At 33.3% G+C, this 72,089-nt stretch overlaps 1 protein-coding gene across 1 annotated transcript; it reads left to right on the top strand.

Moving 5' to 3' along the window:
- The first annotated feature begins 12,574 nt into the window (after positions 1-12,574).
- LOC110657450 (uncharacterized) lies at positions 12,575-44,901 on the top strand. Its single transcript, XM_021814654.2, has 27 exons — positions 12,575-12,773; positions 12,871-13,167; positions 13,426-13,485; positions 13,582-13,674; positions 15,078-15,306; positions 15,921-16,027; positions 17,401-17,463; positions 18,766-18,866; positions 21,817-21,911; positions 22,045-22,065; positions 25,633-25,728; positions 25,819-25,939; positions 28,402-28,581; positions 28,787-28,977; positions 30,401-30,672; positions 31,881-31,982; positions 32,235-32,411; positions 32,550-32,738; positions 34,241-34,482; positions 34,564-34,710; positions 40,457-40,673; positions 41,468-41,596; positions 41,741-41,884; positions 44,013-44,072; positions 44,160-44,339; positions 44,543-44,602; positions 44,708-44,901. The coding sequence occupies exons 1-27, from the start codon at positions 12,768-12,770 to the stop codon at positions 44,780-44,782; spliced, it is 3,654 nt and encodes a 1,217-aa protein (XP_021670346.2). The 5' UTR covers positions 12,575-12,767; the 3' UTR covers positions 44,783-44,901.
- The last annotated feature ends 27,188 nt before the right edge of the window (positions 44,902-72,089 follow it).

The following is a 72,089-nucleotide window of genomic DNA, read 5'->3' as shown; positions in this document are numbered from 1 at the left end:
GGGGCGATCTCAAAAGATCGGATTACATCATTTGAGCGATCTCTCAAAATCAGCACTACATTCTACCTAGCTTAAAGACTACTCCTAATGCTAGCCTATGTCAAAGCCTAGTCTTGTGACTGAATCAAAAGATGTGTTTGATCAGAAAGCCAGCCACAAATATTGGATAGATGTGCAGCTCAAATAGGGTGACTATGACTGTCATGATATTAAGTGGAGTCATCGCCGATGTCATCGACCAGAATCGAGCTGCAGTCGGGACGCTCGATATGGTTGAAAGCCAAATGAACTTCAAGAGGCAATTGCCGACATCAAGATTGAAATTAGCCGTCCTATTATCCAAGATCGGTCTACCAATTGTATCGATAGACCGATTCGAGATCAGCACGGCCGTCACTTTCGATCTTGATCGGTAAATTAGTCCGGTTCCCTCACTGTCATTAGATGACGTTCTCATAGCTCTTCGATCGCCTGGGTCATAAATTTCAGGCGAGGGGCGAAGGAAACGATCGAAAAAAGATCAAAATGGCCATCATAATTAGAATTTTCACCGGAAAAGCTAGAATTAGGGAAGTGGTGCATTGAAAATAGACTGAAAAAGGAAAGCTGAAGTGTGAAGGTGATTTCCTACTACTGCATTATTGCTTTGACCAATGCAAGTTAGATAGAGAGGAAGGATCAGGAATGAGAGAGATTGGGAAATGTGAGGGGACTTGATGCAAGAGATAGAGATCGAAAAAGGGGATAGTTATGATGGGAAGATCGGAAGAAATGGGAGGTGACCTATAGAAATAGGAGAACGTAGAGGGGTTAAATAACTTCCAATTAACACTCTTCATCGTCAGATCTGAGTTAGTTAAAGCATTTGCAGGCATGATTAGATCCTCATCGCACATCTCATCTGTAAGGATGCCCACCTAACCGCCAGATGCCAAAACAGTTAAAGTAGCCCCGTACATCCCGATATCTACCGTCAATTATAATTGTAAGGATGGATTTGGAGCCCTCGGATCAAAAGCAGACGACAAATTCAGCACTTTTTATTCCGCGCTTTTTATTCCCAACCTTTGGATCCATTTTGTAAGGTAAGACCCTAGACCATTGGATTAAGAAGAGAAATGACGGATATTCTGAACGGAATCTCGACCCTCCATTCTGATTCTCTTTAATTCTCAGACATCAGATTATGTTCTTTTGAATTCGAGCCATCCGACTCCCCCTGGTGAGATCCTGACCCTTCATTTTGGGCGCCCGTTCCCTATAAATATTTGCATGCAATCCTGTAGAAGGGACGAAAAAAAAAAGGTGGTGGTGATTATCGTGGAAAGACTCTAAAATTTAATTAAGTCTTGCCATTTTGAGCTCTCGAAGTATTGAGAAACTTTGGAAACCAGTTTTCTGAAGTATCCCACTAAAAGGAGCTCTAAATTTTGAGATTTTCATTTTCAGTGCCTGTGCACTATCTTCTGAAACCATCTTTACACTGCTTCATTTCCACCACCCTAGTATCTGCGCATTGGTTTCCCAAACTCAACTTCATCCCTACCTGTTCTCATTGTTTGGCGTAAGTTCAAGTTCTTTGGTCATCAGCTTTCACCTCTGCAAGATTTGTGGGTACTAAAGTCAGCTCATCTGCCTCTCCAACTTTTCACAGGTAAGCGTCTAAACTGTTATTTTGTCGAAAATCCTTGTTTTGTTTTCTCTAGCTTTCTTTTAAGATTTCTTTTATATCCAGTTGCACCAAATCTCAAAATAGATTATCTAATCTCGAAGTTATTTCCTATGTCTTCTTTTTCTATTCATTCGTAAACTCTATTTATCATCTCTTAGTCTTCATTCCTTTCAAGAATAGATGTTCGAGTCATCAGCGACTCATAAATACTATAGAAGAAATATATAGGCAGAAGTTCTTTAATATGAGAGTTGTTGGTCTGAATAAATGAAAAATGATAAAGGAAGACAGGTGTAGCAAGAGTCGAATAGGTGGGAAACCAGAATAGGTCAAATAAACAAATTATGAGATCAGGTCACAGAATGAGCTCAGGCGATAATACAACAAATCTAGAATTAAAATAAGCTTGGATCCCGAGTGAGCAACTAAAAAGAGACAGGATCAAAGAGTTTGGATAAAGCGATCACACAAAAGATTGGCAATGAGTTTGGTCTTTCGTCCTCCATCTAATTATAAGGTCCCGCAGGCTAGGAAAAGCTTTACACGGGTTTTCTGTGTCTTCGGTACTCTATTCCCATGAAAGGGGTCCAGAAGGACCCTTTACCTGAATTCTTAGTTTCAAAGTTCCTACAAACGCCATTCTAATAAACACATTAAGAGTTTGGGCGAGAGTTCTTACCCGAACTCAATCTAATTTTTAATGTGACACATTAAAAGTTCAGGAGAGAGTTCTTACCCGAACTCAATCTAATTTTTAACGCAATACATTAAGAGATCGGGAGAGAGTTCTTACCCGAGCTCAGCTTAATTTTTACACGCAATATATTAAAGAGATCGGAGGAGAGTTCTTATCCAAAATCTCCCATTTGAATTTTAAACAGAATACATTAAGAGATCGGGGGAGAGGTCTTACCTGAGCTCAGCTTAATTTTTAAATGCAATATATTAAAGAGATCGAAGGATAGTTCTTATCCGAAATCTCCCATTTAAATTTTAAACAAAATACACTAAGAGATCGGGGGAGAGTTCTTATCCGAATTCTCGGCCAAAAATCTTAATAAAATATGTGGAGATCGGAGGAGAGTTCTTTTTCGAAATCTTCTGCTTAAATTTTAAATAGAATATACTAAGAGATCGAGGGAGAGTTCTTACCCGAATTCTCAGCCAAAAATCTTAATAAAATATGTGGAGATCAGAGGAGAGTTCTTATCTAAAATCTCTCACTTAAATTTTTAATAGAATACATTAAGAGATTGGGAGAGAGTTTTTACCCGAATTCTCTTAACTTAAATCCAAATTAAAATATCAAAACTTCAATATGCTAATTAACCCCCAATAAAAAACTATTACATTACACTTAATCATTGAAGGGTCATCTCATGTACTCGTGTTCTTGGGCAATCCTAAATAGTGAGATATCAAATATTCTTTTTATCCGCACAAAGGATTAACATCATCATTCCAACCCCCTAATTATCAGTTATAATTTAATATGAGTATAACATTAAATTTGCTTACCCTCATTGAGGGAGAAGGTGGGGTGCCTAACACCTTCCCCACCCGTATGCAGACCCCAAACCTAGAATCTCTGTTTTCAAAGTGGTTTTTAATTTATTCTTAAATAGTTTCTTTAATTTCCCTCAAAATTAAAGTGGCGACTCCTCACTTTTCCCACTTCAGTGAGAATTCGTCCGGCGATCGCAAAAACCCTTGCGACAAACATAGAGAGAGTAAGAAATATAAAAAGGGGAGAAAACCTTAGATATTTCTAGAACCCATTCCCTCTACACTTTAGAACCTTCCTATTCTCCCTTTCCTTCTCCTTCTTCTCCTTCTTTCACATTCTATCTCTCTCCCTCTCTAAACCCTTGTAAGTGAGAGAAACCTAAACACACCCTAGTTCGAAGAATGCTAGAGGGAGAACCATAAAAGAGAAATCATACTAAAGGAGACAGAACACAGAACCAAAAAATCCTATGGGAGCATGAATAGGTAAGTAACCTTATATTTATACCCTTTCAATTTGAGGATTAGAGTAATAACATGATTATGTAGGATTGTTCTAAGATAGTATTTGACATTAGGGTTTAGATGGGTTAATTATATTGGAAGAGAATAAAATGACTAATTAATAGAAAATGAATAGTATTAATGAAGAAGCTTACATAAATGAAGAAATGATGATAATGACCTTGAGAATGGGTAATGAGATGGTTGAATGGGTAAAATAGAAGAATAAATCTAAAATGGGTTTTCTGAAAAATGCAGGTTTGATAGCTAAAATATTAAGTTCTGGTAGTCGAACTACATAAACATTAGGTACCCACGCATTCAACTTTGGGAGTCGAAGTTTTCCATAATCGACTGCTGAAGGTTTTCTATTTCCCAAATAAATAGTATAATTCAATTCTAATTAAACAATTAACTAAATACACTTGTATACTTCCTTCTTATAGATTTAAGGATAGAGTTACAAGGACTAAAACTAAAAGGAAAGACCCCTACTTAGAAGTAAGTGTCAAGCAAAAGGACTATTGTCCATATGAGTAGAATTTATGAAAATGCTTTCCTAAATGTAGTTTTACTTTACATGTGCATCCACGCATTATTTAACTATTTTAATTAGATATAATGCATATAGGAATGCATGAGTATTTATGTTTATATATCTAATTCACGAAGATATTGCATATTATAATTATGCTATATATAGTGGCTATTGATGATCTAATGGTTCCCAATGGGAAAGATAAAGAAAAGTAAAGGAAATAGTATGCATGCATTATGAGCTTACACATGAAAGAAAGGAAAGGGATGTTTAGGTAAGGCAATTCTTTGTCTTTGGCATCCAAGGCAACTAGGTCAGGCAATTATGTTTCTCTAGCTGCATTATTTGAAATGATATATTAAGAAAAAGTTTTGAGGATCTCCTATAATGGCTTGAGTATATTGGACATATGAAATGATATGAAAGTAAAGACATCAAGAAACCTTTGGTGATATAGCTGCCTTATTATGACTTGTTTATGCTATGGAACCTTTCATATGAATGATGCATTCATATGCTTGAATTGTATTTAGTAATATGTTTTCCTTCCCCATGTAATTATCTACTCATTGGATTTATATACTCACTTCCCTTCTTCTGTCTATCCCTTTGGGGACATGAGAAAGGGCAGCAGTCATTAAATTTAGCATACTTAATCTCCAAGGTTTAATGTAGTCAAGTTTATGCATTTTGTAGAGCTATTTTGAGACATATATAATTTTGGATATTTTGGCACTGTGCTAGCCACTGTATTTTTGTAATAAGATTATATTAAAGAAATTCATAATTTTATGAGAAAATATATAGTTTCAAAGTAGCCAATGAAGGCATAAAATAATAGAAAGACCCATTTGCATAGATTCTAGCTTTAAAGGAAAGAATGTAAATTACTGTGACAATAAGCTTTGCCCAAGCCATATGAAATGAGCTCTATGGAACGATAGTGAAATTTGTTAGTAAATTGGGGAAAAAGATAAATGAAATGATATTATAAAGGGTCTCACCTAAATATTTATAAAGATATATTATAAAAGAGTTAATGGAAATGTAAATGTCAAGCTTACTATGGGTTCTAGTGACCTTATGCCTCTTAGTGCTCTAGTGCTAATAACGAATCAGATTTGGGTCGTTATACATGCGACACCCTCACCTTAGGTAGTTCCGTACATTCTACTGTTTCGGTGACTAATGTCTGTTCGGACAGCTAGAAGTCTGGAACCATACTAAAAACATAGAAAGAAGTCATAAATTAAAATAATAAAGAACAAATGAGGTTAGAGGAAAATAAGAGAAATGGAGTGCAAATTAGTTAAATGAGCTTAAGTCTCGATGATGGGTGACCCACCCGGGAAGCGATTGTGAGTTTAGTTTAGTTGCTACTCCAAATTCATGTAGAACTCTATAGAATCCTTAATTGAGGAATTATTGGGAATAACTAAATCAAAGAAATGAAAAGGGAATAAGTACAAATAAGTGAATCAAAACCTAACGACTCATCGGGTATTACTGAAAAAGATAGACTATAACCCATGAGGGACATTTTAGTCAGTTCACTTCAAGAGTTGATTTTTGACCTAAATGTCAATTAAAATGAGTGAGATTAAAACATTGGAATGGAATTAAATTAAAGGTGTTGTATAGGAAAATTTAAATGGGACATGGATGGAATTAATAAAATTATAATAATAATAATAATTATAATTATAATTTAAATATTTAATTTGGGGATATTTATAAATAAGACAAAAGCAATTAAAAATGAAACAAAAATTTCATCTTCTCCTTCTTCATTTTACCATCCTCCCTCTCTCTCTTCCTCCTCCATTGTTGTTCAACCAAGCTTTTAAACCCTCCATTTCTTCCATAATTCCCATACCAAATTGGTAGAAAACCTTGAATTTGATCTTGATTGGAAGAAAAAGAGTCAAGTAATCTTGAAAAAATTGGAAAATAGAAATTTTCCATTTAAGGTAAGTGGCTATATCCAAACTTAAATTGCTTTATATTCCTTGAATTTAAGTTAAAAAGTGTAGAAATTACAAAGAAAATTGAAGAAATCTTACATGAATATTGAGAGGGAATTTTAGCTAGGTTTAGGGAGGTTAGGGTTTTGATGGTTTGATTTAATTAAAAATGATTTCTAGTGTTGCATGAAGATGTAGACATGAATTTTGTGTTTGAATTTGCTTGGAATTGGAAGATTAGTAATTAGGGTTTTGAAAAATGAGGGTTTTTGTGGTATGAAGCTCAATTATTATTCATAAAGTCATATTATGGTCCTTTGATGTGCATTGAATGAGAAATGATATTGGTTTGGTGAAGGAATTAATGAAAGTGCAATTGAACCTTAGCTTGAGTCCAGTGTGTTTAGATGCTCATAAGTTGAGCTACATAGCTCCAATTGGTGTGAAACCAATGGGAGATGAAACCTAAAACAAAATGCTAAAACTTTCATATTGAACACTTACCTAGAAAATGACCATAGGAGACCTCAATTAGGGCTTGAATCCGGATTGGTAAATCTAGACTGGAAAAATTGACTAAATGAACAATATACACTTGATTAGGCATAACTCACTCTAGGAAACTCTAAATTGGGCAGTTCTTGAACCTATGTAATCTTGAGACATAGGAGAATAATTTATATGAGGACTATGAAGTCAAATTATGACCATAACTTACCTAAATTGTTTGAATAAAGTGAGTCTAGAAATCTGCCTTGATTCTGGACTGAACCTGGAAAGACTAAGTAATTGGCCATCCGACCAGTTTTAGTAAAATGACTATAACTCAAGCTATACAATAGCAAATTTTAGTAATTCCAAAGCCAAAATACTCATAAGGCATAGAACTATAAATTTCATATTTTGACCTAGACCCAGTTATTAGGGCAAAGTAAGGGAAATGTTAGAGTAAATTAGGAATTCAAAATCTGGACATCTTGCATTTCAACCATTTTGCCCTTTGACCTCCAGGTAGTAATCAGGGCATAACTTTCTCTAAAAAACTCTAATTTAAGTGATTCAACATGATTTGGAAACTTAAGACAAAGGCCTAAAACTTTGTTTTAGAAACCTAGTTCAAATTCTGAGCATAAGGTGCTCGGATATTGAATGCAAAATTAGGTAAAAATCTGGAAAACTAGAAAAGTGCAGAGTTAAGTAACCAAGAACAGTACCTAGTGTTTTAGCCATAACTAGAGATCCAGAACTTTAAATTTAGTGATTCAAAAAGAAAATTAAAGCTAAAATATAGGGGAACAACTTTCATGAGAGTACCTTATCAAATTATGACTGGAACTAGGTTGAATTTGGATTTTAAAGTCAGGTTCCAAATCTGTCCTGAACTCAGAAATTATTAAATTACATAGTTAACTTAGGAATTTATTTAATTAGCTATTGGTAAAGGTTAGAATGAGTATTAAGACTTTAAATTGTGTAATTTCAGTGGATAAAGAGACTTCTAAGGAAGGGAAGAGCTAAGACAAGAAGAGGGGATTGAAAAAAGGTTTGTGCACAACTTGCTTTCATCTTTGTTTTAAAAAAATTTGTAAATGATGTGAATGAATTTTTACAAGCCAATTATGATTTTCTCTCGCATTTATGAATTGATTATACTATCTTGAGCAATTTTGAATCTTGAAATGAATTTATATTTGTGGAAAGACGAATGTTGGCTATTTGATTTCATTGTAGTAAGGGGGTGAGCCAGTTTGAATGCATTTTAGAAGTGTTTTGAGAACTTGATGTGTTGCCAACCCTATATAGGAATTTGTGATGAATGAAATGTGACTATTTGATTTTGCAAATGTGATCATTTGAATGAAAACCCTTTGAAATTTGTTTTGAAACCACAGTTGACATGACAGTCCCTAACGGTATTCCCCATTTGTAATGGCTAATTGGGATATGATACGTGATTATGTGACTTTCCTCTCTGGCTTGCCAGTTGAGGTTGAGATTGGATAAATACTCATATTGCTAGCTAGCCTTTGTCTCCCATTAGTCATGGCTATTGGGGTGAGATTACTTTGTCATGGTGTACAACACGGCATTGATTGGAAATTTTATGTCATGGTCTAAACTATGTGAATGCTGGCAACACTTGTGAATTGTGAATGCTTTAATAAAATGTGATTGAAAATAAACGATTTGGTATTGATTGAAAAATATTGTAATGATTTTCATGGTTTATGAAAAATTTAAATCTTGCAAATACCTCATTGTCAGTTGATAAGTATTTTGTATTGTGTTTTAAAATTCATAGTTGTGTACCATTGAGTATCATTACTCAGCGATAGCTGTTTTATGCTGTCGCAGGTGAAGGGAAAGATAAAGCGGTAGAGTGAGCTTCCTTGAAACTGTGTTTCAAAGTCGGGTTGGATTGTTTTTGGGTATATCTTGGGTATACTCTTGTAAATTTCTTTTTGATATAAATTAGAACTATATGTATATAAAAGACAATTGAGCAGTTGTATAAAAAGGATTGTAATAATATTTTTGTAACTTTGAAAATTGCACATTGTAATTAAATATTTTTTCTGATTTATAAATGATGAGTGAATGTTTCTTTTGTATTATAAATGAGATCTTTTATTTTCTTAATGTTGAATGAATAAAAGAAATCTCTTGAGTATTGTTTGATTTGAATTTATGCATATTATAAATTGTCAAAGGTTGATTTTTAATAGGTTTAAAATTTTGGTTTTGTGAATTTTTAGCCGTTACTATGCTGTTTTTCCAAAAAATAAAATGAAATAAAATTCCTTGATTTATAAAACACTTAATTTATTTCTTAATGATTTTCTTGACTTTTCAGCAATCATTTAACAAAAAATAAATAAATAAATAAATTTAATTCGCTTAAAATCCCTTGTAGTATATTTAGTGGATTAAGTAGGCGGAGTTCGGTAATTCGTTAGGTATACTTCGGGATTATATCATATCTTACAGAGGGGTAAGGTGTGACAATACAAACCCTCAAATATTTATTAATTGAAAAAAAAATAAACATTTGGCCACACACATGCAGCTCGCAAAAGATTTCTTTTTATTTTTTTATTTTTCCTTAACATATAACTTTTCCTATCAAAAATTTCATATTACAAATGCTAAGGTTTGGTCCTAATTTATAGGAAAATAAATGGCTGTTTAAAAACAAAATTAACTGACTCATCCAGCTAATAATTTGCTAGCTTATTAACATAGTTAGGAAACATTTGTTGGACTTCTTAAGGGGAAAGTAAAGTGGTGGGACCAACCTTTTTAACTAAAGATAAACTTAACTAGGCACATGCATACCATACTCTAACCATGTATTGGTTTTGTCAAATTGCTTTCGGACTAAAGTGAAAAACTTGTTTCCAACATATTGTTTTAATCTCCAATTCTTGAATACCTAAGTCGGCATAATCAAGTCTAGTATGGTCCTTGTAATTCTTACGATAATCAAGCACATCATTTTTTTTCTCCATTGCCACAAGCACATCATGTTCACAATGGGTCATCTTCATATGTTTCCTCTCCATCTTTGCTTATTTCTTGTTAGCCTGACACAATAACTAATCATCACATTACACTTGATCTTACTAATATGAGTATGGCTTCAGAATGTAAGGGTAGAGATCAACTTCACATTGGTAATGGTGATGGATTGTATATATCCCACATTGGCGCTACTTCAATTCCTTTAGCAAATGGTAACTTGAATTTATCTAATGTTTTGCATGTCCCTAACATTGTTAAGAATTTGCTTGCTATTCGTCAATTTTCCACTAACAATAATTATTTCTTTAAATTTTGGCCTAACCATTTTGTGATTAAGGATCAATCAACGGGTCAACCTCTTCTTGGTGGAACCAATGAGAAAGGCATTTATGATTTTCGTCTTTAACCTTTCAAGCAAATGCTTGATAGTCATTATTCTTCTTATTCGTATTGGGACGTTCGCCTTGGTCATCCTCATTCCAAGCTTGTCAATAAAGTAGTTTAACAATTTTCTCTACCAGTTGATTCTAGCAAATCTAAATTACCTTTTTCATCATATAATTTAGGCAAATTAGCTCATTCATCCCTTTCCTCTATTGAGAATAAGAGTGAAGGTCCCTTTGATATTGTTCACTCTAATGTCTAGGGTCCCAAATTAGCTTGTTTATCCCTTGCCTCTATTCAGAATAAGAGTCAAGGTCCCTTTGATATTGTTCACTCTAATGTCTGGGGGCTTACTCCTATGCTCTCTAGTCTAAGCCATTGGTATTTTGTTAATTACTTCAGTCATCATACTTGGATTGATTTAGTAAGAATAAAAGTGATGTGTTTTTCGGTGTTTTAAAATTTTAAAGCATTTAGACATCATCAATTTAGTTTACATATTAAGTCTTTTCATTTTGATTGGGGTGGAGAATATCAAAAGTTAAGTAAACATTTCTTTATGCCAATGGTGAAAATTTGTGTCTTCTACATAGCAACTTATCTTCCTCACATTTCTTGCATTTTACTACCAATTGTTTAAAATCTTGTGATATTGGTGTAGGAATTTCAGCCAAACTTGGGTCAATAATGTAGGAAATTTTCAATGCAATAAGTAGGAATATCTTATCCTTCCAACGAACAAAGTTTATCCCATCAAAGTGATACAATTTCACGAACTCTTGATTTATCACAGATATTGCCTTGGACACCATTGCATTGAATAATTAATACCTTAAAATTATTATAATAGTAGTTAGAATCCTTGGCTTTTGAGGTGTGAAAATCACTATCTTTAATGTATTAATTGCCTTTATTATATTGTTGTAGAGTTTAGGCAATATACCTAAAAAATACAAGAAAGGCTATAGCCTATAACTAGCAATAGTTATAGACTAACTAGAAGAATTTTTATATGAACTAAAAATGCGAGATTTTAGAGTAGAAAGAAGTTAATGCCTTATTTGAATAATTTCTCATATTTATATAGAGTTAAAATCAATTATGAGAAGTTTAAAATGACACCAATTCGTAGGGAATTAGAATCAATTATGAGAAGTTTAAAATGACACAAATTCATAGGGAAATGTCTCTTTATACCCAAAGACATGACTTTTTATTCAAGAGTCATGTTTTTCTGGGTTCAGAACATACCATAATTGGGGTGTGATTTACTGTCTCGGACCATATCCAAGGTGTAATCTTTTCTAGACACAAAAAACCCTTTGAATTATTCACCACAACTAGGGTGTAATACCAAGCCACATGCCACAGCTAGGCCATGGTTTTCTTTATGAGTATGAGCCATCCTTTTTTCATTCATCATATCTTGTTCATGATTTCTCTGTCTCTTCTACAACCCGAGTGTGATCTCTTCGAGAAGGTTTGTTATTCTCACAAACTTTAATTATTTTTAATTACTCTTTTAATCTTTTTTTTCTTCCAAACTAAATTACAGGCTATTATAATACAAACTAATCCATGCAAATTTAGATCATGCTTGCTCATTCCCTCCTAAATAAAGTTTTCAGTAAAACAATTGCAAATGAATAACAAGATCCTATTTCCACCAGCAAACTCTTTTCATGATCATCTTTCTTTTTTCATTCCTTTCATACTCCATTTTATTAATTTGATTCAACAACCTCACAATCATTGAATTAGCTTGTCTTGGAAAAAAGGATCAAGCCATTCAAAAAAATGGTAATAATTTCTTCTCTGCAAAACAATAACAATGTAGAATCTCCTTTCAAGGTGAAAATTTGTCGATGAATTTGTCAATTTCCCTTTTTAATCACATTGGTATAAAGAAATACCATTTAGGGAGACCAGTTAAAACTATACATTTTTAGCTATTTGGAGTTTTTTTTGTTACTTTTTTATCTTAACTAGCTGAAAATCAAGTGGTTCTTCACCTTCATTTGCCAATATCGATTGCTTCATCTTTATTAGTGGAGATTAACTACTTCTTTACTTTCACCGTCTATCACCAATTATTTTGCTTCCTCACTTAAGTACTTTAAGAATGAAGAAGGATTAGTCAAGACAAAAAAAGTATTTCTTCACTTTATTTCGATGAACTAATAAAAAGGAATAAAAAATTAATGTAAAGGAAAACAAAGCTTGGTGAATAAAGATAATTTTTATTGACGTGGATGTAAAAAGATGATGATTTTATTGTAATAACGAGTTTATATTACGTTAGCTTGTAACTCGTAAATTGATTATAAGAAGTGAAGGAGATTTTTTTTTTTGCATATTATTTCAGGCATATGTAATTCACACGAAGTTAAAACTCATTAGCTTTTAAAATTACTTTTTAATTGGTTTTTAAAAAATATATTTTTAAAAACCAATTTCAATTGGCTTTTTTAGTGTCCTTAGCACAGTATCAAATGGAGCATGCTGTGGGCTAAGATGGAATTTTTAACTTTCACTGATAAACTTCGCCAGCGTTATTTGCGAGGGTAAAACTTATATCCCCATTGGAATCTCAAGCTGGGGGTCGAGACCCAGATCTTTATATCAGAAAAATTTTCCATTTTTCAGCACTTAACCAAACCTTGCAAATCAACGGACAATGGCGGTAATTGATCGTCTCTTTCTCTTCGCCGGAAAATTTCTCAACATTTTCCCGGGAAAGTAACTCTTTAATCTCCTTTGTGTTTATTTTCTTCTCTTAGGATTCGTCGGGGACCACGTTGATGGATCTGATAACGGCGGACCCCGCGGCGTCGACCTCAGGATCGACGACGCTGCCTCCATCTTCGGTATCTGCATCTGCGACGTCGGCTTCGCAGCAGCCGTCGGGATCAGTAACGACAACATCGTCATCTTCATCGTCAGGGAAGACGATATTAGGAGAGAAGAAGTCAAAGAGAGCAACGCTTATGCAGATCCAAAGCGACACCATTTCTGCTGCTAAAGCTGCCTTGCATCCTATGAAAACTAATATCATGCCTCAGAAACAAAAGAAAAAGGTGCTTAACCCTGTGACAATCTAACAACAACACTTTCTATTTCTTCAATTGTAATTTCTCTTTCCATGTATATGTGCATTTTTGTGTGTGTGAAATTGAAATGATTATTGCATTCTTCTATGCGATTATTTATTTGGATAATAGTAAAATGCCACTGATTTCTATGATTTAGTATATTGTTGCAATTTTGCTTTTTCGTGAAAATTTTTTGTTGATCCATATTGGCTTGGCTCAACTCAATTGAGTTCATCTTTGCAGCCAGTTTCTTATTCACAACTTGCAAGGAGTATCCATGAACTAGCTGCCACATCTGATCAGGTGCATGTTAGCTGCTTTCTACTTTCTGTCTTCACATTTATTTGATGGATATGCTTCCGAATGTTTCTTATCTATTGTTGTTTGATTTGTTAATAGAAAAGTTCTCAAAAGCAATTAGTGCATCACGTATTTCCCAAACTTGCTGTCTACAACTCAGTTGACCCTTCGTTGGCACCATCTCTTCTCATGGTAGGTTCTACTTTTGTTTGTCCTCTGACAATTTCTTAATCATTCTGCTACGTTACTACGTTTCTAGTAGGTTCTTGATGCAATATTGGATTTAAGTGCATGTGTTTGGTTGATCTGAATTGTAGAGAAGGTAGGGCTTTTTGTGAGCTATCCTTAGCAGAAAGAATGGTTAGGGATCAAATTAAAATGACAAAAAGAAAATAGTTGGGCTGTTTGTGGTGTAATTTTGGTATTGTGAACAGTATCAACAGTAAGCTGAGAGAATACAGAGTTCTTTGAGATAATTTGATAGGGAAGTTAAGGTTTTAAGAGAAGGTTTATAGGGTTTGATTGGAGGAGTGTCAAAAACGTATTATATCAAAAACTACTTCCAAACTTTAAGAGGGATATGAGGTTGTAAGCCTCATGCCATAATATCATAGGCTTCATGCTCAACATTTTTTAGGTGTCACACTTAAGGTTTATTTCATGATATAATTCAATGAAGCAAATTTGGTGGAAGGAAAGTTCTCTGTATTGACTGAGTTTATGGACTCGAGATATCTCTAAACCCTTTAGGAATTGGATGTCTAAATTTAGACGCCGTCCTCTAGTGATATGGGCCGTCTATTGAAAAATTGATAGTATTAATGTTGTACTTGTCCATTGATGACTAAATTATGGCACCAACAAAAACAAGATTTAAAGTAAAAAACTAAAGATATGAAACCTAACTCATTCCACCAAAGTTCAGAATGCCTAAAATGCCATGAAGACAAGTAAATTAAGCTCTAACCATTCTAATGCATGGAGACATACATGGCTTGGAAACACTTAATCTACACTATAACCTTAAAGTCTATTATTCTTTGATCCTAACTTTTCTCCCTTTTGGCATTGAGGTTCAAGGCTAAAAAAGTGCTTTTAAAAAAAAAAAAATTAGATTTTGCTAAAAAAAGTGGTTTGAAGAAAGTTATTTTGTTATTTTAGAGTTTTTATGACTAAAATATTCCAAATTTAATTTTGAATCAAATTTTTTAATACTCTCTAACTGATATGTTTGAGAATGTATTTTTCTCAACATTAGCTTCAAAAGTAATGTCAAACAGTAATCTATAGTTTCATAAATTCTTCTATATACTTAATATTTGTGCGTTCTTCTTCTTCTTCTTCTTCTTCTTCTTCTTCTTCTTCTTTTTTCCTTGACTTTGATGCTGTGAATCTATGGTATTAGCTTTTAGTTTAACATTAAATTAATATCTGTGTTTGAAGCATTTTTTTAACTCTTGATTGTGCTATACTTTATGCTCTAGTTATTTGTGGAAGAATTTCATTCGATATTGATGTTTGAAGCACTTTTGAAGAAATATTTATGGCAGATTGAAACAATGCTTGTTAATATATGTTCCTCTTTAATTTTACAGTTGAATCAACAGTGTGAAGATAGGACTATCCTACGCTATGTCTACTATTATCTGGCTAGAATTTTATCTGATACTGGTGCTCAAGGTCTAAGTTCAGGTGGTGGCATCCCAACTCCTAATTGGGATGCTTTGGCTGATATTGATGCTGTTGGAGGCGTGACCAGAGCTGATGTTGTGCCAAGAATAGTAGAACAACTTTCAGCAGAAGCTTCAAATGCTGATATTGAATGTAAGGGTTTAGTCTTTTCTTTTGATATTGACTGCTTCTATGCAATATGTGGTATTATGTCTTTTGATATAAATACAAGGGAAATAATTTAGATTATGTTTGTAGTGGTGTTATTTTGGTACTACAGTGCCAACACAATTACTTGAGAAATGGTTCTTGTTTTGGATGTTGAGTGGTATTGTGATTAAATGCAATTACATTTTGTTTACTTGCAAATCTCATTGTTGTAAAAATTGTGTTTTTCTCTTACTGTAGTTGAAGCTTGAAAGGGTTCATTCTTTTCAAAAATTCCTGAAATCATAAGTGTGATTTGTAATCAAATGGTATGTTTTGGATTTATTATTGCAGTAATATGCCATTTTCATGTGATGAACAATAAGAAATAGATTAAAACGCACGATGTAAACAAGACTTCTTTAAGGTTTCTGGATTTGATGCTTTTTTTTTTGTTTGGTTTTCTAAGAGGAAACGTTCTTATGAGAAACAAGGATTGTGTTGCCAATATAAACTGTTCTTGCAAATTACCTGTTTGGGCTTCTAAGAATGGGAAGACTCTTTTTTTGGATCTTATATTGGGGTTAACTTTTGACATATATCTATTTTGTATCTTGAAGTTCATGCTCGGAGATTGCAAGCTTTGAAGGCACTTACTTACGCTTCTGCAAGTAACACTAATATTTTAACCCGATTGTATGAGATTGTATTTGGCATTCTTGATAAGGTTTGTCCTTCATTATCTTCCCTTGACATTTAATTTCAGAATGCTGTATTGACTTGTTTTTACTTACTAGAAGCTAATGTTTAAATCCCGCATGGAAGATTACTGTTTTTTTTTTTTCCCTGTATAGTTAAATAGAGTAAGGCAAGCTTAAGTTGCTTTTGGCATTGGTGGTGTAAAAGTTATTAGTTTTAATTTGAGGAACTGCCCTGATAGTGGTTGCCATAAGATGTTTTGAGGGAACAAACTGCTTGTTTATTTGTTTTGCTTTCCTTATTTGTATGTAAAAAGTTCTTTTGTGGAACTTCTAATGGTTACAAACAAGATAAAAATAATGAACTCGATTTTTTGGCTTTAGGAGATTTAAAAGTGCTACTAATTTTAGAATTCTAATATGAGTAATGAATCTCTTACAATTGACTTAAAAAATTGTCTATGATAAACTGCAACAGTATTGGCTATCCTTTTCTTTAAATTAACGTAAAACAAACCTTTGGCTGGAAGGCAGGGGTAACTGCTTGGTTGGTTCAATTTAATAGTCAAAAAAATTTTAGAACTAAAATAACTGAATTGCACTGAATTATTATAAAAATCGAGTTTATTGAAGTGGAATAGTAACAACAATGCCAAACAAACTCTTAATATCTAGCAAGCCTAAATTATTACATGATTACTTAATATAGCCATGTTTCTAGGTCTATAATTTGGGAATTTTCCCATACTAAAACCTTGTGTTGGCAGGCAACATTGTGCTTTTGGGTTTGTAAGTTCCTTCAAATCCTTATCTGAGCTCTTCTTTAAGAGGATAAGGAGACCTTGTGAAAAGTTCCTCAAAGAGAGTTTTGTGTCATTCATAAAGAGATTGCATCACTTTCCTGCGGTTAATTCCTTGGCATTTTTCAAGGATCAGAACCTTTGGTTTTAGATGGGCATCCATGTTAATGTCTAAATTCATAAACTGGCCTCATCTGCACTCGCTATAAAATTGAATTTTGGTCTCAATGAGTTGAAGACATTGTGAATATATGAAATTTGTCGGGTGAGGTTGAGAAAGCTAGTTCTTTTAGTTCCTCACTCGAACTCTGTGATAAGAGTGCATCACAAATATCTGTTTTTCCTATGACAGCATGACGCATTGCAAATTCCATTTTGAAGCATGATTACAGCCTGATTATTTCTTCTGTCTCATGATTGATTGTAGTTTATTATAGTTTTCTTATTCATGATGGATGGTTGGTTTATGTTTAAAATTCCTAAATTGTAACTTTGTGCTATTTTTTCCTTGTGAGGAAGTGCTTTAAAATTTATATATATATATATATATATATATATATATATATATATATATATATATATATATATTTTTTTTTTTTCAGGTTGCTGATGCGCCTCAAAAGCGAAAGAAAGGCGTGTTTGGGACTAAGGGTGGTGATAAGGAGGTAAAATATAAGCATACAATTATGATAGTCTATAAACTTCTTAATTTGCTATCATGCTGTTGCTTTGCATATCTTATAGTTAGTAGTAACTCTTAAGAAAATGGGCCGAGTCTAACTCATCCTCAAAAGTTAGGTAAGGGGAGAGAAGTGTCCAAGGCTTTATAAGGGGCATATTATCCTATAACAAACAAATGTGGGATACTAACACACCCCTTATACTTAGGACTGAACACTTGGAGTGTGAAACACTTACCCCTGGTTTGGATGATGGTTTATCATGGTTTCATATTGTATGGTATGGTTATACTTCTTGTTTGTTTATATTGTTCCTAAAGAATGGTGGTAACCATTATTTTATCACTGTTTTTCAAACCACGAAATTGTGGTTTGAGATAGTTTTAAATTTTTATATTCTCTTTTTATACAATAATCATTTATCTATTTAAAACAATAATAAGGGTTTTTTTAATAATTTTCATATTTATTTTACCATATCATACCATCTAGCCAAATAAGAAAAGGTTATTAAACCATTCTATGCTATACTATTTTTTCAAATCCATACATGTTAACAATAAAAACCATATCATACAATACAATGTGATACATTAATAAACTACGCTGCACTTAATCCAAATGGGATATTATGGAGGCCCAATATTGGTCGGGGAGGCTCTAATACTATCTTAAGAAAATGGTTCGGGCTTAACTAACCCTCAAAAGCTACCTCAAGGAGGGAGGAGTGTCTATGTTTTTATAAGGGGCACATTATCCCTATCTCAAATCAATTTGGGATATTAAGAGTAACCATTCTTTTGTTTTAATAATCATTTGCTACAGAACAATGAATACTAGTATGTTGGGTCCTTATACAGTATGCTTTGTGCAAGCTGTCCTTAATTTGCCTTTTCTAGTAATGTTGTTGACCATCTTTGAATAAAATGATCTTTCAAATGATAAATGTTGCCAGATTATTCACTTTGGGCTGTTGTTGTGACTCTATCTTCATAATCTTAGTAATGGTTTCTTAAGTTCTCCTTATTACTCATTATGCAAAAATTGGGTGTGCTTCCTCTCATTGGTGCTTGCCCCTTCCTCTGCATTCTCTCCCTCACTTTGTTATTTTGATTGGATTCGTTGTTGCATTTGTAATTTTGGTCTGTTTTACACAATTAGCCCCTGGCTGATTATACTCTTTCATAGTTGAATGATTTATGAGGTATATTATACTTATTAAACAAATCCCCAATTGATTTAGTTTCATATTATGCTGGGTTCCTTGATTGATGCATGTCATTTTAGTCTATCATCCGGAGTAATTTACAATACGCTGCTCTAAGTGCACTGAGAAGACTTCCTCTGGATCCTGGAAACCCAGCCTTCTTGCATCGTGCTGTGCAGGGGTAAGTTATCTTATCAGGTGTACAACCATTCTTTACTTGTATGAGTTGGGTTAACATATTATTTTGATGTTTTATGATTCTGGTTACATAAGGCAATATATATGTGTGTATGTATATATATATATATAAAGAGAGAGAGAGAGAGAGAGAGAGAGAGAGAGAGAGAGAGAGAGAGATTATTTTCTTTAGTTTTACGATGCAACACACACACACACACACACACACACACACACACACACACACACACACACACACACACACACACAGAGAGAGAGAGAGAGAGAGAGAGAGAGAGAGAGAGGTCATTTCAACTTTATCCTCAACTTTTGAAATTTGCTATTTCAACCTAAACTCGACAAACAATTTCTATGTTAGTGGTCTGATCTGTAAATTTTAGGATATACTAACAAAGATGGCATGCAGTAGCACATGATTTGCTGAATGTTTGATAAAATAAAAGGTAAAAGTGTTACCCTTAACAATTTAAAAAATGCAAAAAAGAAAAAATCAAGAAATTTATCTTCCTCTTCTTTCTCTGCATAAACCAAAATTGCCCTTTTGTTTCTATTTTCCAAATAATTAAAATTAGGACAAATGGGTCAGTATGAGGTCATCTTGATTCTGCTTTCTCTTCTTCAGTCCTCAAGTTCCCAGCCCAATTGAGAATCGTATCCAACCATTAGTTCTATTACTATCATCCATGAAACATAAATGAATTGAGTTTTGCTCTACTGCTTCCTTGATTGTTTCATCGACATAAAAGTGTCTAAAGAAGGTGATACGAAGTCCAAGTAACAGCTTGGAAACTGGGTATTGGTCTCTTGTACTAGAAGGCCAAATAAATACACACAGAGACTCGAGCTCACACATCGAAAGAGAGGCAGATGTCTGTTCAGGGACATTTTGGTCTTACTGTTGCATCAATGGCTGTTTACTTTTGTCTTTGATTGTTGGGAATGCTACTTGTGGTCGAATTAGATATTTTTGCCTTTGCCTGTTTAATTGTGAATTATAGGCTTGCTACTGTGTACTGTGATTAGTTGAAGGGATAGAGAGGGGCTTTGTTTTCAAGAAGAGGTTGGGCATGGGTGTTGCACTTTTACACTTTAATTAGTGGGAAAATTAAAAATTAGGGAAATAGGTGAGTCTAACTGGGGTTTTATTTACAGGACACTACGACACACATGGGCCAATTTGTAGGATTTTAATGGGAACAATCCAATATTTATCAATACACCATGGATGATTCAGAAAATCACATTTTGTTAATTTCATAATGTGTGAAACAACATTCACTTGAAAAATACAAAAATTTTTATTAGGTAGCAAGCTGCCATTGATAGTTCTCCTTTTCTTTCTCCCCCAGGTTTAAACAACTTCCATTTTCTTACTCCTTTTCAAATTCCTTTATTATTATTATTATTATTATTATTATTATTATTATTATTATTATTATTATCTGGGTCTTCATGGGAAGCTTAAGATTTTAATGATTCAACACGTAATCTCCCCTTTCTCTTGCTGATCTTCAAAATTTCAGGTTTCATGATGGTATTTTGAAGTTACCAGCCCTTTGATGTCGATTGCCTTCCATCTGTTTCCTCTTTAGTCGCATTACCAGTCACCTTCCATCCACTAAAATATATTAGGAGAGAAACTAGCCTATTTTAGGCTTATTAAGATTTTGCCTTCTCCTTTAATGCCCACCATAATTAATATGTGCTTTTTCTTTTCCCTTTTCTTTTGCTTTGTTTTGTTTTTTAAATTTCTTTGAAGTTAATAATGCTTGTATTTTTTTATGCTATTAATAGTTATAAATAAGTAAAATTTTAAGATCTATAAGTTTTTAATCCAAAAGATATTTTGTTAATGGATGTGGGGAAATAATTGTTAACTTATTATTTTGATTGTAGTATTTTTAATTTCTAACTTTTATAAGGAAAAGTTATTTATTATTTGCATATTTATAAAATATGTAATGTATTGAAAGCAATTTGGTCCATTTTGCCTTATTGAAATAATCATTTTGGTGGTGAGTGGTGACCAGCAACTATATTATATAATAAATTGTTCCTTTGGGTGTTTATTGATTTAATATCTTCCCTATTTATTCAATTCTTGGTGTAGTGTTGATTTAAGGTGAATTGGCAATGGTTTGAGAAACTTCATTGTAGCGTCAGCTGATTCAGTTTGATTCTGCAATGCCATTTCTGGTTTTCATTTTGTAATTCAAAATCATGAGTCTGACCCATGGATGCATAACTGCATTTGGATGCTCATACCGGAGTCTTAAGTAACATTTGCAGACCTAATATTTCCTCATCATACCCTATGAGATTAAGACTTGATATGTGATTAAGAGGTGATATGTGCCAACTTGTCCTCTTTTTCTTGTTTGTCTTATTCATGCAAAATTCATGGTTTTCATTTTAGAGCATTTTAACAGGGAAGTTAACTAAAAGCTCCTTAGGATTTAGCCTTAGATACATTTTTGTCCTGTCTATTTAGAAAATAGGCGTCTTAATCCTTTTACTATGATTGTTGAAGATGTAATATATTGAGATGCAAGAAATGTTTATTAGTGCAACAATTCAAGGATAGAAGTGCAATAAAATTTTAAAATTTAGGAATATAGTCAAATTTTAAATATCAAGGACTAAAGTGTTATAAAAAATTTATTGCGTTATGCCTCAAAGGCTTGAGTGCCATGCTGTCAATAATCTCAGGGACCAGAATGTTTAATTTTGAAATATCAAGTATGAAAAGTCTGTATTAGGCAATTATTTATTTGTTTTTTTTTCCTTTTTTTTTTTTTTTGGGGGGGGGGGGGGGTGGTTAATAATGTTTTTAATTTTTCCTGTACTTATTTTAGACATCTTAGATATTGCTTCTTAAGATTTTAGTCCTTTTTTATGTTGGGTTGTTGGGACAAGTTCATGTTTGATTGCAGGCTTTCATTCTCGGATCCTATTGCTGTGAGACATGCTTTAGAAATCATCTCTGAATTGGCAACAAAGGATCCTTATGCAGTTGCAATGTCATTAGGTGACTTTCTTGGAATTTTGCATATCATTATAATGTTTTATGTTGGGAACTGTATTTCTTTTTATTTTGTGAACTTGATATGATGATTTGTTTTTTATTAAGCCTGATGTGCTACCATTGTACTTTCTTGCAGGAAAACTTGTACTTCCTGGAGGTATGCTTCCTAATTTTTGTATTATAATTTCCTTGAATATTTTGAGGTTTCTAGATTTCATTCTTTAGATGCACTAAATTAGTAGCAATTATGTACTTATATTAATTACTTCTATTTCTTCAGTAATAATAAGTTATTGGCCTAATCATACAAGAAATCCAAACCTTTGTGCTAATTTGCTATCTAATCCAAATTTTAATTTAGGCAATTTATGCCAAATTGACCAAATTGGTTGCAGTTTTATTCGTCTGACCAAATTGGTCAAAACTGAAATTTAATATTTTATTCATTAAAACATATATATTTTTTTCTTTTACTCTCTCTCTCACTCACCTTTTCCTCCCTTCCCCTTCCCTTTATCTTGCAAACTGTTCTCTCATCATCATCCTAGTGCCACTGTTGTTAGTCTTGCCTAGTTTTCTTGAATATGTTGGTACTAGCCACGCTCCACGATGACCAGCTTTTTGTGAGAATCTAAGCTTTGAAGCTTTGGTCACCACCCTCAATGATCTCCATCTCCATCTCCAGCAATTCCCTTGTGACTCTGCTATCATCAGTCCAAGGTAGTTAAAAGCGTAAGGCGCACTCAAAGCGATGCAGCAAAGACCTGGCTAATAATATAAATTGTGAGAATCTAAGCTTTGAACCTTTGGTCAGCACCCCATCACTTAACGCGCAAAGCACAAAGAAGGAGCTCGCTTCATTGAAGGAAGCGCAAAATTATTAAAAAAATTAGCTAATAATATAATATGCAAAGAAAATACAATCTCCTATATAAAATTTAAACCCTTGGGAAATTATCAAACATCCAAAAGTTTTTAGCGTTCAAATTCATAGTCATAACCTAGAGATCTTCACTAGAATTCCCATCAAAGTTCTCAACACTTTCATTTTCATCTCCAAAATAAGATCCATTTCCATCAATATCTTCATCTCAATGAATCTCAATATCTTCTAATGTTGGCCTTGAAGTTGAGGCTCTTGGCATTTTGTGCTTTAAGCGCAAAAAGGCCTAGCTGCACTAAATGGGCTTCGCTTTGCATATGTAAAAGCGCTTTCCTATTTGTCGCTGCGCTTTAGCAAGTGTTTTTTGCGCTTTTGACTACACTGCATCTGTCAACTCTTGTAGCCACGACAACCTCCTAGTTATCCTTCACTCTTCTTGTAATCGCCGGTGGTGTTGTGAATGAGCTTGAGAGGCTATGCTCTACTATTCCTCTCCTTCTTTTTCTCCACTTATGTTGTTTCATTTGGAGGGTCAGTGGACAATGAACGGGAGGAAGGAGGAGCTGAGGATGCCTAGGGTCAGAGTTGGGGGGCATTCAAGTAGACAATAGAGAGATGCACAGACAGAGAGAGTGATAAGAGAGAAAAGTAGGGCCTCGTTTGCTTAGAGAGAGAGAGAGAGAGAGAGAGAGAAGAACAAGAAAAAAATAATAAATAAAGTATTATTTTTTAATTTCAAATTTGACAATTTTGTTACTTTGATAATATTGCAACCAATTTGGTCTAAATTGCCAAAATAGAAATATTTGGATTAAATCGCAAACTCACGTAAAGATTTGGATTTTTGGTGTAGTAGGCCTAATTTATTTCAAGCATTATCATATTTAGGTAATTATATATATATTTTTAATATTATCCAAGTTATAATTCAATTATTAATGGCATGTGCTTGGCATGAAATATTGAGAAGCGCTACACAATAATGCCTCATGGACCATAGAAGATTTAGATTTAGAAATATTCACGCCTATATTTCAGAATTAATTTGGTTTGGTGGGCTTAGAACGGAGATTGCTTAGGTGCTTCTTTTTAACTTTTTTAGTGGGCTTGAATCTCAACCATGCTTTCTTTAGGAAATGTGGTGTTGTCCATTTTTGCCCTGCTATGAGGTGATACACAACCTGTCTCATTGGACATTAACCTGCTCCTCTTAATAAAATAGTGCTTCATCTCACGCTCAACATTTTCAATCTTTTGCTTCATTTTTCTTATTTCATGGATTTTAAAACCTTACCATAATAGAGTATTTCAATGTGATTTTCTTATTTAAATATTTATTTACAGCATAGAATATATATATATATATATATATATATATATATATATATATATATATATATATATATATATATTTGTAGTTGAGTGATCTCATAAAATCTAAGAGAAAATCACTATTTCCACATGGTATTGATGCTTTAGTTGATATCCAGTTCCCTCTCTTTCTCTGCAACCAGAAATACTACTGAATCAGGAATGAAACCATACTCATTTTCCTCATCCTTAGCTACATAATCTTCTTCTTCCTCCTTTGCTTCAAAGTTAAAACAGTTATTCTCAAACTTCCTTCTATGGTAGACCCTTGTTATGAACATCCTTTGGTGCCATCAAGTTTTAGACCATATTGTTGGCACATTTTTATGTCCTTCAATCTCTACTGATTCTGTAGGACAATCCGTTCCCAACCTAGCTCATTCCAATTTGCAACAAATTGATTATGCTAATTTTTGGAGTTACGCCAGATTGCCGGTCACGTTTGATGTTCTTAAACTTACCCTTCATCTTGGTAAAAATTTGTTTGTCCATGAGAGTCTGCCTGAAAGTGAAAAATTATTTCAAGACCATGTTAGTGCAAAGTACATGCAACTCAAGTTCATTTTCATCAACAAAACAAAGGCAGAAGATCCATGGGTGATTATCTAAAATACATCAAATCCATGGCCGATTCACTTCAGGCTATTAAACATTCAGTTTCAGATGTGATATGATCCTACAAATTTCATGATAGTATTTTGTAAACATCTTTCTTCTTGGAGTTGAGATGCTTTTTACTAGCACCTGAAGCTTGTCTTCTTCAAAATTCTCCTCTTTCATCTTACATGAAAACTACATAGGCCTTGGTTATCACACATAATCGTGGTTGTTTTTGTAGAGCAAGAAGGGGTTCAATTTTAGAATTGTGGTTGAAATTTCTCCAATGGCTGAGGCAGTCAGTTTTTGGAGGAAGAAACGGAGGAGGTTATTCATCTTCATATTGCAATACTGGTTTCTCCTAGTCAATGGTAGTCTTCACAGAATTCAGCCCTATTTGTTCTTGTTGGTCTAGTACAGTGCCAACTATGCTATGAGTTTTACCACATGGCTAAAACTCATCCAAATTAGTCTCGAGCGCCCTTTGTTATTTCTGAACCTCCTTTTGCTGGTGTTCACTTACAACAATTAGTGCATTTGCCATCTGCTTGGCATATGGACAAGTAGATTTAAATCGAATTGAGAGAATGGTTCTATTTCTTTTTATATTCCTGATTTTTTTCATGGTTGTACTTCTGTTGCTTATAGCACTGAAGTAATTCAAGTCTTAGGTTTTCACACAAGAAAACAAAACATTTACTTTCATTCTTTTTAGGTGCACATGCTATGATGTGCTTATCTTGGTGCTTCTAGGACAGTTTCAACTTTCAGGTTGAGTGGCATTTGCTAATTTGCTTTATGTTGATCACGTTGTTGTTACTTGTTAGATTTCCTGGATGCTGCTGTTAACTTTTGGGATTTTATGTGAATTAGGGGCGTTGCAGGATGTTCTTCATTTGCATGATGTGCTTGCTAGAGTTTCACTGGCCAGGCTATGCCATACCATATCTAGAGCTCGTGCACTAGATGGTATGATAGTATTATGTTTTCTGCTTTTGAAATGTTATGCAAGTCCCTGAATTTTGGAGGTGTTTAATTTCTTGACACTGTTGGCGACAGAGAGGCCTGACATTAAATCTCAGTTCAACTCGGTGCTCTATCAACTCCTGCTAGATCCCAGTGAAAGGGTCTGTTTTGAAGCTATCTTATGTGTATTGGGCAAATGTGATAACACTGAGAGGTAGGTATTCTCATGATTACAACTATCCATTTTTCTAGTTTTTCCATCATGTGTGTAGCACATGGACTTGTAATTTTTTTTTAATTATATGCACATGGACTTGCATTTCTTAAAAATTATATATATGCAGTTATGCACATAGCAAATGCTAATATTATATATAAAATACAGGTACTTCATGTTGATATGTATTTAATTATAATTTGCATGTATTCATACAAATGAAGTGAGAATTAAATTAGAATATAATTATTTTTTAAAAATATTGATAAATTATAAACAAATTATACACTCAAGTCCTCCATGCCTGATTATGTATTGTCAAAATAAATTATATCAAATCACATTGAAAAAAGCTTCCTCATATAGTTTTTTCCTTAAAAAAGATCATGTTAAAAGAACAATTACAAAAACACAAGAAAATAAAAAGTAAATTAAAAATTTAATTATGTACTTGTTTCATTCAAACATGTCCCTTACATACATAATGCTAAGGAAGAAGTATATACACATATGTTTGCGGATATTATAGGTTATAAAACTTTAAGTACTTGCCTTCAATTGATGAAATCTAGATTTTTTTTTAAAGATTGAAATATTTGTGGATAAATTTCGATATTTAATTTAGAGTTAGGGATTGATTTTGTTTCTTTTATTTCCTCCTTTATTTGACTCACAATAAATTGTGTTGATTTTGAATAGAATGGTCTTTTTTTTTTTTTTAACATATTTAAACTTTAGAGATAAAATATTAGATTTTGCCGTTGGGCTACTACTCTAGTGGTTGGTTAGCTCGTAGTGCAAGAGGTCAGGGGCCTTACCTTTTAAGAATTTCCTAAATACCCAAAAAAATGATTTTAAAAATACAAGAATTGACTTATATTTTGCTAAACCTTAGGACTAACTGTAAAATGTCAGTATATGTAATATTAGATAATAGGTTTATATACCTATATATTGACCATAATTTTCATTTGAAAGTTTCAATCATGATATGTTTTCTATTATATTGCATAGAGACAATGTTGAATGAAAATTGTGATTAGATCAAACAACAACCAACAAATTAAATCAAAATTTTAAAAAAATTCTTACAATTAGCTTCTTAGTTGATGTAATCACCACCACAACCCATTAGAAACCTTGCTCTAGGCATATATGACAACTTACGCTGATTCTATTTGTATCTAATAGAAGGCTTCCAAATTTGCTATTCAATAACCTAAAGAGACTATTCATTATTCTTGAATTCCTTTTCCTTTATATGCAATATAAATTTATTACTTATATAATTAATAAATTCATTATTTTTCTTTTGGTTCATTGGGCTCCATGTGGGGTTTTAATTTAATGCCTTACAATTTTAGAGATGATTTTAATACTAGTAAGCCAAAGCTTATTGTCAATGTATATTATTTTCTTTTTTTTTTCATGTTTTTTATTAAATTAACATGGAGTTTACTTTTTTAAAATAGCAACCTACATGGGTGTTTTTAATTAGCTATTTGTTTTTTTTAAGACCATAATAACTCTAATTAAATTAGAAGGCTAAAAGCTCCTGATAAAATAGTTTCCTAATTAAAAGAATAAATTTTAATATGTATTTCCTAAAGAAGGTGAAAACACTAGTTTGTTGAAGCTAAAAACCTAAAGAAAAAAATCCTTGTTAAGTAATGTTATAATTAAAAGAAAATAAAGAAGTGTCAACAACTACAATTAAATCTTAATGCCAAATTAGATGTTGTCCATATGGATCATTTTTTGCCTATCAATTTTGTTAGAAATCAACTCCGCATCAATTTTTAAAAATTGTAAATCTCTTGATACCTCCCTCTATGTCATTTTAGGTCTCTCTTTTCCTTTTCATTTTTTCTACCACTAACTTATCACACTTTTGTTGGACATTTGTTGCTCTACGTTAGACATGACCAAATATCTTAATCGAGTTTCTCATTTTATCCCCATTACGCGTTGCATGCATCCCCATTACGAGTATCATTATTGTGTTATCAGAAATCTATCATAACATTTGTATTTCTGTCACACTCATTTTATGGGTATGTTGTACCTTAGACGTCCAACATTCGCTCCCATGCAGCATAGCTGGCTTGATCACTGTTATATAGAACTTACCTTTTACTTTGTCAGGGCTCCCTACGGTCGCATAGCACATTAGTTGCACTCCTCCATTTCATCCATCTTGTTTGGATCATATGAGTTACGTTCTTATTAATTACTCTGTTCTTCTGGATCATATGCGTGACATGGTTTTTCAGTAATTTTGGTTGTCCCTCCTATTCACATATATATAAATTATAAATTTTATTTTTTTAACAGTTTCATCATGTTTTATCAAAGATTTGTTTACGTAACATGCAATTATCATGCCATTGCTTTCCCTTGGCCGTCTGTTTGGATGATTTTCAAAGATTATCCTAGTTTTATGTATTTAAATACTGCAGGACTGAAGAGCGGGCTGCTGGATGGTATCGCTTGACCAGGGAGATTTTGAAGTTGCCAGAAGCACCATCTGTATCATCAAAGGGATCCACTGCTGAATCAAATGATTCATCAAAAGCTTCCAAGGATAAATCTCAAAAAACAAGACGTCCACAGCCACTTATTAAACTTGTAATGAGGAGGTTGATTGAACTCTTTCTCCTTTTCTTTTTTCCTTCCCTTTTAATTTGGTTATTGAATCTTTTTTGCTTGATTTCTTGATATTCTTAATATGCTTGAACTATGGCACGGCATAATTGTTGGTTGTAAAAGTGTCTCTGCTTTCAGGCTTTCTTTGAACTTGATTCTGTTCCCCCCCTCCCTTCCCTTTTCTTGTTTTTTATTCAGGTTGGAGAGTGCTTTCCGTAGTTTTTCTAGGCCAGTACTTCATGCAGCAGCAAGAGTTGTGCAGGAGATGGGAAAAAGTCGTGCTGCTGCCTTTGCTGTAGGCTTGCAAGATATTGATGAAGGAGTTATTGTGAATACGCATTCTGATGCAGTAGATGATACAGCTTTTAATGAAAACCCATATGCAACTGGTAACTTTTTTTCTTTTTTAGATGTATCTTTAATGTCACATGGTAGAGGGATCTCAGATCATGACATTATTTAAATTCTATTTCTGTTTAAGAATCATTACTGTTCTAGGTTAAATAGCTTCTTATTGGACATGTTATTATTGACTACGGACTAATCTCTAGTACTCTCTATTCTGTTGTGTTTGATGCAAGCTATTTTTCCCTTAGTTCATTGACTGGCAAAGTTTATATAATGAGTATTCTGATTCATTTTTGTGATAAATTTTTGTGCACATCATTTTTTTTTGGTGCTTGTGAAGTTTGGAAATTAAGTTTGGGCCATTGGCATGTCACTTACGTCTGCATGTGTAAATATAAATCAATTAATAGATGCAAACTCAATGAGAGGTCATATACAATATCTAAATTGAATTCTATTGTAGTGTTATAAGATTGATTTTACACATCAAAATGACTAGTCAAGTCAATGCTGTAATCTAACCCCTTATATGTAGGACTTAGATTCCCAACACTCTTCTCTGAAGTGCAACCACATGGTTATCACTTGACAATTAGTTAGTAGTAACCCAATATGGGTCTAATTATGCAGGCTTATTGGCAACTAAAACCCACAACTCAGTTCAGGCTCTAATACCATGTTAAATTCGGAGAGAGTGTTGGTCAAATTGCAATTTAATTTATTTTAATTCGGATTTTTATAAATGATTAGATTGCTTTACACATCAAAATGACTAGTCAAGTCAATGCTGTAATCTAACCCCTTATATGTAGGACTTAGATTCCCAACACTCTTTTCTGAAGTGCAACCACATGGTTATCACTTGACAATTAGTTAGTAGTAACCCAATATGGGTCTAATTATGCAGGCTTATTGGCAACTAAAACCCACAACTCAGTTCAGGCTCTAATACCATGTTAAATTCGGAGAGAGTGTTGGTCAAATTGCAATTTAATTTATTTTAATTCGGGTTTATATAAATGATTAGATTGCTTTACACATCAAAATGACTAGCCAAGTCAATATTGCAATCTAAACCTTTATATTTACCATCTCATTTTTATATTTTTCCGATGTGGGACTTAGATTCCCAACATAAGTCTCATTTACATCCAACCTTGGCTATTTTATTCCTGTGAATATTCAATTTTAATATTTCTATACATTGTCAGGTTTCTTCTTTTCTTGTATATTTTGTTGGTAGTAAATTGAGATGTCATCTTTCCTGCTGTTCCAAGATCTTCAAATCTTTTTAGTTAATTTTTGGGGTTGATGAATTTGGGTAACATTAACATCTAGGTGCTAACATTTTTTATTTTCAATTTTACCCATTATCAACTTCTTTATTTAGTGTATGCATTTTTTATACATTTGAGCATTAGCTGATTGTTTTTCCTTTCTTCCTTTGCTTTTTCTGCCTTTTAGGCGTCCGAAGGACCTCTTCTGTATCTAGTGGAACAGGTGGTAAGGATACAATTGCGGGCTTATTGGCTTCATTAATGGAGGTAGTGCGGACAACTGTAGCCTGTGAATGTGTCTATGTTCGAGCAATGGTGATTAAGGCATTGATATGGATGCAAGTTCCACATGAATCATTTGATGAACTGGGATCCATTATTGCATCAGAGCTTTCTGATCCAGCTTGGCCAGCCACACTGCTGAATGATATTTTGCTCACCCTGCATGCTCGTTTTAAGGTTTGATATTTTTATTGCAGAATTAACCTATAGCTTGAGAACATTGTTTCCTTCTGCTACTTTGTAATATTATATTGATTTCCTCCTAGTACATTCTTAAGTTAGTTTCTGAATACATATTTAAGGTAGATAATTAGTAACACAAATGCATTATAACTAATTTGAAAGGCCTAATGAGAAAATAAATGAACTAAGAACACTTTTGCAATTGTATACTATGCTTTCAATTTAATGGATCTGGTTCATAAGTTATGCATTTTGTTTCAGTTGTGTCCAAGGAATTTAACGCATGCACAATTGTTTAAGTAACAACAAAAATTGAAGGCAAATCTGAATGTACTTGCTTTGAATAAACTGAACCTACTTTGACTTGAGAGCAACCAAACAGTTGTGTTTTACAAAGTTTTTGCATTTTGCAAAATTTTGCAACTCTGTAAGAAGGGGAAATTGCAAAATTTCGTTACTTTATAAGAAGCGGAAATTTTGTAATGTTTAGCTGCTGCAGGTCCCACTTCTTCAAAATTTTCAACAATTGTGCATACTCTAGTCTAGATTCATTGGATACAGTTGGAAAAAAATGAGTGACTTCTGAAACAAATAGATAAATTTGAAAGCATACGATAATTGCAAAAGCATGCATGGTTCAGGAATTATTTGCTCAGTAGCCCAATTTGAAAAAATTAAAGCAACTTAATGTTATGATTAGAGTTTAGCGTGGTTTAGCACAATCTTATTTTTCTAAATGGTCAATCTCCAAAATCAACTTTTTGCACATTGCAGTTTTGTTTGCTAAGTTCTCAGTTCCTCTTCTTAAGCAATTTTCAGTTTAGCTCATCATCATCATTGTGGTCAGCATTTTGAGGAGTACATGTAGTTGATTATAAATTGCTTTGTCTGATGACTCTGATCAATATACCGACTAAAGGTCAATTATAAGGCAAAGTTACATTAACTGAATTGCAGTAATTAGTGAGAGGAATAAAGTTGATGACGAATCACTGCTTTAAGAGCACTTGAAAAGACAAATATTCTTAAAATAAAGAACCTTAGGAAAATCAAATTATTGTCAGAAAGCTTCTGGCATTAGAAGGATCTTGATTTTTATTTTGTTTGATTTTATGTTGTAAATTATTTTTAGTTTGATGCTTTTGAATGTGTTCCGCGCCTGTAATGGTAGTTATGTACAATTTATTTCATTGGTTGGCCAGGCAACTCCTGATATGGCTGTCACTCTGCTTGAAATTGCAAGGATCTTTGCTACGAAAGTTCCCGGGAAGATTGATGCTGATGTGTTACAACTGCTTTGGAAAGTAGGTTTCCACTACTTATAATAACATTGATATTACATCATCTGTTTTGGGTTGTTCTACAAGATGCATTTAATTTTATTGTCTCAGCCATTCATGTCTCTAGCAGTAATTTAGGAAGTGACTTGAAATTAGATCTGATATTAAGTGTTAATCTTGTCGGTCTGTTGATCATGGTGAATATGTACAAGTGGTATTTGATTACCCTTAAAAAGGACATTTAACTTTAATTTGCTTTTATTTTTGCATTTGTAGACATGCCTTGTTGGCGCTGGTCCTGATGGGAAGCACACAGCCTTGGAAGCAGTCACGATAGTTCTTGACCTACCACCACCACAACCTGGGTCAATGTCAAGACTAACATCAGTGGATAGGGTATCAGCATCTGATCCAAAGTCAGCTCTGGCGTTACAGAGATTAGTTCAAGCAGCAGTAAGTAGCTTCCTTGGTTTATGACAATAGATTATGGTGCCAATCTACTGTTGATTTAATGGATAGCATATAGTAGGCTAATTTTGGCTTCAATGATTACCTTTTGCATATTTTCCTCTTTTAACTGAGAGCCCACAGGTATGGTTCCTTGGGGAAAATGCAAATTATGCTGCTTCTGAATATGCTTGGGAATCTGCAACTCCTCCTGGTACTGCATTGATGATGCTGGATGCAGATAAAATGGTTGCTGCTGCCAGTTCCCGTAATCCTACTCTAGCTGGTGCACTGACTCGACTACAGAGGTGTGCTTTCAGCGGGAGCTGGGAGGTACAAGTTATTACACGTCGATCATTTTTTGCATGTGTGCTGCCTGTACTTGGAAATTGGAATGACAATGAAATTGTCCATTTGGATATTGGGGATGTCATGGTATTTAAGGTGTTGAACTTTGTGGTTCCCCAATTAATTTAGTTGTTTGTGTAGGTATGAGCAATTAATTTGACAATGGAATCAAGCAAGTTCCCCTTCAATCGTGGATGTGTTATCTGTGGAGCACAAAAATTCCAAGCCCTCTTCCTTCACATCTTTACCCATGTTATACATCTGTTGCAAATATTCTTTGGCATATAGAACTAAAACACTAGATTACTTCATGACAACCTATAATTGTATGCATGATGCATTTAGGATATACTGCAGATGCTTCTGGGTTCATGTCTTGGTTGCTGTCCTCATAATTTCATTTTTCTCCCCAATCCAACACAAACCTCGCATCCCCCCCACACCACCACCACCACACCCCCCCCCCCCCAAAAAAAAAAAAAAAAATGCAAGATAGCTTTTTTTTGGGTGGAGGGATGGGTTTCAGTATCCAAGTTGTCTTGTTTGTTTGTATCTTAACTGTATTTATCTTCCCTATGCTTTTGTCTGTGCGTTTTTGTGTCCATGCTTGCACATATATGGTGCTTGCTCATGAGAAATGCGATCCGAAGGATAGGACCATAATGTTGTTTCTGGTGAGGGAAATTAATTTTGGATGCAGCTAAAATGGCAAATTAAGTTGCTGCAGTTTGTTTCAAAGTTGGATTAGAAGAAAGCTTATAATTGTGGGTGGGATTTCCTTACTTGATAAGAAGAATTTCAAGGTTATATGTAGAAAATGGATCGACAGTGGTTTTTCCCCATCTATAAAGTATTGTTTATGCCCCACCTGTACTGCATGCCTCCTCTAACCTGTCCTTGTGTATTTTGATTCTTAGTTAAACCCTGTTTGTCCATGTGAATTCCTAGTCGTTCTAGATTTCCAATCATGACCCTAAAAGAGCCTTATATAGTCTAATCCGTGAGTTGTCTTCAGAATAAATGCTTGCTTGTCCATGTTTTCCTAGTCGTTCTAGATATGTAATCATGACCCTAAAACATCCTTGGATAGTCTAACGTTCTTGCTGTTTTACTTCAGACTATTGCTTATGAAAGTTCTTATATAATATTTTTGGTGTTTCACTCTTTTTTCCTTGTTTATAACATATAAAGTCAGGTATGTTCCTGATATTTGCTTCAAAGAATCTTCTAGTACTGGAATTTCTTTTATCTAATATTCTCCCCTGCCTTCAAAGAATCTTTGTTCTCCATGATACATCTATATGCTTTTGAAAAGATTTCTGAACTTACCAAAGTCAAAATCCTTCTAACTTTCTGACCTAGGAAATAACTGAAAAGAATCGAAGCTATGTAACACTTGTATTATAAATTTTGTGTAGAGAGTTTTGGCTGTAGGTTTGCGTTCTTTTTCGATATCTTTTATTTGCTCATCTTTGGACACTCAACAGGTTCGGATTGTTGCTGCTCAAGCCCTCACAACCATGGCAATCAGGTCTGGTGAGCCTTTTAGACTGCAGATTTATGAATTCCTAAATGCATTAGCACATGGTGGTGTGCAGTCTCAATTATCAGAAATCCATCCCAGTAATGGGGAAGATCAAGGAGCCAGTGGTACAGGCCTTGGATTCTTAATTAGTCCCATGATAAAAGTTCTTGATGAAATGTACAGAGCACAAGATGAACTGATCAAGTAAGAGCAAAAGCTTCTTTTTTCCCCCCTTTGTTATATTATTCTTTTAATCGACCTATATTAAGTTTTCCATTGTTTTAGGGATATACGCAACCATGATAACACAAATAAAGAATGGACAGATGAAGAGTTGAAGAAACTTTATGAAACCCATGAACGGTTGCTAGATCTCGTTTCATTATTTTGTTATGTTCCCCGAGCAAAGTATCTACCTTTGGGGCCAATAAGGTACAGATTTGCATACATGTTATTTGATCTCAACTTTATTGAAATTAATGTTGTCCATTTTGCTTGAGAAGAGGTGAGCCACCATCAATTCAAGAATTGGGCCATGTGATGCTATAATTACTTTACCGTTCATATTTTATTATTATTATTATTTTGGGAGACGGGTAGGGTTGGAAAATGGGGAAAGAATTTGGGGTTAAAGAAAAAGGGAGGAAAAAGAGAGAAAAAATAAAGGAACAAAAAAAAAAGCTAGAGTCTGCTATTGGGTCTCCTTTATCCAATCCGTAAATGTGGAGAGAGGGAGAGGAAAATCATTGTTATTGAACTCCATTGAATACTTTTATATAAAATTTAAAAGCACCACTAAAATATACTTAACTATAACCTAATAAATGTTGAAGGTTTGATTTTAAATAATTAAAACTTAATTAGTTAGATTTATTTATTCATATACAGGTGTTATATTTAATTAATTTTTTTAATAATTCATTGGTTGAACCATTGACTTACTATTTGAACCAGTGACCCCTCGATTCGGTCCTTTCATCGGGTCAATCTTTCCTCCCTTTTTTTTTTTAATTTTCCAAACAAAAAATGACTCGTTTTTCTTTTTTTCCTTTTTATCCTTTCATTTTCTTCGCAGTCAAATAGGAACAGAGAAATTAAATCTGTTCTTTGAATTTTTCCCCACATTTTGTTCCTATCACTTTCTTTACATTTTTTTTTTGAATATATGTTATCATATCTTTAATTATAATTTGTTGGGGCTAATTTCTTTGAGGGTCATATATCATGTGCATTAGTTAGTCAATCACAAATTCATGGTTTTAAATTGCGGCCACGGCTGCGTTTGCGGTTGCAGGTAACGAAAACAGGCTTGTAATGGCTGTAACATAACGGATCCTAGCGTTATGCAAATTTTTTTTGAAAAATTTGCAAAGTTTATGAAATGAGTAGATATTAGTAGATATAAGTAAAATTAAGATATACAATTATATAATAAACATAAATATATCAAATCAGATGTTATTTTGTAATTAATTGGTAAAATTAATTCTAAAAAATAATTCAAATTAGAAAGTATTATTGGGGTGACGGCGTTACCGTTACTTAACTGTAAATAACGGCCATTATTGTTACATAACAGTGGTAACGTCCATCACCCATGCAAATCACGACATGCCTTTAAACAACAGCCTAACGGGTAATGGACGCCTGTAAAAAACCTGTAAATAACGGCCATTACATTATGTAACGGCTTTTTTTTAAAACCATATTGACAATAGTGTTCTTTTCATCATTCCTTTTCTAGATCATGCTATGATGACTAGTTCAAAATTTTGAGTTGGAAGCTTGTTGATTAGGTTTATGAAAATCCTTTATTCTGGGTTTAGATACCAAAAAAGAAAAGGCAAACTTTTCTATTTATATAATTGTAGCCACTTCTTTGGGAATGTCTATTATAAAAGTCTATACTTCATATTTTAGTCACAATTCTGACGAAAGCAAAAAATTCATTTCTAGATGATGATACTCAATTCAACTCAACTCAACTCATCCTTTATCCCAAAAATTTATTGGGGTCGGCTATATGAATTCTCTTTCTCCACTCTAAATGTTTTTGGGTTAAATCATTGGAAATGTGTAATGCTTCTAGTTCATGTTTTACTACTCTCCTCCAAGTCAGTTTAGGTCTATCCCTTCTTTTCTTTCTATTCTCTAACCCAATGTGCTCTACTTATCTAACTGAGTCTCCGTATGTCTACGTTTCACATGACTAAACCACCTCAATCTCCCTTCTCTCAATTTATCCTCAATTGGCACCACTCCTACCTTTTCTCTAATACTCTCATTACGGACTTTATCTAGTCTAGTATGGCCACTCATCCACCTTAATATTTTCATCTCCGCAACTCTTATTTAAGACACATACGGCTCCTTCATTGCCCAACACTTACTGCCATATAACATGGTCGGTCATATGGCTGTACGGTAAATTTTTTTTTTTTCAACTTATTGAAAATCTTGCGATCACATAAAACTCCCGTGGCACGTCTCCACTTTAATAATATTCGGCTTTAATCCTATAACTAACGGTATCCTCACATCCTCCATCTACTTGAAAGATTGAGCCGAGATATTTAAAGTGATTACTTTGGGGCAATACCACTCCATCCAAACTAACTCCTTCCCTATTACCAGTTCGGCCTTCACTGAACTTGCAATGCATGTATTCTGTTTTTGTTTTACTTAACTTAAAGCCCTTTGACTTTAGTGTACTTCTCCAAAGTTTCAGCTTTCTATTGACTCCTCGTGTCTCATTTATCAGAACTATATCATCCGCAAACATTATGCACTAAAGGATACTCTCATGTATATGTTTCGTCAATTCATCTAAAACTAATGTAAAAAGGTAAGGACTTACAGCTGAGCTTTGGTGAAATCCAACTGAGATGGGGAAATCTCGTGTCCCCTCCCACTATGCGCACATGGTAGTTGTTCTTTCATGCATATCTTTCAACACTTGTATGTACCTAATAGATATCCTTTTTTGTTCTAACACTCTCTATAAGATATTTCTTGGAACACTATCATAAGCCTTCTCCAAATCGATAAAAACTATATGTTGATATTTCTTCACATCTCTATATTTCTCCATCAAGTTTCTAATGAGAAAGATCGTTTCCATGGTTGAACAACCGGGCATGAAGCTAAATTGATTGGGAGAGATAAAAGTGTCATGACGTAGTCGATGTTCCACAACTCTCTTTCACAACTTCAAAGTATGGCTCATGAGTTTAATTTCCCTATAGTTTGAACAACTCTGTATGTCTCCCTTATTTTTAAAAATAGGTATTAAAATATTCCTCCTCTATTCATCAAACATTTTCTTTGAGTTTAGAATCTCTCCCACATCTCCCAAACACTTCCACACTTCAATTGGTATTCCATTAGGTCTACAAGCTTTACTCACTTTCATTCTTTTAAGTGCTTCCTTTACTTCTGAAGATCTAATTCTTCTACTGTAATTCACATTCTTTTCTATTGCTCTGTAGTCTATATTCACGCTATTACCACTTTGACTATTATTAAAGAGATCTGTAGTCTATAATGTAATGCACCTAACTTGATTGAGATCTTGACATTTCTTCTCTCCTCCTTGTTAATCTATAAATATCTTTCTCCCCTTCTTTAGTTCTAAGTTTATCATATAACTTTTTAAAGGTCTGCGCTCTTACTTAACTGATCACCTTTTTTGCCTCTTTCTTTGCTATCTTGTATTGTTCATAAGCCTCATTATTATCAAACTTAGATAATTTCTTATACCATTCATTCTTTCTCTTTACTGCCTTTTGTACTTGCTCATTCCACCACCATTTCTTTTGAGGGTGGTTCATGTCCTCTAGACTCTCCAAGTACTTTTCTAGCTATTTCTCTAATCTTTGATGCCATCTGTATCCACATACCATTGGCTTCCACATCCAGCTTCCATGCTTTGGACTCGAGAAGCTCATTTTTGAACTTCACTTGCTTTACTCCTTTGAACACCTGCCACTTTGTTCGAGCTACAATATTTCTTCTAGCCTTACTTGAATTGTTCATTAACTTAACATCCAAGACCACTAACCGATGTTGACTTGTTAAAGCCTTTCCTGGAATAACTTTGCAATCATTGCATAAAGTTTTATTTGTCTTTTTGTTTAAGAGGAAGTCAATTTGGCTTCTATGTTCTCCACTTTTGAAAGTCAGTAAATGTGACTCATTTTTTATAAACTAGGTATTTGCTAGTATTAGGTCGTACGCCATGGCAAAATCTAGGATGTTTTACCCCTCCTCATTTTGGCTACCAAAACCAAAACCTCCATGAACATTCTCTTAACCTTGCCTATCATTTCCTACATGTCCATTTAAATTTCCACCGATAAGAACATTCTCTTCATTCGGCATGCTTTGCATTAGATCATCCATATCTTTTTAAAACCTTTTACTCTCACTATCTAGTCCTATTTATGGGGTATAAGTACTAACTACATTTATTGTTTCTTCTTCTATCGCTAGCTTTACTAGTATAATTCTATCTCCTACTCTTTTCACAGCCATTACAATATCTTTCAATGTCCTGTCTATGATCATGCCCACTCCGTTTTTGTTCATTTCATTTCCAGTAAATCACAGTTTGTATATTGAATTACCTACTTTCTTACTTTTTTCTCCTACCCATTTAGTCTCCTGAATGCAGGTAATATTCACTATTCTCCTTTTCAGGGTATCCACAAGCTCCATTAATTTTCCTGTAGGTGATCTAACATTCTAAGTACCAATCCTGATTGTTCTCCTATTCTGTTCCTTAATTGATCTCTTTCTAGGATATCTTCTATTGTTCTCTATGCCTATCTTGTATTCTGTTTCACTGTCTGTTCTACTATCTGTTCTATGGACTAACTTCTTTACTCACACCAGTCCATGACGTGGGAATCCTTGCTCATTTAACACCACACTTGGGCATCGGCATGGCGCGTCGCTTTTGGTGAAGGCCCTATACCCTTGCATATTTCTCACTATACCTGGGCTCCAATGTAGCGTGTCGTAAGTAGAGGATGTTCCATCATTTATATCGTAAGAATCCATATCATGAGGTGTGATGAAATTTTTACGCTGATTGTCACCTACCGCAACACTACTTCTTTATCCGGGTTTGGGACCGGCTAAGTACAAACTACTTAGGCGGAGTTTCTAGATGATAATACAATTGTTAAAATAGTGTTTTGGTTTTTAATTAAATATCAACTCCACCCGCAAACACATATGTGCATGTACATTTTATTTTAATGATCCTTTGAAGGCTACTTGCGTGTTTTCTTCTTTTTTGAGGAGGGGTGAATTGGACTATACAGATTGTACTGATACTGTGCTTAACTTTTTTTTTTTTTTAATTACATTGAGGGATATGATTTCTGAAATTTCTCATAAAATTTTCATCCTATAATGCATAGAAAATCCTTTTTCAGCAACTTCTCTACATTTCAAATTCGAAGGAGAGGTAAATGTTGTTTTATAAGTATATTTTTTTCTAGGTTTAGGTGAAGGAGGGGGAGTGGGTTAGTTATTTTATTCTTAATAAAAATTTTTGAATTTTTTTTATGATATTTCTTTTTTAACTTTTCGCATATGACTTTTAAAGATTTTTATAACTAATCAATGGTTGCTACTTCTCATTTATTTTATCAAAAAATTCTTTAATTGAGAAGGTTCTGTAAGGTTAAGGGTTGAATTGTAACAATTTTTTATGATGGGCCAATTTAAAAAGTAGTGGAATAGATTAGGGTTTTTATTTTTGTGTAATTACCCTTGTTAATAATAATAATACCAATTATCGCCCAAGTGAGATTTAGACATGGATTATTACCCAAGTGAGATTTGGACATGATATAAGCTTTATGGGATGAAAAAGTAAGCATCTCAATAATAAACATTATTGTTTTAATACTCATGTCAGTGCGTTGAAGCTACAATTGTAAATTTGTAACTCATTACATGGGCTATAATAATGAATTTTCAAAAAATTGGCAACTACTTTAATTAGGTGTAGGTCTACTTTTTTTTTTTTTCAGTCATTAACCCTTTTATATTGCTGTACGTGTTGTGTTTCATACTTTGTGACATTCATTTCATTTTTAATGTAGTTTTTTACTCGTTTTGTGTTTCTCATGTTGGTGATTGTTTTATTTTTGAAATTTAATTTCAGTGCAAAACTTATTGATGTCTACCGTACAAAGCACAACATAAGTGCATCAACTGGTTTAAGTGACCCAGCTGTTGCTACTGGAATTTCTGACCTAATTTATGAATCTAAGCCACCTCCTGTTGAGTCTGATGCACTTGATGATGACTTGGTGAATGCCTGGGCAGCAAATCTTGGTGATGATGGGTTATTGGGAAACAGTGCACCTGCAATGAACAGGGTAAGTTGAGTGAATTTTAAATTGAAAAATTATCAAAGAACAAAGTAAACAATTGAGACATATAAATTCGGAATTTTTAATGAATTTGAAATTGAAAAATTATGACATTCCCTTTTGCTTTAATTACCCTTTGTACTTTATTATTCCACTACAAAACCTCTTTTAAGGTGTTCTATTGCCTTTTGACCCACTTAGAACTTCCACTGCCACATTATTTACCTTAGTTGCCAACCATCCAGTCCACATGGTGTTTGCTTGCATGTCACAATTTCAGGTTCCATGCTCTGGGAGCTTACTCATGAATGTAAGTTTAGTTTGAATGTTACTGTCTGTGATATTAGCAATAGATTTAGAGAGAGAAGTGTAAAAATTTGTGAAGATGGTATATCTAATCATAAAATATAATTATGTAGAAGTATTGGACGAATTGAGGTATAACAAAATTGAGGTTGGTTTTTTATGCCCTCTAAACGATGGCTACAGTTCCACTGTGTGTTATAGAGGTCTAGTGCTCTTGGAAGTGATAAACTATAAATAAAAAGTACTGGATTTTGACTTTATGTTACCCTTTGTTGTAGGAACTATGATACATTCGTTTACTGCTTTCTTTCTATCTTCCTCCTTTTTCTTTGCTTAAACGGCTCTCTAACAGCCTAAAAACTGATTGGTGTTTTTTTTTTTTTAGTCTAAATTTGGATTTTGACAATAGTCAAATCTTAGGCTATTTCATGTGCAAGGATATGTTATTTTGTTCAACGTTATATATGAGTTTCAATATGTACTCTTCATATTAGGTCAATGAATTTCTTGCTGGTATTGGAACTGATGCTCCCGATGTTGAAGAAGAGAATATAATCTCTAGACCTTCAGTTAGCTATGATGATATGTGGGCAAAGACACTATTGGAGCCTTCAGAATTAGAGGTATGAAAACTCATTATGTTTTGTGAATTGAGAATAGCATGCAATCTAGCTGCAGTACTACTGCACTAGACATTGGAAGCCTGTACATGTCAAATGGGCTTCTGGATAAATAAAGTAAATTTCTATATTTCATTGAATTTGCAGGAAGATGATGGGAGGTCATCTGGGACATCTTCCCCAGACTCAACAGGATCTGTTGAAACTTCCATATCATCCCACTTTGGTGGAATGAGCTACCCATCACTGTTCAGTTCAAAGCCAACCAATTATGGAGCATCACAGAGCTCGGTAAAATTTAACCCATTGGTTTTATCTGAAGACATTTATTAATTCTGCATGTGCCCACTTCTTAGGAAGTTGCTTCTAAAGAATTGGCGCTTGCTAGGAAATTATTTGCTAGGTTGCATTTTTTGACTTTCAATTCACATTCTTTTTTCTAGGAAATGTGCTGATTACTTTGATGAATCATGTTCAATTCACTTGCCAACTTCTCAGAAAATATGTTTACAATATGATACTAATTTATCACTCCTTAGGTTTTTTAGGGAACTGAGTATAATGGTTAATGCTGTTAATTTGTTGTAAAATTAAGCTTTAATCTCAACCTACTTGGGTGACCTCAACTAGTTTGAGATTAAAAATTGTAAATCTTTTGCTGTTGTTTCCCTTCAAGTCTTTACCTTTCCTTTCTCACTCCTTTAAGTACCAACTTATAACACGTTTCACATGTCCAAACTTTCTTAATGAACCCTCTCGTTTTATCCTTGATGTGTGTTATATGCATTCTTTGGTGAATGTGGTCATTTCTAATCCTATCCATTCTCATAATGCTAGATATCCATCTTAACATTCACATTTTTTTAATACTTATATTATGGGTATATTATATCTTAGGTGTCCTACATTTACTCCCATACAACATAGCTAGCCTCGCTACAATTTTATAAAACTTTTAAATTTGTCAAGATCCTACGGTTGCATAGCACACCCATCACTATCCACTTCATCCATCATGTTCTAATTTTATGAGTTACATCCTCATCTATTATTTTGTTTTTCTGGATGGTAGAACTTAAATATTTGAATTGATTGCATTTCTTTAGATTTTAGTATGTCATTGAATAACTTGGTTAGCCAAGTTACTCCAACCTCCCAAGCATTTCTACACTTCTATAGGACTACCATCTGGGTTGCAAGCTCTCCCTATCTTCATATTCTTCATGGCCTCTTTAACTTCAACAAACCTAATTTTACGAGTGTAGTTAAGGTTCTCTATCAAAGGAACATTAAGGTTTGTAAAGTAATCCTCATGACTCACATTGAATAGTTAATCAAGGTAGCATTCCAATCTCTCTTTGATGTCACTATCTCCTGACAAAACTTGTTGCTTATCATCTTTAATACACTTAACTTGATTTAGATCTCTACTCTTATTTTCTTGCAGCTGTGCTAGCTTGTGTATCTCCTCCTTTTGTGTTCACAAGTTTTGATACAAATTGGCTAGAGATTTCCCACAAGTCTTGCTAGCTGCTTTCTTAGCTTCTCTCTTATAGCCAACTTGTATTTCTCAAAAGCTGCCTCATCATCTTGTAACTTTTTATACCATTTTCTTTTCATTTTAATAGCCTTTTGAACCTCCTCAGTCCATCACCAAGAATCTTGTGGGCATGGTCCTCTATCTTTGGGTACACCGAGTATGTTTGTTCATTGCTACTTTCTTAATGCAGTTGGCCATCACTCTCTGCAATATCAACATTATTGCCTAAATTCCATATACCTTTTATTAATAGTTTCTCCTTAAACGCTATTTGCTTCGTAGTCATGAGAATTGATTGAGTTTTACTGCAGCCGTTAACCTACCTCAACCCTCTTCTCCTCGAGCTTGGGATCAATTATGTTTTGCTAAGCTTGCATAGGAGGAGTTGAATTAGCTATACCCATATCTTACAAAATTAGTAAAATTTGCATTTGAAATTTACAAATGAATTCTATATTTGATAATTAAGATACTAAAGCTGGAACGAATTTCACGTTCATTTGATCCAAACACGATGTTGAGAAATTTTCTTTGGAAATACTATGATTATGCTTCCACTTTGACTTATTTCGCTCACTCACTTTTATGCCCAATATGGTAAATGCCTAAGCCTGTAATGAAAAATTACGCAAATTAAAATATTTGAAAATACAAAAGTTTTGATTATTGCCTGATAGACAAAATAATATACTATGAAACAATATAATCACTAATAAGCCTTTTCTCTTATGAACCCTTAGTACAGATGCACTAGATGCTGTTATACTTTCTCTAAAATTCTACTTCAAATTAAAATGTGTTGGTGCATGGTTTGCCTTTTTCTGTCCTTGTATGAACACATTGTAATTGTCATTAACACACTCCAAATGTCTATAACAGGAGAGGTCAGGGGGAAGAAGGTATGGTGGCTCCTCATCAATTTATGAGACAGGGTCTCCGGTGAGGGCTCATAGCCTAGCATTTTATATGTCGTTTACATTGTATCTGAAATTCTGAGTATATTCTCAATCTTTTAACTCTTTTCAGATTAGAGAAGAGCCTCCATCATATGCATCATCTGTCATGCAGAGGTACGAGTCATTTGAGAACCCTTTAGCTGCTCGTGGGTCCCAGAGTTTTGAATCTGAGGATGAGGAGCGACTTTCTTCTGGAAATCCACAATCAGGAAAGGCACTCTATGACTTCACTGCTGGTGGAGACGATGAGGTATTTTGAATGTCCCTTTTTCTTTTTATGGTCTTGGAAACTGTAGTTGTTGGTCCATGATCCAATGATGTCAACACTTTATTACAATTCAGCATGATTATTTCTGTGATTCTTCTTATAGGAAGTTGAAGAAACATATAAAGAATAAATTGATTTTTGGTTTTAGTTAAAACATTAAAATGATAAATAATTTTCCTTGGCAGTTAAATTTAACAGCTGGAGAAGAGGTCGAAATCGAATACGAAGTTGATGGATGGTACCATGTAAGTCATATTATTGGTTTCCTTGAGTTCAATTTTTTTTTTTTTGGATAAAAATCAGTGTGTGAGGTATTCTTAACGTTTTGATATGAACATTTGTTAATACAGGTGAAGAAGAAGCGTCCTGGAAGGGATGGTAAAATGGCAGGGCTAGTTCCTGTCCTTTATGTCAATAAATCTTGACATCTCACAAAAGTAACAAATCCTTATTCTTCACCAATCACCATGTGCCATATATCAATTTTCTGTAGAATAATGTAGCGTGCTTGAGTTCTAAGAGGTTATACCTTTTTTTTTTTTTTTTTTTTAAATATATATCTGATTTTTTTTCCCTCCAAATTTGATAGGTGAAGTTGGAGGAAACTGTCAGATTAGCCTTAATATTTGTTTTTTTTTTCTCCATATATTCTATGTACAAAACTCAACAGAATTGAAATTGTAAAAGCTTTTTAAGACATTAATTTACTACCAAAAAGAGAATTTCTTTGCATCATAAAATAATTTATGAAATTAATTTTTATTTTTATATATCGATAATTAAATGGAATATAAGTTATTTTTAAGTATGATTATAAGAATAAATATTAAAATATTCAAATAAGAATAGGTTTTAGTCCTGTTAAAATATTTAAATAGAGTATACGATTAAATTGCACACGCTTAATAACTTGGATAAAAAGAAATATACATCCATATAAATAGAAGTTAATAAATAAAACTCTTAAAAGGAATTTTAAATAGAAAAAAATTTTTTTCCAACACGAAATGAAAGAAAAAAAAAATTAAAATCAAAAGAAATTATATATGAAAGTAGGGCTTAATGGACTTGGACTTTTATTTTAATAAAATTTTTAAATATTTGATAACTTAAATAATAATTTATGATAAGTGAATTTATAATTCAATAAAAAAATTGGCTTATACTTAACATGTAATTACCATCTTTCTTCAATAGTAAGTTTAAATGCAAGTTGAACAAAGAAATTAAAGACGTTAAATATATGTAGGATTATAAATTTTAAATTTATATAGATTTTAAAATTAATTGGAATAATAAAAATATTAATGTAAATTTTTAAAAGTAAGGGCTTTTTCGTAATTATATTATTCTCCCATTCTCACGTGTGTATAATTTAGACATGCATTTTATAAATTTTATAACATACTGGTCTATAAATTTATAATAAAATCATATTCATTTTGTTTGAGATCAAATTTTAATAATTATGAGCTTGATGCGTGTATTTGTAAAAATAAAATTGAGATAATTTTATAATATTAATATAAGTGTTATATATAATATATTTTAAATTAGTAAATTTAAGTGAATAAAAAATTTTATTTTAATTAAATTAAAGTATAATAATTAGATTAAATTTATTATTAAAATTATAAATAATAAAATTAATAAATAATAGCCTTAAATGATACATACAACTCATATATTATGTTTGTATATTTTCAATTATATATATATATATCATTTTCTATTGTAACGCCCCTTCTGGCCCGCTGGATAATATTGTCTATTTTGACCCATTGGACCTTATGGTTTTGTCCCTTAGACCCTTTCTTTGAGACTCAAAAGCGCGCTATTCAGGTTAAAAGGATTGTCACTTATATGGACCTTCACTTTGATGTGGGACTCGATTCATTTCTGCCCCCCATTTGGACAAGGTCACTAGCGAGCCCCTTACTCAAGCCGAGGTCCTTTCCCTTTTCGTACGGGATGTTACAGGCCCACCAGCTTTCACCTAGTTCGTCCCTGAACTACACTGTACTATGAGAGGTCGGCTCTGATACCATATGTAACGCCCCTTCTGGACCACTGGATAGTTTTGTCTGCTTTGGCTCACTGGACCTTACAGCTTTTTCCCTTGGACCCCTTCTTTGAGGCCTAAAAGCGTGCTATCCAGGTTAGAAGGCTTATCACTTATATAAATCTTCACTTTTCCCTCCCTTTCTAATGTGGGACTCGGTTTATTCTTGCCCCCCATTTGGACAAGGTCACTAGTGAGCCCCTTGCTCAAGCCGAGGTCCCCTTTCCATATGGGATGTTACTGGAAAACAGTCAATACTCATATTTTAAAAAATTACATTTTAGTCCCTATAACTATCATGTTATTATAAATCATTCAAATAAGCTCTAAAATCTCTATAAGGGGGGAAGAATGTAACACCCTAAATTTTTTAAATAATTATTTTATGTATAATTATATGATTTTTGACTATTTTGGAGGGTTCAGGAGGAGCCATATGATGTTGATGAGACGTGGATATGAAAAATGTGATTTAGAAGTGTTATTTAGATTATTTTGCAGGTTGGGTAGGTCCTACGTATAGGAAGAACTCTGCCGGATTTTCGGCAAAACTTAGGATGTCCTTTGATTCTTTAAAGTTTTGCTTTAAGTAAATATTGATAAATTTATGATATAATTTTTAGGTGAGTTGGGTTAGCATTCCTCCTCCGCCCAGCTATCGCAGTGACTTTTAATTAATTTATGAGTAGATATTGATTTTATTTATAATTTCAATACTATTGTTATTATATGTCACAGCATGCCTATACATTACTTATAGATATATGTATTAGCTACTATAGGCACGCTTTGTGTTGCATCTTTACTTGATGGTTTGATGTGGATGTTGCCTTAGGGTAATTTAGAGTTGTGTGCATGTGTCGGCGTGCGTGTGGTGTGGTATGGTGTGATGGATATGGGTAGGATGAGAAAATCAGCTTGAGCTAGTCTCGCTTGGGGCCGATCCTTTTTGAGAAAGTCGGGGTCAGTACAGCTTTGAGTTGATCTCGCTGACCTTCGCATTTAAATTATTAAGCAAAAGTCCGGTTCAAGTTAATCTCGCTGGCAGGCCTTGGATTAAGAGAGCTGTATAGGGGATCAGCTTCCATATGTATATATCTGTTGTGATGTATTGGTGTGTGTAAGTGCTCTAAATTATTCTTTGTGCAAATATTGCTTGAAATTGGTGAAATTGCTTACCAGTGTTGCATTTCATCCTTAGGGATACATTAGAACTAGATAGTTATAGAAACTATTTTTAAAATCAATATCTTACTCTATGAGTTGAACGGTCATTCCTTTTCACCCTATTTTTTCCAATATACAGGGGGAGTTCCTTTTTTAAAGTAACATGCTTTCTTCCTTGCAGGTTTAACATCAGTTATTTATTTGTTTTATTATTTTCTAAATTTGAAATCCTGAACATCGCATGTATTAGTAGTAGCATGGGTCTTGTTAGAGACTATGTTAATTTAAGTTTTTGATATCAATAAATGAAAATTTTTATGATATTTATATAGCTTATAATTGATGTATCCGGGTTGAGCTAGGCTCCCCTGGCTTTAAATTTTAATAGTTATTGGTAGGGGTGAGCAGACTTCAGTTCAAACCGAAACACCGAATTGAACCGAATCAATTCCATTCAATCAATTTGGTTTTAAAATTTAATTGGTTTGGTTCGGTTTTATATTATAAAAATTTTGATTATTTCTGTTCGGTTCGGTTCGGTTTTGAAGAGAAAAAAATCGGTTAAACCGAACCGAAGTAAATAGTAATTTTATATATTCAAATCGAATCAAATCAAATCGAATCGATTTTTGAATTGATTTATTTTTATGAGGAATTTACGAATTATATTTAATTATATATATATAAATTATTTAATTTCATTGATTAATGGTTAATAGGTTCAAACCAAAGTCAAAATTAGACAAAATAACTTGAAAATCAAGTCTAAATTAAAAAATCAATCAAAAATCAAAACCGATTAGTTTGAACCGAACCAAATTGAAATAGAATAGGTCGGTTAGATTCAGTTTTTCATCAATTTTGGTTCGGTTCGGTTTCTAAAATATGCAATTCAGTTTTCATAATTTAATTTGGTTCGATTCGATTCGGTTCGGTTCGAACCGAATGCACACCCCTAGGTATCAAGTTGGGTTGACCTGAACAAAAACATAACATAACATTTTATTTTTATTTTATTACATGTTGGGCCTCAGTTTTTGGGCCTTGGTTATGGATTTGGGAATAATAAGACTTACTACGGGCCTCGGGGCTTTATACCGGCCTAGGTCCTAGTGCCAATTCGGCTCATGGGATCGAGTTGTGACAGCTATGTAATTTTTTTTTATTAATTTTAAGATATATATAATTCTTAAATTTTCATACTGAAATAAAATATTAAAAAATTTAAAAAATATTAAATAAGAAATTATGATGCTTTGAAACAATAATCCAAAACAGCTAAGTAACGGTGCTTCAGGAAAAAATATGGAGGTAGACTCCTTAATGTCTCTAAGGACATTAATTAGATTCTGGACATGAAATAGATTATTTTTTGCAGGTCATGGATTGGTGACATCTAGGAGGAAAACTATCTAGTAGAGATATCTACTCTCCCATAAGGAGCTCAAGTTGAAGAATCTCTTTTCTCTTTTCTTAACCCTTATAATGTCTATTGAAGACCCAGTAATGGACTTGTTTATGGCATTGCATGAGTTTAATGTCTATCGAAGACCCGGTAATGGCCTTGTATTGCATGAGTTTCATTAGATTTTATGAATGACGTAAAGTCTCAAAGATGATGAGTTGCCAAAAACCTCAGCCTGCTTTTATTCCTGTTACTCAACCTCCCCTTTCTAATCTAATAAATTTTACTTCATTTCTTTCTCTATCCTCCCTTTGCCAAAGGACACTTTCATCTAGGATTGATAACTTAGTAGAGATATCTACTCTCCTAGAAGGAGCTCAAGTTGAAGAATCTCTTCTCTCTCTTCTCAGCCTTTGTAAAGACCTGGTTCTCTTGCTAGAAGCATTAGATCTGTTCTTACATCACGAAGATCACTTCCAAAGGAATTTGTCCAAGCTTCTAAGATGGATCAATGTAGTAGTATGCGACTCTTAAGATCCCTATTACTCTAGTTCCTACAAGGAAAGCACAAGGATATTTACATCTTCACTTTGGCATAGTCAGATTAATGCTTAGCCTCCATGGCAGATGTGGCCTTCTAGTAACTGCATGGGTGTGTTTATTAGATACTCAATTCCTTCACTATGAAAATGCTGTTATTGGAACATTTCTGTCAACATTTTATGCTGGAAGTGTGGTCTTAACTTTCTTTCCAAATTACAACATGTCACTAAGAGACCCAAATCTCTATACCTCCTTGAAAATCCAAGTCCAAATTATTGGAGCAGAATAAGTTACTTCCTCTATGATAGTCACCTTGCATCATCATATTATTTATAGACTTCAAGATCATACGGTTGACTTGTCCCAACCGAGTGTTTCTAATAAAGCCCTTCTTATCTTGGCTGATACTAAAACAACCCCGACAATTGTTTAGATTCTCAAAAAGATACCACGGGAAGAACTTAAGCAGCTTATTCCTCTAATATGGCTAATAAATTATGAAAGATTCATGCTAACTCTAGACTTATCCAGTCTACTGAGTCATCCTTTCCTTGACAGTTAGATGGCACTATTTAGGCTACATTGCAGCCTCCTTGGAGTTCTAGAAGCACTCCTCCTATCTTTTAGTCACTGATGATCATTCCTGTTGATGAAGAACGAGAAAATATCCCTTTTCATTCTATAACTACAGAAGGATACTATGTCTATCCTAGAAAGGTAGATGGCCATTTCCTTTGGGATATTCCTGGATTAGGTATGTGTGACCCCGATTGTGACTATGAAAATGAAGATTGGGAAAGAGACAATGATCATCCTTTGGCTCTAAGACATTGGAATAAACTATAACACCAATCTCATTCTCGGTGCAAACACTATAAACCCAGAAGAGATGCTCTCCTGATTCTAGCCCATGGATCGGGATTAGAAAAGAAACTCAACAAAGAAATCCTTTGCCCATATAAAAGAGCCAAAGAAGGAAAGTCGAATTCACCTCCACCACCTCCTCCGGTGCTACCCCTTGTAGCTCCGTGTATGATGTTCTCATAAGAATCATATGAAAAAACCTTTCCTCTCTTACGTTATGTGATTGATGCTGTTACGGGAATTCCTTCCAGGCCTTTTGTCAAACATTCTACTATAGATGTAGAAGGAAAACTTGCATCTCTCACTCCTGCTGAAGAAATCCTCAATTGGCAAACACAAAATGCAAAAGCTTAAAACAATTTCCTGGAGAAAATTGATTCAAAGATTGATTTGGTAATAAGCCAAACTCAATTAACAGAAACTAAGCTTGACTCCTTGACCCTATAAGTCAATACTTTGCATGCTGAGCTTCAGGCTAGGACAACTCAACTTGATAAAGACCTTAGGACTCTTCTTCAACAGAAAAGTTTGGCCATGAATTTGACTAGAAAGAATTAGAGACTAAGAGATTAAAAGCTCAAATTGCCCAAACTGAAGCTGACCTCACATCTAAAAGGCAGACACCTCTTTTACAGCCTTCTTTCACCCAAAACATTTTATTGCCCCTCCTACTAGTCCTTCATACCCTATGTCTCCATTTCACTCCTTATTCCCTACTACACCATTTTATCAATAACCACTTTTCTCTTCACCTTCCAGAACTCACCCCTCTTCCTCAACTGCTCAGCCTATGCACAATCTCTTTTTCTGAATTTATGGAAGAAGACAAACCTAATGACAAACTTAAACCTAGACCCAAAAAGGACAAACAACACATGAATCCTAAACCCCTTCCTCAGCATGTGGCCCATCCAGCTCCATCGTCATCTTCTGAAGATGAAGAATCCTCTTCTACCTCTGATTCCGAAACAAATATAGCAGACATTGCCAATGAAGGAGATAAAGAACCTCATGTTGAGCATCCGCCTAACATAAAATTTATGGAAATAATGGGTATTGCTCATACCTAACCTACCATTGGATCTTGGTTCACTCTTAATGATATCCTTCCTTCAAAATGGAGAGATCGTCTCGCAGAGTTTGGAGCATGGCTAAATGTTCAGATACTTAAGCCTGATGCCAACTGACTGAAAGTCTTGAAAGAATATTCTTCCCAAGCAACTGACTCTCTACAAGAGTGGTTTTCCACTCTCGGAGAATATAGATTGATTCAATTTTATCAACTAATTATATTGGGTGCAATCAATGTTCTCTACCAAGAATTCATTGATGATGCCTCTCTGTATAACAAACAATAAAAACAAGAATTTTTTGAAGTGAGATACGGTTCATTGAAGCGAAGGGATATTGAAAGGTACTACTAAAGAATGTCACAGCATTATTATTTGTTAAATAGGTATAATGATGTCAACTTATGGCACACATATATAGCCCCTTTACTAGAACACCTTTAATTTGAATTGTAGAGATCAATTTTGGCCACCCGATAAGAAGTTGCACAAATCACTCTAGGAGAAATTCAACACATGACACTGGCAGCCCTTGATAAGATGTGTGACCAACAAAAGTCTTTTCATGAGATAATGGAAAATAGTAAGTCTCTACGAAAAGCATGTTAAAAGTCTCATCTCTCGATTAAGTGCAAAGATAAGAATTGCACTTGCCAAATAGAAAAGAAATCTCATCACAAAAAATATTTCAAATTCACATCTGGGAAATAAAAGGGAAAGAAGAAGAACAGGTCATTCAGATTTTTTAAATGAAGATTAGCTCATAGTAAAAACAAAAAGTCTGATAGATGTTATATCTATGGAAAAAAAAGGGCATTATGCAAAAAATTATCCCCAAAATCTTAAGAAGGTAGCTAAGCTAATCCAACAAATTCACCAAAGCACCCATCTAGATTTAGAAGGTGCTGATGTTGAATCTTTGTTCTCAGAACAAGATGTAGCCGATGGAGAAACTATCTTTGCTCATGAAGCTGTATGAACAGATAGTGAAGACTCCTCAGAACTAATGAGTTCTGATGATGATTCTGACTATGTAACTATCAATGCTCTATAGCCTTGTTATTCTGCTCTACCTTCTATCCCTATCCCTCTGATGCACTCATATCTTGCCTTTCAAGTATGATAAACCTATCCTTGTTATCGGGTTTATTGATACTGGAGCACATAAAAGCATGATGAACCCCGTTATCCTCCCTGAAGCAGCATGGGTTTCCCATTCAGATTATTTTCATGCTGCAGATGGAAAATTATTCAAGATAGAGCTGATCACTAAGAGACTTATAGGAATATAGTTTTTCCTCGACTGTATTATATGGACAAAAATCATTGGCACAAATCTTCCAGATAAAGATTTGTTGATTGGGTTTGATGTTTATCAGCAAGCACAGAAATTGCAAATCTTCCGCATAGGATTAAAATTCAAAAGAAACTTCAAGCCTTTTACTACAGTTTCAAAGATGTTCTTACTATCTGAATATTTGAGCCTATCCTACACAGTGCACTCATCTAAATTGATGACATCCAACTCTTCTTAAAGGATGTTTAGGCCCACAAGGAACTTCTCTCCCAATTTCAGTCCTTAATCCATCATTATGATATAATACTTTAAGAAAAAAGAGCTACATGGCCCAATTTATTATTGAGTTCTTAGGCATGAAATTTGAAGATGGTAGATACTAGCTTGGTCCGCATATTGCTTAGGAAATGCTAAAGTTTCTTGATAAGAATCTGACGATAAAGCAAGTCCAACAGTTTCTTGGCATCATTTAATTGTTTGAGACACTTTATTCCTCATGTCTCAAAACATGCCAGTTAGCTTTCTAAAATGCTAAAGAAATAGGCCCCTCCTTGTAGAAATGAGCAAACAACAACTGTCCAAGCACTTAAGCAGATAGCTTAAAATTCACCTCCTTTAAAGATTTCTAGTATAGAAGCAATGAATACTGGGGAGCTATCTTGATTGAAGACATTAATAGACATAAACACATCTGCGAACATGCTAGCAGACAATTTAAAGAATCTGAAAAGCATTACCACACAGTTTACAAGGAGATCTTAGCCATTAAAAATGGTATCAAAAAATTTGAGTTTCATCTCATAGGTCATTGTTTCTTGGTCGTAATGGACAACTCGTCCTTTCTTAGGGAACGAGAGTCTTCCTGAACTGCAATTGCTAAGACTAAAATACTGGTTCTCCAAGTATAAACACACAGTCCAGCATATCAAAGGGAAACATAACCTCATACCTAATCTCCTAAACAGGCCACAAACCATCCACATTATCTTCTCCATCAACTCTTTTCCATTAATCTACATGGCAAACTCTTCCAACAATTCCTTCAGTACTCCCAATTACCTGATTCCCCCATTTGACAGTTTTCCTCCTGGATGTCACCTATCCATGAAATTGTCACAAATCTAAGCCTATACAAAAAATAATTTGTTTCATTTCCAGATTCTAATCAATGTCCTTACAGACATTAAAGAGTCCACCTCTACATTTTTTCTTGAAGCATTGTTTCTTACCTGTTTTGCACTAAGTCCTAGTACAAACCTCATACTTGAGGAAATATGATTCTTATGGTGCATGATAGTTCTGTATGCTACAACATTTGAAGTACCTGTCATAGGTCTTTATGACTTTCACAACAGTGGTGATAATCAAAGGTCCCTGTTATGGCGCTTCCTAGAATGGTTTTGCCCTATCTCCTCTTGGAGACATAATCTGTACAAAATTATTGAGATTAATGGAATATGCTAAATGCCTCCGGCACAGGCAACCAAAGTCAACTCTCCGTTTATTCTTCATCAACCATTTTTTAAAAACCCTAAAGGAATCCTTTGGTCTTAAAACTCTTGTGATCATCTCCATTACTTTAGTCAGAATCTGTACTAAAATTTAAAAGTGGTTGTAATAATAATGTCAGTGTGCTTTAAGTCATGTGAAAGGACCATAGGGCCCTACTGTCTACTGTTTATGTTTGGCTTTTCCTACCCTCTTCTCTTATATAAGAGAGGGTCTATAATATGGAAAATCATCAGAAGATCAATAAATCTTTCAGTGTGTTTCTCTATTTATGGCTTTCTAAGAAATATTTTCTCTCCCGAAAGTCTAAGAGCTTATGACATTCTTAAGTTCTTCCCTAGCATGAGTATGCTTTGCACTTGCCTCATTAGAGGATCCTGTGCATCAGAAAATGCCTAAGTCATTGATCCAATGCGACAGTCCTTTTATTCTGATAAGACTAGTGAAACAAAAGGGCGCTGCCTTGTTTATGGCTTGGGTAACTGCCTTGTTTATGACATTGCATGAATTTTGTTAGATTTATCAAGGTAAGGGGTTCTCAGGTGTATGTGTGTGTGTGTGTGTGTGTGTGTGTGTGTGTGTGTGTGTATGATGATTTATTGTTAATTAATCATGAGATTTGTAATATTCAAATTCAATTAAATAAATATAGCTACATATTTTGTAAATTTTAGCTATAATTATAATATATATTAAACTAAATTATATTTTTCTTTTAAGTGATAATAACAATTATGATAATTCAATGGCAATCAATATTGTGACAAAAAATTTTCTTTTTTTATTAATTAATTACACAGAAATTTATTTGAAAAATAAAATTACATTAGAATTGAGAATCAGTAGAATTATTAAAAAATTTTGAGAATGGTAGGCTATAAATGTCACACCTTACCCCTCTGTAAGGTATAACATGATCGCGTAGAATACCTAATGAACTATCGAACTTCACCTACCGAAAACTCATTAAGTACCCTACAAGGGATTTTAAAATAATTTTCTTATTTTTGATAAGTGGTGAGCATTTCTAATAAGTATTTAAAACATTTAGTTAAAATTAAAACTAGTTAATATTTTTGGTTTATTTTATTTTTTCGCAAATTTTATAAAAATTTAAGCAGAGTTCTGTCTGTATTTTGAGAAAACTGTTCTTCAAATACCTGTAAAAAGCACTTATAAAAATGTTTTCTCAACAATTGCTTCAATTTCACAATCAAATTCAATCTATTTCAACAACTCCACAATCATTTCAATCAATTTCTCAAGTTCAAAATTCAATAATCCTCAAAATACTAGCAATACATTTCATTCAAATTAAATAAAATAGTTCCACTCATATTTCATTAGAGACAAAACAATTTATATACACCCCTACAAAATTTACATCAAAAGAAATACAAACTAAATTTTATTATAAACTTCATACAAATTTTGTACAAGCTGCTCAAGACCCATTTACATGTCCATACATTTATATGCAATACATAAATCAAAAGAAATATTTACAATTAGGGTATAAATTATATCCGATAACTTCAAGCTGAATGATCTTTAATCCTTATCAGCTCAGTCTGCTGCTCTTCTAGTCTCTGTATCTGCGACAGCAATAGAAGCTATCGCTGAGTACTAGGACTCAGTGGTGCACAACATACTAAAATAATCTTTATGCAAAACTTAAATCACATTTATTCAAAAATTTGACTGAACATGAAAATTAAATACAATTCATGCATTATGAGATTTTAATCCCAACACTTTCAATTTGAAGTATCAAATCACATTTCATAAAACCCACAGTTAGTTCATGCCATTCGAAACAAATAGAATTTCAATAGCCAGAGGCTAAAGAGAAATCACATCACAAGGCTAGCTAGCTCAAATACATGGATATCCATTCACATCCTCTTCTACTGGCACACCTCAACACTTCTCCAGAGAAGGAATCAAAATTCCAAACTAATTACCCCCACTAGTCGTGCTAGTGAGGTGTTCAAATATATGGTCATGATGCTGTGGTTTCAAAATTTATCTTAACAGTTTGCTAAACATTGTCATTTCAAATATACACAATAACTTTCAACAATTTCGATTAAAGCATCATAAATAATGTCTCAATTCACTTTTTCAAATCATTCAAAACAATATGCAGCAAATAATTTACAAAAATTACACGTTATGCACAAACCTCAAGCGAGTCGCCTCTTGGCCTCGACTCGGTTCCTCGAGTTCTTTCCCGGTATTTTTTCCAACTGAAACACATAATTTTACAATGTTTCAGTACTAGAACTTAAAATAAATCCAAAATAAATTTAGCTTCACTTTTACCTAACTCTAACGCGCTTAACTCGACGTTCTTGAAATTTTGTGTTTCGGGTTACTATTCACTATACTATTCAAGTCAAATTGTTGAATTTCTAAGGCTTAATAGGTATGGGAACTCTAACTTCACCCACATACCACATTTTGGTCACTAAATTTATTGGTTTTGGTCATTTTCTCAAAACTTAGGTCTTTTAGGCAAAATTGCCAATTTTCAGTTTTGAAGTCCTAAGTTGCACTGTTCCATTGGTCCTTTTACTGTTGGAATTTGGTAAAACTTTCTTCATAGAAAATGTTCCCTATTGTCTTAAGTTTATTCTCCTTTTTGAATCACTCCAATTGGAGTTTTGTAGCTCAAGTTATGTCCAACATATGGTTACTGTTCATGCTGCAGATTTTGGTTCTAGCAGATTTATTGATCCAATTTCGTTCAGCAATTTGATTAAGTTAAGTCCATAATTTGATCTAATTTTCTTCATGTGAAATGTTATACTATGTCTTAGATTTCCATCGGTTCAAGAATCACTTAAATCGGAGTTTTCTAGAGAGAGTTATAGCCATTGAAACTTTACTGTTCATATGATAAATCTGCAGTCCTGCAGATTCAGTGATCCAAATTTGCTCAGTAATTTGATTGGGTTATGGCATAATTTGGGTTGTTGTTCTTCATGAAAGTTTTAGGTCTATATCTCATCTAACTACTGGTAAAATTTCAAGTCATTTTGACCTGCCTAGCTCAAGTTATGACTAAATGAACAAACACTGTTCATTTGGTCAGTTTATACAGGGCAGCCTGCAATTTTCCAACTTTGGTCAATTTGTTCACTAGGTTTTGGTCACTTTTTGGGCATGCTTCCTAAATGAAAATTGTGTCATTTAGTGCCTATTTTCATTCTCAATTGGTCTCATATCAATTGGACTTGTAAAATTTCATTTTTAGTCCCTCAAAGTTGACTTTTGGTCATGCTTCATACCCAATCCGAATTTGGCTTTGATTTAAACACTTCTAACACACTTAATTAGGTCACAAATGACAATTTCTTCCCTTAGACTATGTCAAAGACATCATTTGGCACTTCTTCATATTTTTGGTCTCTAAACCCTAATGTTCAAAACCCTAATTCATGTCATTTGTTGCATTTAGCTAATTAAATACTTATAAACATGCTCCCTTAACTCAATTAAGCTTCCTAACATTTTTAGCTCAAAAAAATTTATACTTTGTCCAACTAAACCCTAGCTGTCCAAAATTCTATATAATCCCTCAAAAAATTTTCTTTTCATTTTAAGTTTATTTACAAGCTCAATAAGTTAGAAATGTAAGAATCAAACTCAAATTATCAAATTTGATTACTAACCTTTTATGTAGAATTTCTTTTTTCTTCAAAACTTCTTCCTTTCTTTTTCTTTTTGTTGTCAAGCTCCTTATCTGGGTCTAACTACAAGATTTAATGTTGGAGAGTAAGGTTTTTATGGTGGAATTGAAGGTTTATGAAGCTTAGTTTTGGAGCTTCAATGGTGGTTTTTGGTGAGGAAGGGAGGAAAGAGAGAGTCACGTTTTTTTTTAGAAGAAGATGACTTTATTTTTTTTTTCTTTTCTTTTCTTTTATGTCTTAGGAAGACCAAAAATTTCAATTAATTAAATATATTAATTATTATTTTTATGGCATCATGCATGATGTCATGCATGATGTCATCACCTTTTTAACTTTTTCATTTTTTTTCTATTTATTTTTCTATTAGTTCTTTAATTTAATTCTCGATTCTGAAATTTTTGTTTCTCCGATTTTATTTGACAGTTAGGTCAGGAGTCAGCTCTCGGGGTCAATTGACCAAATTGCCCCTCACCGGTTCATCCCAGTTTGTAAATAATTCAATATTTCTTCCGGCTCCCTGACCTAATTATTTGACTGACTTAACAGTTCTTTTTCGTGATTTTCTCTTTTCCACTGTGTTCATAAGGGTCCTAAGGACCGCGGCGTCACATTTTACGGTTTGAAATTTGAGTTTAAAATGACTTCGTAGTCGTTCCCGAGAAGGTCACCCATCGCTGTGACTCTCGGCTCGTTTAACTTCTTATGTTCTGTTTTTCTTATTTATACTTAACTAATTGACAATTTCTAATTATTTGTGTTTATGGCTTCTCTAGTTGTTTTAAGTATGGTTCTAATCCCCTTAATTGTCTGGACCGACACCGATCACCGGAACAGTGAAATATACCAGGCTATACAAATAGGGGTGTTACAATTCTCCCTTAAATAAATTTCGTCTCGAAATTTTACCTGGTATCAATCTCTGAACAGCTGTGGGTGTTGTCTCTTCATGTCCTCTTCTAGTTCCCAAGTAGCCTCCTAGCCCGAATGATGGTTCCACAGCACTTTCACCAACGGTATCTGCTTGTTCCGTAGCTGCTTCACCTTATAAGCCAGAATCACTATGGGTTCTTCCTCATATGTGAGGTCTGGATTCACTTCAATTTCTTCTACTGGTAGTACATGAGATGGGTCTGATCGATACCTCCTCAACATAGACACATGGAAGACATTATGTATCTTCTCCAACTCTGGAGGTAGTGCCCAACGATATGCCAAAGGACCCACTCTTTCCAGAACCTCATATGGCCCAATGAAACGAGGACTTAGTTTCCCCTTTCTGTCGAATCCCATAATTCTCTTCCAAGGAGAAACCTTGAGGAATACTTTCTCACCCACTGCATACTCAATATCTCTTCTTTTCAAATCAATGTAGGACTTCTGACGGTCTGATGCAGTCTTAAGTCGATCTCTGATCACCCTGATTTTCTCCTCAGTTTGCTGAACAATTTCGGGTCCAATCATTTTTCTTTCACCCACGTCATCCCAACACAATGGGGTTCTACATTTTCTGCCATACAAAGCTTCATATGGAGGCATCTCAATGCTTGATTGGTAGCTGTTGTTGTAAGCAAACTCAATCAAAGGCAAGTGTGTGTCCCAACTGCCTTCAAACTCAATCACACAAGCCCGTAGCATGTCCTCCAAGATCTAAATTACCCTCTCAGACTGGCCATCTGTCTGTGGGTGGAATGTAGTACTAAAGTTCAATCTAGTTCCTAGGGCTCTCTGAAGACTACCCCAGAATCTAGAAGTGAACCTAGGATCCCTGTCTGATACGATGGATACTGGCACTCCATGCAGTCTCAGAATCTAGAAGTGAACCTAGGATCCCTCTCATACTCTGCCACTGATCTATTCCCTTATTTTAGACTCAGAAACTCTTGTAACTTCTGATCAACATATGCATCTGGGATGTATTTCTGTCTGAACTCTCTAATGAAGTCGTCCCAGGTCAGCACTGGTGGTTCAGCCAAGCTGTAGGGGATGGTCTTCCACCAATCATACGCATCCCCTTGTAGTAGAAACACAGAATACTCAAATTTTAGTTCATCTTGGCAGTGCAGCTTCTTAAATACTCTGTCCATTCTTTCAAGCCATTGCTCTGCCTCTAAAGGGTCCACTGTACCCTTAAATTCTACAGCCCCATACTTCAATAATTTATCATACTGTCAGGCTGGAGGCAGTGGTTGTGCCACAGGTGTCTGAGGTGGAGCTTGAGCAGGCATACCCCCAGCCATTTATTGAAACATCGCAGCAATCTCCTGTGCGAATTGTGCAGGAAACTGTGGCATTTGCGGGGCTGGTGCTACTGACCCACTGACATTCTGTAAAGCTGGGGCTTCCTCTTGTGCCTCAGCTTCAACAGATTGCTCGACTGAGCGATCTCCTTCCTCCATTTCAATCTGAAGTTAGGGTATCTCCTGAACAAGTAACACATGGAGATTCCCTCCATTAGTTCATATTCATGATGTAATGCAATGTATGTAACAAATATGGACATTGAGCAGTTGTACTTAACAAAGAAAAGACACAAATTCATAAGTTAAAACATACTTCAAAAATTTTGCTCTGTAAGGCATAACATGATCCCGTAGAATACCTAATGAACTACCGAACTTCACCTACCAATAACTCATTAAGTACCCTACAAGGGATTTTAAAATAATTTTCTTATTTTTGATAAGTGGTGAGCATTTCTAATAAGTATTCAAAACATTTAGTTAAAATTAAAACTAGTTAATATTTTTTGTCCATTTTATTTTTCTGTAAATTTTATAAAAATTTTGGCAGAGTTCTGTCTGTATTTTGAGAAAATAGTTCTTCAAATACCTGTAAAAAGTACTTCTAAAAATGTTTTCTCAACAACTACTTCAATTTCACAATCAAACTCAATCCATTTCAACAACTCCATAATCATTTCAATCAATTTCTCAAGTTCAAAATTCAATAATCCTCAAAATACTAACAATATATTTCATTCAAATTAAATAAAATAGTTCCACTCATATTTCATGAGAGACAAAACAATTTATATACACCCCTACAAAATTTACATCAAAAGAAATACAAACTAAACTTTATTACAAACTTCATACAAATTTTGTACAAGATGCTCAAGACCCATTTACATGTCCATACATTTATATGCAATACATACATCAAAAGAAATATTTACAATTAGGGTATAAATTATACCTGATAACTTCAAGTTGAATGATCTTTAATCCTTAGCAGCTCAGTTTGTTGCTCTTCTAGTCTCTGTATCTACGACAGCAATAGAAGCTATCGCTGAGTACTAGGACTCAGTGGTGCACAACATACTAAAATAATCTTCATGCAAAACTTAAATCACATTTATTCAAAAATTTGACTGAACATGAAAATTAAATACAATTCATGAATTATGAGATTTTAATCCCAACACTTTCAATTTGAAGTATCAAATCACATTTCATAAAACCCACAGTTAGTTCATGCCATTCGAAACAAATAGAATCTCAATAGCCAGAGGCTAAAGAGAAATCACATCACAAGGCTAGCTAGCTCAAATATATGGATATCCATTCACATCCTCTTCTACTGGCACACCTCAACACTTCTCCAGAGAAGGAATCAAAATTCGAAACTAATTATCCCCACTAGTCGTGCTAGTGAGGTGTTCAAATATATGGTCATGATACTGTGGTTTCAAAACTTATCTTAACAGTTTGCTAAACATTGTCATTTCAAATATACACAATAACTTTCAACAATTTCGATTAAAGCATCATAAATAATGTCTCAATTCACTTTTTCAAATCATTCAAAACAATATGCAGCAAATAATTTATAAAAATTACACGTTGTGCACAAACCTCAAGCGAGTCGCCTCTTGGCCTCGACTCGGTTCCTTTGGGTTCTTTACTGGTATTCTTTCCAACTGAAACACATAATTTTACAACGTTTGAGTACTAGAACTTAAAATAAATCCAAAATAAATTTAGCTTCACTTTTACCTAACTCTAACGCGCTTAACTCGACGTTCTTGAAATTTTGTGTTTCGAATTACTATTCACTATACTATTCAAGTCAAATTGTTGACTTTCTAAGGCTTAATAGGTATGGGAACTCCAACTTCACCCACATACCTCACTAAATTTGTTGGTTTTGGTCATTTTCTCAAAACTTAGGTCTTTTAAGCAAAATTGCCAATTTTCAGTTTTGGAGTCCTAAGTTGCACTGTTTCATTGGTCCTTTTACTGTTGGAAATTGGCAAAACTTTCTTCATAGAAAATGTTCCCTATTGTCTTAAGTTTATTCTCCTTTTTGAATCACTCCAATTGGAGTTTTGTAGCTCAAGTTATGTCTAACATACAGTTACTATTCATGCTGCAGATTTTGGTTCTAGAAGATTTATTAATCCAACTTCGTTCAGCAATTTGATCAAGTTGAGTCCATAATTTTGTGAGACCCCTTACCCGACTACAGTGTAGCCGAGCAAGCTATGCCACTCAGTGTGCCGGAGCACTCTATTTTATCTGATTTCATTACAGTCCTTGATTTATTTATTCAAAAACTTTATTGAAGATTTAGGCTATTTTTACTTTTATCAGAATCTAACTCAGTTGGAAATTTCAAAAATTTTAACGATAATCCGACAAAGTGTCGGCTGTAATTTGGACTAACAGTTCTTCTGAACCTGCCAAAGACAATTTCAATATATACTCAATTTCTCAAACTTAATAGTCTCAAAAATTTTCAAACATAGTGTATCTCAATACAGTATCCAGATTTCTCAGAAATCTCATTAGATTTTCAATATCTCAACATTCACAAGTATAATCTCATTATAACTTAAATTCAATTCACATACTAAAATACTTACTTTGAATAGCTTCCATAATTCATAGGTTAATTACATGAGTTTATTTTGTACAAGATATACAAATAATTTACAATGTGCTAGGAATGAACAATATACATAACATGTATAAAATGAGCCCTATCTACATGCATTGCTGAGGAGGTGACAATCTTGAACTCTTCTGACACTTCTGCAGATCTGGACTCCAAAAATCTCGATGACACCTCTGGTTTTTACCTTGATCACTGCGAGGAAGCAATTCCATCGCGCTAAGCATTTCTGCTTAGTGGTGCAATAATATAACAAGAAATAATATATACAAATAAAGAAAGAACAGAGCATAATTTGAATGCTTAAGAATCAATTTAATTTAATACAATGTGTTTAATGTTAATTATCTTTTGTTCTCATTTGTTTCGCTTTGGAAGCGTTTAATTCCGAAATTCACAGTGATAATGTACGATATACAGAATTAATAAAAATACTCAATTTATTTTCATATGGCAATAGAAGGTACATGTAAAATATTTAGTTAAGTTATACCTATTTTTGCAACTCTCTTATCATTTTACTTAACAATTTTTATGTGGTTTGGATCATTTCATAATTGTAACTAATTCTTTTGAAGTTTTATTAACTCATTTATTTGATCTCTAATGTTTTTAATTATTAATAGTCTTAATTTATTTCAATAAATTACACTGCCCAAGTGACCTACGACAGGCTGACTAAACTGGATAACGGGTCATTGGCACTGGACACCGCGGTGCCTCGGGCCGTCATACCATGGGACGCAGAACGTCAACCATGTATGCAGTCAGTATGGCTAAAAAGCCATGATATCACATAATCGGGCATAAAAGCCATGAATACGGGCATAAAGCCATGAATACAGGCATAAAGCCTTTCGCAGTACTGCTAAAACAATACCCTATTGGCATGCCAAACTATCCAATCTGACACACATGTCTAGGCAATACAAGGGCATATAATATCATCAAATATTAATATGTTGTGTTTTATGTCTTTATTATTTCACGATAAATTTCATAATTTGTACATTGATCATAATATTCATACATTCCTTACATCATTCCTATTGATCACAATTCACAATAATGGTATTCATATACCATTGTACTCAAAATATTTCTCCTCTCTACAATAATGAGAACTAATGTCTCATTCATACATTAATATGGTTCATTTATTCATTCATTATGTTATTCATATTGATCACAATTCTAAGCAATGGTTCACATGTACCATTGTATTCAAAACATTTTTCTTTTCTCATTTATACATTCAAGAATCTATTTATGTAATTACAAATTTTATATTTCAAGTTGAGTTACTAATATTTTATGAATTCCATTTGTGATGGGCATATATGCCCTAACTATCTATTCACATCAATTAGGTGACTTATTTTTCATGTTTCAAGTAATCCATGAATATTTCATGGATTTCAAATTTATGGCCTAAATTTCTTTTTAACAATTTTGACTAGGATGCATAGTCCATATTTGTCATACAATTCTAAGCATTTAAGCTTAGAATTGGTTCTAGGTCTTCATCTTAATTCACTAATCATTTTGATTACTATTCACCATACTAGTCAACCAAAATGTTGACCTTTTTATACTTAATGGATATATTAATTCTAATTACACCAAGATCTCACATTTTGAGTTTTACATTTACTAGTATTAATTGCCAATTGCAATTTAAAGTCTCCTAGATGCATTTCTAATTTCAAATTTTGAATTTCAAGTTTTGGTGTCACTATTCACCTCATTGGTCAACAAAAATGTTGACTTTTGCATAGACAATAGGTACATTGGTTTTAACACTCCCAATGTACCACATTTTGCATTTAAAACTTGTTGGAATCAATTACCAAATCCATTTCCAAGCTTATTTCAAGTTTTCATGTCACTATTCACTTCATTAGTCAACTAAAATGTTGACTTTTGCATAGAAAATATGTACATTGACTTTGGCACTTCAAACATACTACATTTTTCATTTAAAACTTGTTGGTTTTGGTCACTTTCTCAAAACTTAGGTCATTTTGGCAAAATTGCCAATTTTCGGTTTTGGTGCTCCGAAGTTGCACTGTTTCATTGGTCGATTTACTGTTGGAATTTGACAAAACTTCCTTCATAGAAAATGTTCCTTATTTTGTCTAGTTGAATTTCTTTTTTTGAATCACTCCATTTGGAGTTTTGTAGCTCAAGTTATGGCGAAAATAAGTTTACTGTTCACAGGTACTGTTCCTGCTGAAATTTTGGGTTTTGGCAGATTTTGGTCCAACTTTGGTCAGTAATTTGACTAAGTTAAGTTCATAATTTGGTCTAACTTTCTTCATATGAAATGTTCTACCATGCCTTAGGTTTCCATCGGTTTAAGAATCGCCTAAATCTGAGTTTTCTAGAGAGAGTTATAGCCATCCAAACATTACTGCTCAAATGAAAATCTGCAGAGTTGCAGGTTTGAACAGTAACTGTGACTGCCATTTGGGTTAGGTTATGGTCATAATTTGGGGTAGGTTTCTTCATGAAAGTTGTTTGTCTATGTCTTAAATTGTTTCTGTAAAAATTTTAGGTCAATTGACCAAATCTACAGTGAGTTATGGCCAAATGAACAGTTACTATTCATTTGGTCATTTCTGCAGGTGCTGTTGCAGGGGATCCGGATTGGGGCCAAGTTTTGGTCCTCTTGCTTTGGTCTTTTGGGCATGGTTTCTTCAGCAAAAATGTGTCATTATAAGCCTAGTTTCATGTCCAATTGGCCAAACACCAATTGGACCTACACAGCCAAAGTTATGGCAGTGCAAGTGGACTGAATTTTCAGTCCCTCTGCTGCACTAACAAGGCAGCCTACACATTCACTTGGCTATACTATTTTTCAGTCCAATTCATGGTCAACATACCTAAAATGGTCACTAATTGACTCTTATAATGTTTTTTCACAATTCCATAAGCTAAATCCAAGTTTCACTTCTCAAAACCCTAATGTCCAATTTAAATTATCCATAAACCTCAATTAGCACACTAATTCAACATCCATGCATATTCATAACTTAAACATCATTTCTATCCATTCTAAATTCATTAAAACAATCAACCTCATCCTTCCTTAGGGCTGCTAAAAATTAAAGATGCCCTAACACATATAACTTACTTCAAACTCTTACAATTTCTTAACTTAAAATGATGCTTTAACAAGGATTAAAGGAGTGAGAGTGAAAGGATAGCACTAACCTCACTTTAACCTCTTGTAGGGCAGATTTCTTCAAGCTAAAACTTCACTTTCCTTCTTCTTCTTGGCTGCCAAAAGCTTCCCCAAGTGATATGGTCAAGGTTTAATGAAAGGGGTTAGGGTTTAGTAGTGGAAACAAGAGAGAAATGAAGCTTAAAGGAGCTTTAATGGTGGAACCTCTTCTCTCTCTCTCTCTCAACGTTTTTTAGGCTGCCCAAGGTTGAAGATGCAGATTGGTTTTTCATATTTTTGGTCTCTTTTATCTCTTTTAATAAGTTTAACAAATTATGATTGGTGGAGGAAATTTAAATGACATCATATGATGTCATAATTAGCATTTTCTTTCATTTTCTTTTCTTCTCTTCTCTACTCATTTTCAATTCAATTTCTAGTAATGTTTATTCATATTTTATGTCATATTAATTATTTACTCAACTGGACAAGTCGGCCAAAAATCACCTCTGAAGGCGAAATGACCAAAATGCCCTCCGTTTGGCTTAACGGGTCTAAATCGTCTGTACCGATTGAAAAATTTTTCTAGGTATTTTCTTGGCATTCTAATGCCATAGGAATCTCAATGACCCTTCTCTGGAGTCCCAAAAATTATTTTATGAATTTTTACCTGGGTCTAGGGCTCCTCGTTGCGAGAACCGCAACTTACCTCTGGTTACCCATCGCTTAGGCACCGGCTCATTTGACTTGGTTGCATTTTATTTCTAAAATTTTTACTAAATTTTTCTTATTAATATTTGAGTTAATTATGGTCACTCACTTTGATTTGAATATTTTTCCGGACGTTCTAGCTGTCCGGACCGACACCGGTCACCGAAACAGTAGACTGTGCGGAATTGCTACCGGGAGGATGTTACAACTTTGGTCTAATTTTCATCATATGAAATGTTCTACTATGTCTTAGGTTTCCATCGGTTCAAGAATCGCTTAAATCGGAGTTTTCTAGAGAGAGTTATAGCCATTGAAACTTTACTGTTCATATGGTAAATCTGCAGTCCTGCAGATTCAGTGATCCAAATTTGCTCAGTAATTTGATTGGGTTAATGGCATAATTTGGGTTTATGTTCTTCATAAAAGTTTTAGTTCTATATCTCATCTAACCACTGGTATAATTTCAGGTCATTTTGACCTGCCTAGCTCGAGTTATGACTAAATGAACAAACACTGTTCATTTGGTTAGTTTATGCAGGGCAGCCTGCAATTTTCCAACTTTGGTCAATTTGTTCACTAGGTTTTGGTCACTTTTTGGGCATGCTTCCTAAATGAAAATTGTGTCATTTAGTGCCTATTTTCATTCCCAATTGGTCTCATATCAATTGGACTTGTAAAATTTCATTTTTGGTCCCTCAAAGTTGACTTTTGGTCATGCTTTATACCCAATCCGAATTTGGCTTTGATTTAAACACTTCTAACACACTTAATTAGGTCACAAATGACCATTTCTTCCCTTAAACTATGTCAAAGACATCATTTAGCACTTCTTCACATTTTTGATCTCTAAACCCTAATGTTCAAAACCCTAATTCATGTCATTTGTTGCATTTAGCTAATTAAACACTTATAAACATGCTCCCTTAACTCAATTAAGCTTCCTAACATTTTTAGCTCAAACAAATTTATACTTTTTCCAACCAAACCCTAGCTGTCCAAAATTCTATATAATCCCTCAACAAATTTTCTTTCCATTTTAAGTTTATTTACAAGCTCAATAAGTTATAAATGTAAGAATCAAACTCAAATTATCAAATTTGATTACTAACCTTTTATGTAAAATTTCTTTTTTCTTCAAAACTTCTTCCTTTCTTTTTCTTTTTGTTGTCAAGCTCCTTATCTAGGTCTAACTACAAGATTGAATGTTGGAGAGTAAGGTTTTTAAGGTGGAATTGAAGGTTTATGAAGCTTAGTTTTGGAGCTTCAATGGTGGTTTTTGGTGAGGAAGGGAGGAAAGAGAGAGTCACGTTTTTTTGAAGAAGAAGATGACTTTATTTTTTTCTTTTCTTTTCTTTTCTTTTCTTTTATGTCTTAGGAAGACCAAAAATTCCAATTAATTAAATATATTAATTATTATTTTTATGGCATCATGCATGATGTCATGCATGATGTCATCACCTTTTTAACTTTTTCATTTTTTTTCCTATTTATTTTTCTATTAGTTCTTTAATTTAATTCTCGATTCTGAAATTTTTGTTTCTCCGATTTTATTTGACAGTTAGGTCAGGAGTCAGCTCTCGGGGTCAATTGACCAAATTGCCCCTCGCCGGTTCATCCTGGTTTGCAAATAATTCAATATTTCTTCTGGCTCCTTGACCTAATTATTTGACTGACTTAACAGTTCTTTTTCGTGATTTTCTCTTTTCCACTGTGTTCATAAGGGTCCTAAGGACCACGACATCACATTTTACAGTTTGAAATTTGAGTTTAAAATGACTTCGCAGTCGTTCCTGAGAAGGTCACCCATCGCTGTGACTCTCGGCTTGCTTAATTTCTTATGTTCTGTTTTTCTTATTTATACTTAACTAATTGACAATTTCTAATTATTTGTGTTTATGGCTTCTCTAGTTGTCTTAAGTATGGTTCTAATCCCCTTAATTGTCCGGACCGACACCGGTCACCAGAACTGTGAAATATACCAGGCTATACAAATAAGGGTGTTACAATAAATTTTGAAAAAAAAAAAAAAAGAACAATAGACTAAATCAAAAAAGGATTTGATAGCACTTAGATGAAAAAAAAAAAAAAAACTTGGTAAAAGTAGAATACTTGATATGCATCATTACCATGCATAGGCAAACAAATGGAAGCCATTTAAATAAAAATTAAAATTTTTCATTAAATATTATTTAGTTGAAAAATGATAGCAAAAACATTTAAATTTAATTTTTATAACAATAAAACGTTTCTTATTTACTTGGCTATTTCAGTTCAATAGCCATAATTTACAATAACAACAACAACAATAATAATTTGCATATTAATCTTAAGAAGGTAAAACGAAAAGAAAATTAAATTATTAACATAAAAAATAATATATATTAATTATAAATAAGTTAAATCTCTATATTTTATTTTTATAATTTTTTATGTACTCAAATTTTCTAACAAACATTTCACAATAAAAATAATAAAAAATATAACAATATAATAAAAATATTTATTAAAGGTATAAAATTATTTAAGGTTGATTAAATTATATAATTATTTTCATGATATTAAAATATCAAATTTCTTTGTTCTCTTAATATATTAAAAAAATATAATATATTCAAATACTATCTTTATTTAGTAATATTAATATTATTTTAAAAAATGTTATTAATAATAAAAAAAGTAATAAGATAGTGAAGAAAAAAAAATAAAAATAAAGTTATATGTATGTGCAATAAAATTAAATTAATTATAATTTGATAAATAATTTTTCACATGTAATGCCATATGGCAGGCTCTTAGAAGAATTTAACCTTGCCACTTGTAACCACTTGAATTACCATATGACAAACTCTTTTCTCATGATGCCACTTGTATGGATTACTTGTATTTATGGCCTTCTGGTGAATCAGAAATGATGCAAATAAAAACTAAGGGGGTGTTTGGTTTAGCTGTTGGATGTAGCTGATAGCGGATAGGTATCCAAACAGTTGAATTTAAGTGTTTGGTAAAACTCTAAAAAATTAGCTGATAACTGAAAGGCAGCTGATAGGATACCTACCAGCTACAGATTCTATCAGCTCTAAAATAGGAGCTGTTTAGAACTGCTCTATATATTTTTTTATTTTTTGACTAAAATATCCCTACTTTAATATTTATGCAATGTCCTTCACTGTATTATCTTCTTGCTCCTATTTGAATCAAAATAACGATTTCTTTTCAATCTGTCATTTTCCTTATTTTATTTTCTTGCTTCTATTTTCATCAAAGCTGTGATTTCTTTTTAATTTTTGTGCCATCATTGTGTCTCCTTCTTGAGCTTATCAATTGAAATTCTAATTGCTTCTCAAGGTAGAATTAACTTGTGACATTAAAGTGCATCAGATTATCCCTTATTGAGTCAAGAAGGTATGATTTTCTGATTTTTAATTCTATTTATATTACTGTTATGTCTCCTTTTTTAGTTTTGAATTTAATTTAATTCTGATGATATGTGATTGCACTGCTTATGAACAAAGGGTGAAAGGTAGCAACCCTAAACTCAAATTATGAACTCATACATTATGATTTCTATTTAGTGCATATATATATATATCAACTGTAATTTCTTTTCCTCCGATGCTATTCACCTCACAAAGAAAAAAATCAATTACTTTTTCTCCTGTTCACCGTGCAATGATGAAATAACTGCTATATATATATATATATATATATATATATATATATATATATATATATATATATATATATATATATTTATTTATTTATTTATTTATTTCCTATTCACCTCACAAAGGAAAAAACCTCTCAATGATTCCGATGCTATTCACCTCCTAAAATTTATTTTTTTCCTATTCACCTCACAAAGAAAAAAACCTCTCAATGATTCCGAGGCTATTCACCTCCCAAAATTTATTTTTTTCCTATTCACCTCACAAAGAAAAAAAAGTCAACAATAGCTGCTATATATATATATATATATATATATATATATATATATATATATATATATATATATATATATATATATATATATAGCAGCGATTGTTAACTTTTTTTTCTTTGTGAGGTGAATAGGAAAAAAATAAATTAAATTTTTTATTATGAGGTGAATAGCATCGGAAATCATTGGGAGGTGAATATATAAATATATATATAAATATATATATATATATATATATATATATATATATATATATATATTTATATATTCACCTCCCAATGATTTCCGATGCTATTCACCTCATAATAAAAAATTCAATTTATTTTTTTTCCTATTCACCTCACAAAGAAAAAAGTTAACAATAGCTGTTATATATATATATATATATGTGTGTGTGTGTGTTCTTAAATGTTTCATTTATGATGATAGACATCAGCTAATTCCATAAAATTCCATTTATGAGTGAATGTTTCATTTATGATGATAGACATCAATTTAACTTATATATATATATATATATATATATATATATATATTTTTTTTTCTTTTTTCCTGATGCTATTCACCTCACAATGAAAAGAATCAATGGTGTTTATGAATCTAAGAGCTTGACTTAGAAATTATGTTCTGTGCCTAGAACAGTAGTAATCTTGTTCCATTTATGATGATAGGCATCTTTAGATGTATGAATGCTTTGCATTAGAATAGTCATCACATCATGAATTATTTCAATTACTCCTTTGCTTCCAATGTATCATATGGAATCAAGCCTGTTTCAAATGGAGTTTTGGTTATTGGAATTTAGAATAGGTCTAACACATTTGAGATCAAGTAGAAAAATTAAAACACATGAGACATCAAATTGTACCTTGAGTTCCTTTTGTGGGCCTTCATAGGGCATGGTTAGATGCCTTGAAAGTGTGTGGATCTTTATTGTGATTTTCTAGAACCTTGAAGGTATGCTGAAACTATTACTTAAATCAAATGAAAATTTTCTTCAGTTTGATTCTGCTATAGATGTTAATTAAAAAGGTTAATTGTAATGAATAGAAAGCTACACTAATAGAAAGAAGAATCAGTAATTACTTTCATTTGGTGCATGATTGCCTGAAAACATGGGGAGCAATAACTATTTGTGTTATTATTAAGCACCTTTGGTCAAATATTGTTGAATTAAGCATCAAATATAGTGCTTCAAACACAATGTTTATTTCTAGCAGAACTTTCTTAGGGAAAAAGATGTGTTATATTTATATAGCATGAGAGCTTATGACAAGTTATTATTCATTGCCCTTTGAATCGATCCAAAAGGTTCAATCTAATTCCAGTATGTTTAGTAACCCAGATATGAGATAATAATTTAGTTGAGGACATTATTAATTTTGCCAAATATGGGAATCACACCTTGGAAAT

This window comes from Hevea brasiliensis, chromosome 16 (assembly GCF_030052815.1).
Source record: "Hevea brasiliensis isolate MT/VB/25A 57/8 chromosome 16, ASM3005281v1, whole genome shotgun sequence".
Lineage (NCBI taxonomy): Eukaryota > Viridiplantae > Streptophyta > Magnoliopsida > Malpighiales > Euphorbiaceae > Hevea > Hevea brasiliensis.
This window is presented reverse-complemented; position numbering and strand designations above follow the sequence as displayed.

What these genes read in the sequence shown, in the direction of transcription:
- LOC110657450 (XM_021814654.2), top strand. An exon ending in TTGCATCGTGCTGTGCAGGG is followed by an intron (nt 18,867 to 21,816) that starts GTAAGTTATCTT and finishes GTTTGATTGCAG; the next exon opens with GCTTTCATTCTCGGATCCTA. An exon ending in AAATGTGATAACACTGAGAG is followed by an intron (nt 25,940 to 28,401) that starts GTAGGTATTCTC and finishes TAAATACTGCAG; the next exon opens with GACTGAAGAGCGGGCTGCTG.